The 72,089-nt window shown below is 36.0% G+C and overlaps 1 protein-coding gene and 1 long non-coding RNA gene across 2 annotated transcripts; one reads left to right on the plus strand and one right to left on the minus strand.

Annotated features, from left to right (window-relative positions):
- Window positions 1-8,116: 8,116 nt before the first annotated feature.
- LOC134844442 (pseudouridylate synthase TRUB2, mitochondrial-like) lies at window positions 8,117-22,265 on the plus strand. Its single transcript, XM_063861123.1, has 5 exons — window positions 8,117-8,325; window positions 8,632-8,809; window positions 11,460-11,676; window positions 17,252-17,467; window positions 21,741-22,265. The coding sequence occupies exons 1-5, from the start codon at window positions 8,121-8,123 to the stop codon at window positions 22,221-22,223; spliced, it is 1,299 nt and encodes a 432-aa protein (XP_063717193.1). The 5' UTR covers window positions 8,117-8,120; the 3' UTR covers window positions 22,224-22,265.
- Window positions 22,266-38,209: 15,944 nt separating this feature from the next.
- On the minus strand, window positions 38,210-39,718 carry LOC134845241 (uncharacterized). The gene is made up of 3 exons (XR_010162734.1): window positions 39,604-39,718; window positions 38,893-39,017; window positions 38,210-38,401 (listed from the first exon to the last, which is right to left on the minus strand). It is a non-coding gene; the product is annotated as an uncharacterized LOC134845241 (long non-coding RNA).
- Between the last annotated feature and the right edge of the window lie 32,371 nt (window positions 39,719-72,089).

The following is a 72,089-nucleotide window of genomic DNA, read 5'->3' on the forward strand; positions in this document are numbered from 1 at the left end:
ATTTATTTTTTCAGATTCGATTTGAATTTTTTCGGAGTAGTTTTTCATCATATAATTTGCGTTTAAATGGGTTTTGCTTCCACTTAATTTAAGTTCCGTTTAAACCAGAAAAATAGCTAAATAATCTCGTTCTATAGGTGTCAGTACGTTTTATTTGCTTGTTTGTTCTTTCAAACTAAAATTAGTTTCGGTGTAGTTAAATAGTAGCTTCGAGTTATATTTAGTAATAATCATCATATTAGTCTGAATTATTTGTGCATAGTCAATCGACTGAGCAAGTTCTTCAATACTTTCAAATTTTATTACTTTTTTTGGATTGTAAGATCTAATTAAAAGGGTAATTCTTTCCTTTTTTAGACGCAGATTTGCATTCAATCCATAAGCTGTCATGTTTTTATGCAGATCATTTAAATCTTGGCGTAATTTGGTAAGTTTTTTTGTGCACTAAAAGCATAACGCCGCTTCTTTTTGTTTTCTTGCTTCAATCAATCTGTCACATTTAGATGAAGCAAGTTTCTCACTATCTGATATTGTCCCATTTTGGGGTAAGTTTTTGGTTGCCATTTTTGAAAAAGAAATTGCACCGTAATAATTGGTGAAATTTTGAGCCAATTTTGTTCTCTTCTTTTTTCGTCAAATCTTACCCCAATTTGAGAAAAACGCTGTTAAATTTTGCAATGTTGTTCGCTTTGTCCGGTTGTTTCAAATCAGCACAGTATAAGCTTACGAACTCACTTTCCCTGTCCTAGTATTCTGTTGATTTACTGCAACTCTCTTAAGCAACTGCAACGCTTGAAGTCTCCTCAATTCAAAAAAGTTGATTCGATAATATAAATGCTGGGGGATGTGCAAGAAAACAGGTGAGCTCTAAAAACTTGTTTTTATTTTGAAAAATTCATTTTTTGTTTTAAAAATAAATTATGGGATAATTAAATTCTGACAAGCTTCGAAGTAGTGTAAATTTGGACATATTTTGGAAGTCAGATTTGTATGATAAATCGGTTTAAAACGAATTGAAAATAGCAGTTAATCAAGAATTTAAATACGAATTTTTGATGGATCAGTTTTTTTCAGTTTGTTTGAAAAGGCATAAGTTAATGTTTCCTCGATTATAATTTATCAAAGTTTCAAATATCTGGGTTCATGTTGAAAAGCAACAATCTTGTAAATTACACTTCATTATACTGAAGTGTAAAAAATCTCATTGAAATTAATCAGTAGTTTCTGAGTCTCTGAACGGTTTGAAATAGTTGAAAAGTTCCATAGTAGATATGTCGTTTTTTTCTGGATTCTGCAATCCTTAGATAGCTCACTTTGTTTGTGGGTTCCGTGATTTGGATTTGTATTAGTTTCTTCATTAGTTTTGCATGTTGTGCATATTCAACCTGACCAAGTTTGGTTGTAACCCAAAAGAATGCATTTTTGGGGACCCTGGGGTTTGCAGGAGTTAAATTTGTTCAGAGGGTGAAATGACTTTGGCTGCATATACAAAGATTCCCATACAAAACAGTCCGAAACATAAAAAAAAGTCTGATGAAACAGTCCCATACAAAACAGTGGAAAACCATTTGAATTTTTGACTTTGAAATTTTGGCGCCAATAATTGATAAACGCTTTGAAACATTGAATGATCGTAAAAGTTCTGTATTTTTTTTTTTAATCTCTACATTTATATGAGAATTTTTTAATTTACAATTCTGCATAAAATACTCGGGAAGATTTACTTGGCAGCTTTTTTCAAAGATTGTTTTTATTTTAATCACTTATTGTGGGTATTATGTCAAACAGTTTGTGGCGCGCATTTCCAATAATTCTTTCAAAAAAATTTTGTCAGTATTTTAATCAATTTTTACTCTGGTGTAAATTTTTTGTTAATTCCAAAAGATACTGCACGATATTGAACTAATAGAACTGTAACTATTTTAGCCAACACACATAGCATATGTTAGTATAGGCAACACCACCCGTTGCAAAGATGACCGCTTATAGATTGACTCAATATATGTCATGAACGTGAACGATAACTTATCAATGAATTTAAAGACAAGTATTTCCATCTCAGCTGGTTCTTCTTGGTTGGACTAGGTTTGATATGACTTATGACGAAAATTTACTAGAAGCTCGTATGACTTCACCGGAGAGAAAACGAAGTTATTTGTTTCGTGTCATTTTCTTAAATGCTCAATACACTCCTTCGCCGAGTCAATTCCATCTTTTCCAACAGGAAAGCAGGGAATTTGTCGTCATCAGTTTTGACGAGGAAAATTTCTGTCTGTTTTCCCAGGCTTAACTTTACTGTAGCGATGGTAAAAAGTAGAGGTGATACCACTGCCTTGTGGTATCTTGATTGACGGTGAAATATTGTGATTTTTTTCCTGAATTTCGAGCGGAATTTTTTCTTTTGAAGAGACTCCGTTATCCAGTAAATAATTTATGTACTAAATTTCGGTTGGAAAGCTTTGAGTTGTTCTTGAATTAGTTAATGCGGAACCATGTCAAAGCTTTCGAATGATCAATTGAAAAAATTCTCACCTAATCGTTTTTTTTGCTTCTTTAGCTTGCAGACATTCCTTTTTAGCTTGATGAGTGCCGCTTTTATTGACCGTATGGCCTTAAACTAAGCTGATCTCGTGGGAGACCGTTGCTGTAATTGTGAAGTATAATTTTTTTGTTGTTTTTCTCGAAAACGCTGGCAAAGATATCTCACAGTTAATGGACAAAATTTTTCATTGGTTACTGGTTGCCCGGGTTTTCAAAGTGGGTTTAGTATAGCTTTTTTCTATTTACTTGGGAATTTTATGTTTCAAGGGAACGTTTTATATCTTTAGCAGCGGTTCTGCTAAATTGTTTGCGTTTCAGTAGCCAGTGTGATAAGCAATCGGGCCCACTGGCAGTTTTCTCCAAATTTTTCAAGAAATTTTTAACTTCTTGTAAAGTCAAACGTGGTAGCTTTGAAGTTGCTGCTGGTGGTACAAGGTAAAAACTTCGTTTCGTTCGAGCAAATTTTTGCAAAGTGCTGTTTTGTGTTCATTACACTTGCAAGAAGCAAGGGTATTGCTATCGGGTACAAGACTTTTTTCCCGTTAATAACTTTGGGCACAACACTATTTTCATCTGGACTCATCTCTTGTGGTACCTTGTTTCATAATTAGTTCAAATTTTTTTGGCTTTCCTGGCCATTTTTAGCCTGGAGGTAACGAATACGCCTGCGACTCAAAGATCCTTGGTTTGAATCTGACCAGGACATGTTTTTTTTTCAAACGTGAAATTTTCTGTTTCAACTGAAATTTTCGGCTTTTTATTTGTCTGCTTATCTTTTGTTGGCAGAGTTGCCGTATATTTTGCTGAGCGAATCGTTTTTTTTTTTGCTGAGCGCATTTTTTAATGGTGCTTATAGCGTTTGATTTACTTACATGGTGCTTTTAGCGGTCGAATTTTACTTAAATTGGCTTTGTATTTCTTTTTTTTGATTTTTTTGTTTCGCTGAAAAGTTTTCTTCGGCCCAAAAATTTTTGGCGGGTTTTTATCGGCTTAGTGACCTAATTTTGGGTTGTTTCAAGAAAAATTTTTATTTTCCCCTCCGTTTTGATAGTTTGTTGCTTTTTTACCACTCGGTTTGCTGGAATTTCTTTTTTCTTATTTTAGGTTTTGGCTTAGTAGCCTCTTTTTGCGTCGTTTGATGCGCGAAACAAAATTTTGCATGCTTGTGCGTGTGGTATGAGGCGATGAGGGACGTGAAAATTTTAAAATAGTTTTGAATTTAAAAATAAATTGGCCTAAAGAGCTTCTGCTCAGATATTTTCAGCTTCTCACCGCTTGGTTAATTGTGTTCCGATACTGATTTTTGCATTATATTCCTTGGATTCTTCTTTTCAGAACTATCCTCATTCATTTTGTTAGATCTAGTTGTATCGCGCAAGTGATGCGAAGCTCAGCTTTGCCTCTGTGTTAGATATTTCAAGTCTGATATATGAATTTTCTTCTGAGGGCAGAATTCGTCTGTTTTAGCAGTATGCATCGAGTGGATTTTTTATATTGCATCCTCAAAATCTTTGCATCTTCAAAATCAAAATCTCTCAATTAAGTCAATAATTGTGTTGTCCTATTCCAAATTTAATCGTTTTTGTTTTTGGATTCTTTGGTCTCGAAAGAGCAATTACCCACGTTTTGGTTTAATGAAGGCTCCTCTTCAATTTATGCCGAAAAGATCTGTGTGAAATGAAGGTTTAAAAGTCTCCGACACATATTATATGTTTGGTGATTTGATACTCTATCGGGCGTGACTTGTTCCTGGTAGGTTCAGTTTTATTAATTTTAACCTCACTGCATCCAGATAAAAGTGGGAGATCGAAATAGTTGAAATCTCCCCAGATTACAAACTTCGTTTTCCTCTTTCTGTTAATTTCCTCGCCTATAGTGTAAATGATGTGATCTGCAATTTCATGGTCTTTTTCAGCATCAGGTGGTTATTAAAAAACCGCCAAGATCATATTTTCATATGAAAATGAATTCCAGGTGCTTTTCTAATGCGTGTTTTCTTCCTCAAGACAACTCGTCGCCTTTATTTCGTTTTTGATGTAAATCCAAACTCCTCCGCCTTTCTTTTTCTTCGAGGTCAGTGAACTTCTAGTTTTTCTCAGTAGTTGATGACCTGGTATAGTGATGACAGTCTCACAGAAGTTACTAGTCAACAGATGTCAAAACAGTGTATAGTGAGATCAGACTAAAGATATGTACAAGCGCTTGGTTTTTTTGATAGAAAATGGTTTTAGAAGAAGAAGCGGTTCGTGTTTTATAATTTGATTCAATGTGTTAAAATTAGTAGTAACTTCATGAGAACGTAATTAATCATCGGATATTGAAGCAGCAAGTATCTCCTTCCATTGATTATGTACGTCTCTTCGATCGATTTGAAGTTCCTCTAGGATAGATTCTTCGGGTCAACTCCCCTTGAGAACAGATCAAGGCGTTGTTTGAGCAACCCGTTTTCCGTTTCTAGTTTTTCCTGTTGTATAGTACTTTGTAATGAAGACTGGTGCATTAATACTATTTTGTAAAATTTTCGGCTTCCAAAGGGAAGAAAAATAATTTTCTTTGGCCTTACATTCGACAGCATAATGAGAAGGATCCGTTTATTCTTGTTTTTTTTTACTGACAGATTGGGTTTCACGATGTTTTTTATCCGTAACTTCACAATGAACGTTCAGAAATTGAACAATTTTGTGGGTTTCTTCTTTGTCATTAAGAATTCTTTGATAAGCCGTCGCTCCTTTCTCGGGGATACTTCGAGTTCGTTTTGTTTGTTGATCTTTTTCGATGGGTTTGATTCTTGTCACTTTAATTGAGTTTGCCTTGCATTCAGTCATGGTTTCAGAGTGTTTGTGGTTGTACATAGGGTATCATTGGGTTTACATAGGGTATCATCGGGTTTACATAGGGTATCAACGGGTTTTCATCAACCAGTTTGTCCAGTTTCTTCTCTAGGTGAAGTAACAGCTTCATTTGTAGCTAATATTTGATTTTTCTAACACTCATTTGAGATACTGATTGGCGCAATAGGCATTGTAGATCATATTTAATCAACATTCTGGTGAGCTCGTTTTTTTTGGCTTTTCCCGCGCATACCAACTCGTCAACTGCTGGGAAATATTCCATAATGACAAGTCTTCAAATGAAGTGGAAATTGTTGTTAGTTAACTCTAAAATCGTCGTGACTCGCAGGGTCACCCTTAAACTATTTGATAAGTTAACCACAAGAGTTAGTTAATTAAATATGGGCGTAATTAGAGATGAAGAATCAAAAATCGATCACTAAATCAGATATGGCGCAGAGACAATTCAGCCACAGACAATTCAGCCGATTTAAAATACAGACAATTCAGCCAAAAAACTCAGACAATTCAGCCAAAGACAATTCGGCCGATTTAGATTAAAGAGACAAGATAAAAGGGAACAATAAAACTTTTCTAATTTGATTAGAGTCAGAAGGCTTTCAACAGTTTACCAAAGAAATGTAAAACATCAAATAACAAATTTCGAAGATCAAAACAAACTTGCTATGCATAAAGTTTTACGAAATATGTACATTGAAGGTACACAGTTTTAAATACTTCTGTATATGGTCTCGATTGTAGTTTTTTGCGTTTTGAACGAGTTTATCATTTGCTATTGAATACTTGGGCTTCTGTTTTCTGATAATATCACCGGACATCAGTCTCTCTACATTAATTTCGGCGTTTTTTTGCTCATCTTTGAATCGTGTGATCAACTTGGGGAGGGCTGGATGCTTTGTCGATACGAATTTATTGAAGCTGCCATTCCATGCCTCCAACGCATTGTTCGTACGAGGTTCTCCGCTGAGCACCCGATTGAAAACGTTCCAATCGGCAATATCAAACTTTGGTTTGACGCGTCTATTTCCTCGACAAGCACCAATATAGGTGTCTTCGAAGTAGTCTGATAGACTCTGGAATTCCTCTGAGGGATCCTCTTTTCGGAGCGCCTCAAAAGCGAAAATAACGTCGTCAATGGGAACGAATGCCAAGCAAATAATTTTTTTGACATTCAAATAACCCACTGTTCTACAATTTCCAAATGTACATTGCCATTTAATGAGACCGTTCTTAAGTTGGTTTTTTTCACGGTATCAATAACCGTCGAGACAAAGATGTTTTTTTCCGCGTTCAGATTTTACGAATTCCATTTTACGTCAACTTTTGCTAAAAGTGAATGAATGAGAATGATTCGGATACTAATCAACCAGTTGTTCAAGCTACTTACTAATGAAAATTAATCAATGTTAATTGTGTCAATGGACCATTTAACTGCTAAAAGTAGGCGCTAAACGCGGTACTGGTTTCTGGTTGGTCAATATTTTAATCGCAATTAGTTTATCTTTTAAAAAAGTTTAAGTATCAAATTAGTTTCAACCAACTACCCAAATTACCTGATAGGCGGTTGCACCCTCCCCCGCCTAAGGCATGATAAGAATATCAGCGTAACTGTGTGGCCAGTACGTGGTAGGGGTGGTCAGCCCTTTAACTGATATCCTTTTGACCGCCTGTAAATTCCCAATTTCGGGTCTGCTTTCGTGTAAATTGGTTAACTTTTAAGTATTGCGCAGTTTTTGTAGAGTTCGATTTTTGCTTAACTATTATTCCAATATTGGAAACATAACGTTTTTAGGTTGTATAAAGTTTTATTATGCTTAGACATTTTTGGTTCTGTTAATTTTAATTGTTTTATGTGCATTTGAAAGGAATTACTTATAAGTCGTCTAATGAAAGCTTTGATGTGTTGGCGCATGTGAAAAGTTTTTGCGCGCACGTTTTAAAACTTTAAAACTGTCTGAATAGTCTTTGGCCGAATTGTCTCACTCATTTTGACTGAATTGTCTGAATTTGAAATTGGCTGAATTGTCTGTGGCCGAATTGTCTGAACGCGTCAGATATAAAGAATCAAAGGATCACATCCCCGGCGGCACCAGGATCGAGTCCCAGATGGCACAAAAGCTTTCCGAAAAACAGAATTTTAGGAAAACATGAAAACGGGAATATCTAGGGTACAAAAAGTAGGCTCAACCTACGAGAGTTAGGCAAAGAAGAAATGAAAATCAACTAGTTGTTTGTATCCATCATTGTTCCGGTTTCAATCAGGCTCTAGTTCAATTTTGAAAAGTCTAAGAAAATGATTGAACTGAACTCGGAAAAATTTTAATTGCTTGGCAATGTCAAATAATTTTTTAAAATGAAAACAAAACAGTCATAAGTCATTATTTATTATTACTACATCCCTTAAAAAACCCAATAATATCGCTGGGTTCATATGACCTAAGGGTAATAAATAAATTTTTGTCGAGTTTTCGTTATTTATTGTTTTTAGGTCTGGTTACTTTGTCTTGCGCACTTTTTTTTGAATAAGATATTCTTTTTGGAGGGTGCAAAATTAACTCTCGAAAAAAGTTAATAAAATAAGTTTTGGAATGATTTTCTACGGATTGCTCTATCAGCCGGTTTAGCAATTTTTCCACATAATTTTTCCACGGTTTAGCCTGGCATTGTTATGAGTAACCCCTGATTACAATATTTGACCTCGAATTGATGTCATTTGAAGATGTGAAAATGAGCACTGTGGGAAGAAAGAGTTCAGTTGAGTTCATGCGATTGTTGAATGGACTCGTAGCTGTCTATAAGCCTCAAAATGTCTCATGTGGGAAGGTGGTGAAACAGTTGCAACAGAGTGTATTAGCAGATGTGAACAGAAACTACCACCATGGCCCAGTCCCAAAACAGCACTATTTGGTCAACTGGGAAAAAGACGGGAGAGGCTAGTGATGCGACTAATAACCAGTCAATTTCTTAAATCTTCAAAAATAAACTGGCTTCAGTTGATGAAGTATTCGAAAAGTATATAATATCATAGAAAGAACTAGAGAGTATCATTTGCAAAATTATGTTAAAATTTGAAATTTAAAAAAAAATTAGATGGTAAGCGCAGAAAAATACAAAATTTTGGTGAAAGTTTTAGTGGTTTGCAACGCTCAAGTGGTCGTTTCTTGAAAAAAGAACAGTTTTTTGTTTCTTTTTGACATAAGCGTTAACTTGATACTAAAGAAGGTGTAATCCTTAACAGGTATTGAAGAGCAGGTGAACAACTGTATGCCTACCGATACAGGAGAGACAGACCAAAAGAAACTATCTGAGCTATCTCAATATTTGACCCAAATCTCAAAAGGCATCACGACAGAAGGTGCAGAACGGCGATTGGATTTCGTACAACTACAGCAAAACTTGGTTCAAAGCGCTTTTTCGTAAGTAGAAACCAGCGAGGCTTTGGCTTGGTCAAAGTAATAGCAAGTCAGAGTCATTTAATTGAACCAGGTTTTACAGAAACGATCAAATTACTATCTTTTCCAGATGGACCAAGTTAAGATCTTCCGTCTCGCCTCAGCATTGAGCGCGTTACTGGCTATTGCTCGATTCATATTGGCTGAATTTTATGAAAATTCCCAAATAGAACCAAGTTAACATCCCCCCAAACATGGGTGGGGTTCGAGGATCTTAACTTGGTCCGAGAAACAAGAGAAAAAATTTGAAAACTATGCTAAAACCACGAAAGTTGAATTTAGAAACTCTCAAACGCTTTTCCGTGTTTAATGTGTTTTTTTTCCGCGCTTAATATGGCTGATAATTTAAGATCATTCATCCACGAGGGATAGGACCAACATACGAGCTGTACAGCTCATCACGGCGAACCGCTGTTGTGCCCCTGCTTAAGAACTACATGCAATTTTTTTTGGTTATTTTTCTGGGCTGGGTAATGTTGCCGTACCCTCAAGCAACGAGCACGGATCATGGTGGGCCTCGAACATCCGACCTTTCCATTGAGAGGCGGAGACGTAACCACTTCACCACTGCTCCCCATGAATTGGTCGAACGAGTTTTTTTAAACCTTATTGGCGGCTATCCTTTTAGTGGCCGCTTTTATGCATGCATTTTAAGTTGAATCAAGGTTGTTTGTGATTTTTCGTTTGGGGGTAAAGGACATCCATATGAAACTAGTGAGTATTCCAATGATAAGAAAAGACCTATATTCTGTTTTTGCAAGAGGAAGTGAATTGTAATCGGGAACTATACCATCTACCTAAAAATCCCTTTCCCCTATTTTATCTACTAAAGTATTACCACCCCTATAAATAAAAGCAGTAATATAGCACTGGGGCGTTCTATTTATAATTCGAACTTGCTGCATTCTAATTGGTCGAAAATTCTACTAACTTTATCTAAGGGGAGGGGTAATGGTTTGGTAAAACCGACTTTTTTTCCCGTAGGCAACTTTCCTTAACACTAGCGAGCTTGCGCGCGTATGGTTTAGTAGAAACCGTCTTTTTCAACCTAGCTCGCAAGTATAAGTGTTCACTTATTTGGTGGCATTTTTGCTGTAATCACGATCTGTAGCATTAGAATTTTCATAGCATCAGTACTCTGCTTTGTTTGTGGCTAGCATTTGGTACTTATTAAGCGTCCGTGGCGGATTAGTTAGTGCGGGTGACTCTTAGTCTCTTGGTTGCAGATCGAATCCGAGCCGTAGCCGACCTTTTACTAATTCGAGGCTTATTTCTACTTTTTCTTATTGCATTTTTAAGAGCTGCTTTGGTTGTCTAATTTTTTGTTGACTCATTTGTTGTTTTTTTGTTTGTCTTAATTTTTTTTTTACTACTTTTGGTTGTCTTGTTTTGGCTCATTTGTCGTTTTGTTCCAAATGCAATACGTTTTTCAAGCAGTTCCATTCCAAAGCTTAGGTTTTTTTTAAATTTTTGATTCAAATTTTTACTTAAATTTGAAATTGTTCTGTAGTTCCAAGGTCCATGAACATATTTAAGACTCTTATATCAATTGCGATGATTTTTCTTTCGTTTTTGTTTTTCAGGAAAAGACTTTAAATTTGTTCAGGATCAAATTTACTTTATCGCGGTTTGAGTTTTGATTTATTTTAAAGTTCAGTTCATTTCTTTTCTTAAACAGAAGGCAAGTTCCACCATTGAACAGCGAAAGTTAACAGCTCGCGAAAACGTGGTCGACTTTTAGTTTCGAAAATGGAATTTAGTTTTCAGATTTGCCAGTGAAATAAAAATTTACCTTTTGATCCAGTTTTCTCAAATTTGGTTAATGTTATCGAAAAAGTGCCGATAGTTTGTTCTAGAAACTCAAAGAGCTTTAAGGCCATACATTTGTTCCTTTTTTCGGTTAAACGGGTTCAACTTATGATATATCGGCTTAGTCAAATTATTTTGCGTAGTTTTTCGGACAATTTTTAAAAAATGAATTTGCCTGCTTCAGGAGGGTATTGGTTGTAAACATTTTGTAGCTTGAAATTCTTTCATAATAACAATTTCGTTTTCGGCTAAACGAGGATCTACCCACGTTTTTTTGCCTAATTTTTCGCTCGGTCATTCGTTCCCAATGCTTGCTTAGACTGTTTATGAACCTCATCCGATAAAAAGATATGAAATTTTTGTAGATAGTTTTTTTGACTTTTTCCGAGTAATTTTGTCAACAAAATTTTTTTTTTACTAAATCATAATCTTGTAGTGCAATGTTTTAATCGCATCGCAAGTGTTGCGATGCTCAGCTTTGCCTCTGTGAAATTAATTGTCTTCGTAAAACCGCCTTGGAATTAAATGTCGTCTTAACTAACGACTATCGTCTCATTTGTCGCCACCATGAATTATTTGCACTTTCAGTGAAAAGCGGTCAAAACGAAGACAACATTTATTTCATGTTCGTCATAAAGTAGACAAATACATTTATTAAGCAATCAGAATCGAGATGAGGAAAGCAAGTTTACGCAAGAACAAAGAGTTTTTTTCGTACGTTTGTTTTCTTATCTCAATTCTGATTGGTTTAAAAAGTAATTGTCTGCTTTATGACTTGTGTGCTACATAACCACTTTCAGTTTAGGTCAGAAGACGTGCAAATGCAGTACGAAGTGATGAGTCATCCAAAAGTGGAGCGTGTCTCTGAAGATGGCAAATTAGCAATAGTCAGTGTGTCCGCTCTCCTCCCCCACCACCCTCTAGTCAGGGGTCCCTTCCACCCCTCTCTATCTGTCTCTAGAGTCAACTACCTGGACCAGTTCACTTCTGGAATTCTCCTGCTGGCTGTCAGTCCACGACAGGTAATGCATATCAAGTAGCAGATAGTAAAAGCTGATGGAATTAATTACAAAGAACAATCTACAAATTTTCAACCTATATCACATGCAAATTCAGTCTTTCAAGATCACTTTGATATTTGTTCATTTATGCAAAAAAAACGAGTTTGCATGAAACATTTTCTCAAAGAGGTTGTTTGCCGACTCGTGTTAATTGTTTTGGCTAGTTTGCCTGTTAAGTTTTTTGTTACCAATCCTATATTTGCACAAGTGCAGTGTAGTGTGATAATCGAAGACCAGTCTTTTCCAAGCAAAGTTGCAAATTTTAGTGCTACTTCTGGTGGCACTTTTCAGCAGAAGACTGAATAAGCTATTTAATAGCATATTCGTTACCATTTGATTATTAATAAGCTGACACAGTTGATTTCATTTTTCATTCATGTTAGATTAAACAAATTAGCCGGTTACTGTGCAAGTAGCACAGAATGTTCCGACCCAAGTCTTAAAATATTTACAGTAAAAACCTTTTTATTTAAACTAGCGTCAGCTTAATGTTTTATTAAGAACCTTCTTTTTTCTAACCTAAGTCGCAAATATTGGTGCCACTTTTTGCGGCACCTTACATTTTTTGACAGCATGGGCTTTGACATTCGAATAGTAATAAGTTAACTTAGTTGATGCTTTTTTATTCATCAAATAAACCGAAAAAAAAGTTGTTTGTTTCAAACAACATAAAAATAATAAAAATTCGATTTCCAACTCAATCTAGCAATTTTTTCAAACATTTTTTGAAATGCATAATTTATACATAATGTGATTTTATGATTTCTGATTTTTACATGCGAAGGTAGTGTGGTTGCCTTCAGGTTGTTATATTCCAAATTATTACTTGCAAAGTATTGACTATTTGCATTTGGTGCCACTTTCGCTGAATGGCATTGGCAATTTATTAGCATTTGTAGCTGCTTTATTTGTGACTAGTAATTATAAGTAGTTTAGCGTGCCTGGCTAAGTGATAAGTGCGTGAGATTGATTGTAGTAGGTCGCAGAGTGAATCCTAGACCTAGTCGAATTTTTGCTAATTCGAGGCTTCTTCCAATTTTTTCATATTGCACTTTATAGAGCTGCTTTTTGCTTCGCCTGTGTCAAACTGTCGTTTTTTCTGCGTGGTGTGATGAAAGAATCTGAACTTCAGTCATAGTAAAATAAGCAAATTGGGCAACAGTTGAAGAAAAATAACAAGAAAAACAAAACAATTATAAAAGATACAAAAATTTCTCGTTTTTTTTGCAGAAACTTTTGATTTTTTGAAGGTTTTAATTCACAAAATGGCGCTATTGAGCTTGAACGACTTTTTTGAGTAAAATTAAATTTTCATGGCTTAAAGTAAGCATAAATACGCTTTTCATATTCATGTAAATCTGCTGCTCGCTCGCTTTATTCGCTCGAATTTGGACTAAAATCAAAACTTTTACACCCGTTTTTTTTTTGAGACTGGGACAACTTTTTTTTAAAAATTCTTTGGAAAGTTGTTGAAATAACGATTGAAAGGGCTTCAAGATGATATATCACGACCTATTACGATGATTATTTGTGGTACCTGATTTTGTGTGGAAAACAAAAAGAGAAAAACTAAAACACACCCGAATACGAAGTTCCTCCCATATTCAGTAGTCACAACAAAAAAAATCAGAATTGTTGATACTTAGTCTTTTTGGCGAATTTTTGTATTGCATAGTTTACACGCAGCTTTGGCTAAAACTTTCCAATTTAAAGTGTGGTTGCGTTTAGCTTATGTCATTACCAATGGTTACATGCAAAGTTTGTTTTTGTGCTTTTTAAGACGCATTTTTGCTGCTTTTTTGCTCAAATGTTTAGTGCAGTCAACTGGAAAACTTGAAAGCGGAAGGTCTGAGGTTCGATTCCCGCAGAGGACATTTATTCTTCAAAGTTTTTCGTAGATTTTTTTTACTGTTTCAAAGCTACTGCTTTGCATTTTTTTTGCTTGTTTGCGAAGTGCAGCTTCGCCTCTCTGTTTGAATGAAAGCTCAGAATCAGCTATCTATGCCGTGTTTTGACATTCTATAACTTTTATGAATGCTGTGTTCACTACGCTTAACGATGGTTCAAAGCGGCCATTGACCTCAGATTTTAAGAACGTTAAGAGACTAGACTTCTGTAAGTTCCAATTGTTCTGAGGTCAAAAAAATTTAAGGTTTTTTTGTAAAAAGTCCATTTTTAAAGATAAAAAAACTACTCTTTTCTTCATCAATGCTCGACAGTTCTTGTCAATTTTTTGGCTGGAGTTTTGTGTGTAAAGATCCATCTTCAAAACAAACCAAGTAACCATAACAATGTTTTTTTCTATGATGTATACTTTCGTTCCAAGACGGTGAAAGTTTAGCTTCAGAGCTTCATTTTTCCCAAGATAGGTTTTTGCAACCTTAATTCAAGTTTCGTCGCTCTCTCATTTCAATAATTTCAATTTATCAAGAAGAACTTCAAGTGCTTCGTACGCACTTCGCTTCAGTTGTTTGTTTCGAAAAAAAGTTTGTTTTAATCGAAACCAGTTTAAGCTATCGAAGTGACTTGGATTATTTCAAGGTTTCATCGCTCGATTACCTTGCTTCAACTAACTTTGAGTTTTTTTGCAAACAAATGTAAGTTATCAAAGCCAATTGAAATGTTTCAAAATTTATTCGATTTAGTTTTTTGCGAACCGAATTGAGACCTGAAAACACGTCGAAGCCTTTCAAAGTCTCATCACTCGAGTAGCTTGCTGCATAAAACTTAATTTTTGAGAAACAATTCAAGCTATCGCAATTCGCTTGAATAACTTTTGTCTATCTGAATGAGAGAATCATTTGAAGCTCGGTTCATGAGCAATTCAAGTTCTGGGAATTCAAGTTGTGTTTTTTGCAAACCAATTTAAGTCATCAAAGCCAATTGAAATGTTTCAAAATTTCTTCGCTTTTGTTTTTTGCGAACCGAATTGAGACCTGAAAACACGTCGAAGCCTTTCAAAGTCTCATCACTTGAGTAGCTTGCTGCATAAAACTTAATTTTTTTGAGAAACAATTCAAGCTATCGCAATTCGCTTGAATAACTTTTGTCTATCTGAATGACAGAATCATTTGAAGCTCGGTTCATGAGCAATTCAAGTTCTGGGAATTCAAGTTATGTTTTTTGCAAACCAATTTAAGTCATCAAAGCCAATTGAAATGTTTCAAAATTTCTTCGCTTTTGTTTTTTTGCGAACCGAATTGAGACCTGAAAACACGTCGAAGCCTTTCAAAGTCTCATCACTTGAGTAGCTTGCTGCATAAAACTTAATTTTTTTGAGAAACAATTCAAGCTATCGCAATTCGCTTGAATAACTTTTGTCTTTCTGAATGACAGAATCATTTGAAGCTCGGTTCATGAGCAATTCAAGTTCTGGGAATTCAAGTTATGTTTTTTGCAAACCAATTTAAGTCATCAAAGCCAATTGAAATGTTTCAAAATTTCTTCGCTTTTGTTTTTTGCGAACCGAATTGAGACCTGAAACCACGTCGAAGCCTTTCAAGGTCTCATCACTCGAGTAGCTTGCTGCATAAAACTTAATTTTTGAGAAACAATTCAAGCTATCGCAATTCGCTTGAATAACTTTTGTCTAACTGAATGACAGAATCATTTGAAGCTCGGTTCATGAGCAATTCAAGTTCTGGGAATTCAAGTTATGTTTTTTGCAAACCAATTTAAGTCATCAAAGCCAATTGAAATGTTTCAAAATTTCTTCGCTTTTGTTTTTTGCGAACCGAATTGAGACCTGAAAACACGTCGAAGCCTTTCAAAGTCTCATCACTTGAGTAGCTTGCTGCATAAAACTTAATTTTTTTGAGAAACAATTCAAGCTATCGCAATTCGCTTGAATAACTTTTGTCTATCTGAATGACAGAATCATTTGAAGCTCGGTTCATGAGCAATTCAAGTTCTGGGAATTCAAGTTATGTTTTTTGCAAACCAATTTAAGTCATCAAAGCCAATTGAAATGTTTCAAAATTTCTTCGCTTTTGTTTTTTGCGAACCGAATTGAGACCTGAAAACACGTCGAAGCCTTTCAAAGTCTCATTACTTGAGTAGCTTGCTGCATAAAACTTAATTTTTTTGAGAAACAATTCAAGCTAACGCAATTCGCTTGAATAACTTTTGTCTATCTGAATGACAGAATCATTTGAAGCTCGGTTCATGAGCAATTCAAGTTCTGGGAATTCAAGTTATGTTTTTTGCAAACCAATTTAAGTCATCAAAGCCAAGTGAAATGTTTCAAAATTTCTTCGATTTAGTTTTTTGCGAACCGAATTGAGACCTGAAAACACGTCGAAGCCTTTCAAAGTCTCATCACTCGAGTAGCTTGCTGCATAAAACTTTATTTTTGAGAAACAATTCAAGCTATCGCAATTCGCTTGAATAACTTTTGTCTATCTGAATGAGAGAATCATTTGAAGCTCGGTTCATGAGCAATTCAAGTTCTGGGAATTCAAGTTATGTTTTTTGCAAACCAATTTAAGTCATCAAAGCCAATTGAAATGTTTCAAAATTTCTTCGCTTTTGTTTTTTGCGAACCGAATTGAGACCTGAAAACATGTCGAAGCCTTTCAAGGTCTCATCACTCGAGTAGCTTGCTGCATAAAACTTAATTTTTTGAGAAACAATTCAAGCTATCGCAATTCGCTTTAATAACTTTTGTCTAACTGAATGACAGAATCATTTAGATATCTATTCATGAGCAATTCAAGTTCTGGGCAATTCAAGATGTGTTTTTGGCAAACCAATTTAAGTCATCAAAGCCAATTGAAATGTTTCAAAATTTCTTCGCTTTTGTTTTTTGCGAACCGAATTGAGACCTGAAAACGCGTCGAAGCCTTTCAAAATCTCATCACTTGAGTAGCTTGCTGCATAAAACTTAATTTTTTGAGAAACAATTCAAGCTATCGCAATACGCTTGAATCCAGCCTGGGCCTGCTTTTTTAAAACTGGAAAAGTTTCCTCTTGAAAGGAATAGTTTTCGGACGATCGTTTTTCTGCTTATATGTTCGACTAAGTTGCCACAGTACGGACTTGGCTTGTGATTTAAATTGAAAATCCTCTCGGTTTATGAATGTGTTATAATGTGATAGTTTATTGCGCTTATGAAGATTTACAGATTTTTTGAAGTTTTTTAGACAGAAGTGAGCATTGAATGGAGCCTTTTCTTTATTTTTTGAAATTATGTTATTGTTCTGGTTGCAAAAAGTAGTAGCAATTACATTAAATTGCAGCGGAAACGAGGACATTGTTCCAACAAAAAGTCCTTTAACCATAAAAACTGTAAAATAGAAGCGTCTGTAACTGCCTTTATTTATAGCCACAGGCATAGATTTTTTTTATTCTTAAACTATGGCGGCTATGGCTCCACCAAAAAGAGATAGTAATTTTTTTGAAAGAATAATATTTAAAAATTAAATTTGGAATCTGGTTTTAAATAAAATTACAAAATATATATTTGAAATCATAGTTTTTTAATTAAGTTTGAACTAAATTAAATGTCAAAAATATATATTAAAATGTTCGATAACAGGAGGTATCCAAAGCAGTGAGGGACGAGGCTGTTAAACTGGACTGGAGACAGAAGTTCAGAGTGGTGGGGGAGTTTGGACTGGCAACTGATGATCACACTCTGGGTGGGGGCAACAGACACAGGTGTGAATACAGTCAGGTGGAGCGGAAGTGGCTGAAGAAGAAGATGTTCCAGTTTGTGTATGACTACCAAGTGGGGCTACGCAAACAACTCGCTGTAAGCATCTTCATTTCACAATTGAACTGCTATTTGTTCCATTTTTTAAGAGTAATGAACGTAGTGATTAAGAGTAATGAACATAGTGAAGATTCTTATATAGGTCTTGCTGATTGTTTTTTTGTTTTTTTTTTAGGAAAAAGTCTTAAAATACTGATGCACTTCGGTATAATGCTTTTTTTGAGTTCAACTGAAATTCATCTGCTGAAAGTGACGTAAATAGCACTCTCCAAATACGAACGTGGAAATGGCGCGAAAAATCGAACGTGAACGATTTCTTGTTTCGAAAGTGGAATCTGTTTTTTAGATTTCGAGCGGAATGAAAACTTTATCTATTGATACAGTTTTCTTTAGTTGGGTTCATGTTATCAAAAAATGACGTTCATAAATTGTTCTAGAAGTTCAAAGAGCTTAAAGGGTATCTATTTTTTTCTTTGAAATTCGATAGTTGAGATTTTTTCGACAAAGTCAGTGTTTTTTTGTTTGTTTGCGTTCATTACTCTTTTCAGATCTTCGATTGGCTATGTTTTTCCATTTAAACGTAAGAGATTTGCTATTGCTTAAGTGAATTCTATCGGGATTGCAAATTAAGAGCTGTATATGGAATATTAAGAAAGAGTAGCGTCAAACTAGTCTCTTAGTATTCCCAGTTGATAGAGTGAAAAAGTGTTCGTTACGATCATTGAGTGAGGAGCAATTTGAGATTCAGTCTTTTTCCGCTGCAAAATCAAAATTTGGAAGCAATTGTTTTTATCGCTACGCCAAATATAAAAAGAAAAGGCAATATTATATTGACGCAACTCGACTGTCGTTTGAGATATGTTTACACAACCGAACTAGCGAGCGTAGAGTCATATTGCGAACTCTAAGTTTTTTCGAATCTAGCACACAAATGAAGTACTCTTTTAGTGACACTTCTGCTTCAATGCATAGCAGCGGCAATTCAATAGCATCTGTAGCTGCCTTATTTCTGGCTAGTCTGACTAAATATTTCAGCGACCGTAGCGAGGACGTGAGGCGCCTAATCTCCAGGTGGTTGGATTTCGGTAGTTGGATTTCGGCAGAAGACAAGTTTTTTAGAGCTACTATTTTGTTGCTTGTGTTTGCGAAGTGCAGTTTGGCTTCTGTTTAAAAAATATATTTAGACTTATAAAGATGTTAATTTGTCTCTTCAACGCGTTTTATTTCAAGACTACTCTAGATAGAATAATGTTCCATGTGGTTACCTCTTCCCAACTGTCATTTGTTCCCAGTTGTTGGATTACGATCATATTGATTGGCTGTGGTTACAGTCAAATGATTTTTACACTAACGAAGCGTAGTGTATTATTACGGAGATTTTTTTTCTAACCTAAGTCGCAAATAAAATGCTCATTTGGTGGCACTTTGGTATATTTCAATTGAATCAATTTAAAGCTTATTTAAGTGTAACCAATTTGAAGGCATATAATGCAGATTTATTTTGAATAATGTTAGTTCCTGTTTGAAAAAACATGTATATATGGGATTTGTTGTTTTTAGTTTTTTTTGCGACGCTTTGGAATTTTTTTCACTTTTCGCAGAAGTTTCAGTTTTTTTAAATACTACTTTATCGATTTTCAAAAAAAAAATGGTAGCAATGGAAACACTGGCTACTCGTGCCTAGTTTTTTGGCTTGTCTATTTTCATTTTGCCTCACGTTCTACGGTCTTCGAAAGTTTCAATAGGGGCTTTTCGGTCTATTTGTTTTGATTTTTTTTTTCATTTACTCAAATTTTAAATGCACAAATATGAGATCAAGGTTTCAAACAAAAGAACAAATCATAGGGATCTCTCCTTCTCAAGCGGCTATTCCCTAATTTCGGTAGAAAAAGTTGAGGTCTCAAACAAGCCCATTTTTGACAATTTGGTTAATTTTTAAATTTTTTTTTGACTTTTCTCATCAACTACTCGGAGATTAAGGGTTCAACCGAACAAAAAAAGTCAGTTATGCAAATCTTACCAGCGCAAGTGGCTATTCACTGGGTTTTGAACAAAATTATGGCCTGAGAAAATGTCCAGAGAAAAGTTATTCTTTTTCAAAAACTAACCTGCTGATTCTGAAGGTTGATAGTTCATTAAAACTAACATGGTGAATCAATTTTCTCTGAATAATCTGTTTTGCCCTGTTTTTTATGGAAAAGCTGATGTGGACTTCTGATACATTGCTTTTTAATTTTTTACTGTTTTTTTAGAAATTTTGTCACTATCCTCGAAAACTATTAGCTGAATCTGATATTAAGTGTTCAATCTGAAAAATCAAGGTGCGGTAGTCTTCCTTCTAGAAATCAGAGTGTGGAAAGCATTGGCTCTTCCCTTGCTCAAGCAGAGAAAAATTTATTGAATTAGAAAAAATATCAATTTTTTGATCGATTTTAGGAATCTTATTCGCTTTTTTTTTCGAAAAGTACCCAGCCAAATCGGAGATAAAGACTTCAATTGAAAGAGCGAAGAGTCGTTTTTTTCCTTTAAATAAGTGGTTAATCCCCTATTGAAACAGACAAATACTAGGTTTAAGCGTTAAGCTCATTTTTTCAAATAAAATTACTGTGGCGCAGATTTGATGACGTAAGACTCCTAATTAACAGGTCGGATATTCAAATCCGGAAAATTTGAATAGTTTTACTTTTTGGTCAAATTTTTGCTGCTTAACATACGCAATTTGATAGAAACTGTAGCTGCTTTATTGGTTGCTAGTGTTAGTAAAATTACAAGCCGTCGTGGATCATATATGAGGACGTGATACTCCTGGTCTCGAGAAAAAATTTTTCAGTGTGTATTTTTAATCCTTATTTCACTTTGTTTTGCCTGTTTAGAGCTCTCTTTTGCATTTTCCTCGCTCGTGTTTGCGAAGCGTAGCTTCGCCTCTGTGTTAAAAATAGTCCCGCTGTTGAGAGAAATGTGCTTAAAATTTTTGCTTTTTTGACTGAATTGATTGGCCATCTTTTGATTTATCTTATGAAATGCTTTAATTTTGGCAAACCAAAATTTTCGGTTTTTAATATATTTTATTATCTCATTTATTTTCAGAATAATTGAATTCTTTCTTTATTCAAACTTTTTAAAATAATATATGTAAACTACTGAAACGTTCTTTGATGGCGTCAGTCGGCCATTCAATTTCAATTCTAGAGGTGGTATTGTTTATTGTTGCTAAAATCTCTTAATAGGCAAAGAATTAAATCTTGGCCTCGAATTCTTTTTTGCTAGCTTAAAGGATATGTAAAAAAAATTCAGCCTTTTTTAGATAACATGGATGGTCAGCTACTCCTAGAATGTTTTTGAACACAGTTTCTGTCGCAAAAAATGCGGTTCAAAACTTTAGGAGAAATGATTTACCAGCAGATTATTGTATGCTTTTAAAGTACATCAATGAATTTTATAGTGTTGTAAAAAAGTAGGAAACTATCATGTGTATGTGCAAAAGAATAGTATGCTCTTTGATTTATCAACTCGTTAAGAGTAAAGACGGTTTATCCACTAGGAAAATGGCCAACATACGAGCTGTTCAGCTCATCACGGACAACCGCTGTTGTATCACTACTTAAGAGACGCATGCATATTTTTTGTTTATTTTTCTGGGCTCTGTAATGTTACCTCGCCCTCAAGCAACGAGCATGAATCATGGTGGGCATCGAACAACCGACCTGTCGATTGAGAGGTGGAGGCGCGTAACCCCTTCAAAAGAGCTCATCGCTAAGTTTTAATTTGAATAACAAACTTTATGTTTGCTGCTGAATAGCAAACAAAAAACTTTAAATAATTTTTACGCTCGGAGAACCTTTGAGTATTTTGGAATTCGAATCATAATCAAACAGGTTTTGATGAAACCATGAAATCCGTGTGAGATTTTTTGAATTGGAATCCCACTTACGAAATTTTTCATTCTAGTCAAGTATCCAAGCTCGATGGAAAACATTTCTGAAGATTTTTTAAGGTGCTATAAAAGTGGTTTGACAAGATCTGAAGTTTTTCCCTAAATAGTTTTGAGTACACAAAATCCAACACTCTACGTTAGTATGCAAATGCGTCAACAAGTAATAAACAGAGAAAACGATGTTCGTTTCATTGGTTGGAAACAAAAGCGCAATATCTTTTTTGTAAATGTCTTATGATCTCTCATATTTCCAATTTCTGTGGTAAACTGATTTTTGTTTCAAAGAAGCCATAGCCAACTATTGGTGAAAAGTATTAAAAATTTGCTGTGAGCAGATTACGTTTGTATTGGAGTTATTGAAGAGCTTGTTTGTTTTAGCTTCCCGCTAGGGACAATGATGATTTGGAGGGTTATGAGAGAGACGCAGAGGACATTATCAACAGGTCACGCACTCTGCACAGAAACACACTAATCCTGCATGACATACAACTGAAGCGAATGTCTCTTCCATATGTTGAAATGGAGCTGAACACTCACAATTGCAGTGGTTTTTTCTGCAGGAAGGCATTGCACCTAATTGCACACAAACAGAGAACATATGCCACTGCACACAAAGTCTCTCTGCAAACTCTGGGTCCAATTTCAACTGAAGACACTTTGGTGGAACCACAGTTTAAAGTAGAAGCAGTTCTGAACAACATGCAACACGTAAACTCTATTCTTAAAACTCACTGTAACATTGATATGGAACTGTTGTTGAAGCTGCCGCGGCGTCATTCGACGGAAAATGAACTCTTGAAGCAAACTGAAGTAGATGATGAATTGCATAGTAGTTTTGACGTTCAGAATTTGAAATCGTAGTAACTTTTCTTAATTAGAACGATTGGGGCGCACAGACCGACAGTCTTAGATTAAACTTTTTTTTCAAAATAAATTGTTTGAGAAGGATGTTTCCCAAGTTTACTGAGTTCAATAGGAAGTGTTATATTTGAGAAGGAACCAATTTAATCGGTTTAACCACGAAATTACTAAAGCAACACGAGTGTGAAATGATCGATTAAAATGTACATTCGATCATCTCACACTCCTAACGCCTTGAGTATTTCGAAAAGCAATCAGCATCAGTATAATATTACGCGAACGATTAGCGTACTCTTATGCTAATTAATTTGACTTTCGAAGAATGACAGATTATTTATGTTTGGGGTAGTTTTTTTTATTCAGTCAAAGTTCACGCTTGCGATTAGCAATCGCTATCAAATCAGGAATTGGCCTGCTATACGACTTTTAATAGCAGGTCTTAAAACGACTTTAATAGCAGGTCTTTTGACATTCGATTAGTAATAAGTTAACTCAGTTGATTCATTTTTAATTAATCAAATGAACCGAAAAAAAGCTATTTGTTTCAAACAACAGTGCAAAAATTCGAATTCAGAAAATTTCTAATTCAATAAATCTCCCAGTTTTTTAAAATGCATAATTTAGACATTACATATTGTGGATTTGTGCTTTCCAATTAATTATCTGCAAATTTAGCGTGGATGCCTTCAGTTTGCTATATTCCAAATTATTGCAAGCAAAATTGCGTGAACTTTTTATAGGCACTTTTTCTGCATCGCATTGGCAATTCATTAGCATAATTAGCTGCTTTATTTGTGGCTAGTGTTCGCCGATTGCTGAGTGATCGTGGCCGAGAGGGCAGGGCGTTAGATTCCTAAGTTCGAAGATGCCGGTTCGAATCCCATGCGTATCACAGTTAAACTAATTCGAGACATTTCTATTTTTTCTTAATCTTCTTATAAAGCTGCATTTTTACCGTTTTCTGGCTAGTGTTAACAAATTCACTTGAATTTTTGGGATGCTGCTGACATGCTCAATTTCACAAAAAGTCAAATTGAATACTAATTATTAGTAATTACTTTTAAATGATGTATCCCGAATTCTAATTATTGTATGTATAATAATAGATGGAATAATAACCTTTTCCTGATGATTTTCCGCTTCATGGTATTTGAGACTTAAGCTCTATCGGTTCAAATTTGGAATGGTGTATATCACCTTGCTTATATTTTTAGTTTGCTTTCGGCTTCAATTCTGTCGGCTTATTTATTTTTGTTAAAAGTTTTTGATTTTATCCTTGAGATCAATCGGACGAGGGTTCCAAACATTTTGATGCTCAAAATCAACCCACGAGGATCTTTTTTAAAAACTGTAATCTAGTATAAACTTTAATGCAAGCTACATTATCCTTCTGTGCTTAAGCTCTTTCAACGTCATATTTTTGCACTTTTAACGAAAAAAAATAAATTTTCACGTTTAACCCACATTGTAGACTGCAACGATTTTTTTTCTTCAATTTTTAGCAGTTCGAATTCAATGATTAATTCATCAAAATTGAAGTTAGCAACCCGATAGTGGGATTTTATTAGGGCTTCGCAGGGAAGTGCGTTTGGCCTCCAAACATGAACATCCAGATATTTTCAGCTTACGATGTACGACGGTTTTTAAGATGCTAAAAAAATCTCAGAAATCTTAGATAAATAAAATTTAAAATTCCCAACCCTGTAGTTGGGTGCCGTCAAGGTACTCTCAGAGTGCAGCCCTTGCCTCTGAAAATGACTGCTCAATTGCATTAATTTCCGAGGTTTTACAATTTTTCAAGTTTATTTAAGCGTTTTCGAAAAATCAGAAGTAAAAAATGTTCAAATTCGGAATTCCTCTGCTCTATCAACAACATTTCGCGCACTGGTATGCTAATTGGTTTGACTTGACTTTCGAAAAATGACGGATTATTTATGTTTCTGTTACTTTTTTAATTCAGTCAAATTTCGACTAACGCTTGCAGTTACATATCGCTATCAAATCAAGATTTTTTCGGGCAACAACTGTTTTACTTTAGCGAGTTTTCGTGAGCGCAGTGTAAAACTACGGCTATTCTTTTTTCTAATCTAAGTTGCAGACACAGGTGCCACATTTTTGGCATTTCTTAAGACTTAAGTGAAGACTCTTAAGATTTAAGGTAAGACCTAAGTAATAAGTTAACTCAGGTGATTCTTAAGACTTACGGTGGCAACTCTTAAGACTTAAAGTAAGAGTTAAATAATAAGTTAACTCATGTGATTCACTTTATTTATAATGAAATGAACCAAAAAAAGCTATTTGTTTCAAACAACAGTGCAAAAACTCGATTTCAAAAATTCTATTTCATTAAATCTCGCAGTTTTTAAAATGCTGAATTTATAAATATTGTCGATTTAGGTTTTCCAATTAATAAAATGCAAATTTGACATGGATGCTGTCAGCTTGTTATTTTCCAAATTATTACATGCAAAGTTGTGTCTATTCGTATTTAGTGACTCTTTTGCTGCATCGCATTGGCACTTTATTAGCCTATGCAGCTGCTTTTTATTACTATTGTTTGACGATTGCTAAGCGTTCGTGGCCGAAAGCGCAGGGACTGCGACTCCAAGTTTTGAGGTCGCAGATTCGAATCATAAAAGTACTACTTTGATAAGTTTTACTATTTCGAGGGTTATTTCTGTTTTATTCGCATGAGTTGAAAATTTTGTCACCCATTGTGACTGCTCAATTGCTTTTAGTTTCTGAAATATGACTAATAGAGTTTGAGATGCTTTTTTTTAATCGCCCCGTTTGGGGGGATAGAATGATGGAAAAAATTAATCAATTTTATTTGAATTGTTTTCGAGTTTTAAAGAGGGAATAGAATATTGGTGCTCAGTGTGGTTTTTTCCAAGTCATTTAACATGTCAATTTTGACAAGATTTTTTTTTACCACCGGAAAAGTATCAACGCCGTGGCTCCAATACGAACATATATTTTGCTTTTGATCAATTTTCGTAAAATGATGGTTGTATGAAAATTGGCAATTGTGAATAAACAACACGCTATAGTTTTCTTTCTGTTAGCGTGTGAGTGGCGGTTTAACTCGGCTCAAAAATTGTTTCTAAATGACTTAAGACAAGCTATCTGAAACTATTATTACGTTACCAAACTCTAAGTTTCTAGTAAGGTCACTTTGTACTTTGCAAGGCTTGTGGCCTAATTTGAAATTTTTCAAAAAAAACTTAATCAGTGTTTGATTTTGAAATAAATAAGACTTCACCTTCGGATTGTAGGGTAATTCGAAAAATTTACCTGAGTCTTTGACCTGATACGAGCTGATTGGGTTTTATAAAGAGTGTTAAGTTGAAACAAGTTTCAGGAAAATGGGTGGTAGTTTAAGAACGCTCATGGTATTTAAGACCCATATACCACTGAAGTAAGTTATTTCTTCATAAATGTTTTGATTAATTTTCTTATCGTCAACGCCGTTTACAGTTTCACCGGTCCTCTAGTTCTTTGACATGTAACCACGCCAATTTCTCCACTCCAATTTCTATGACTGCACTAGGTTTTGGTTTAATAAAATACAATCCGGAAGTAACCAGACATAATCGAAAAAATATACGTTTATATAGATTGTCGCGGCGTAAAAAAACGGCAAGCAACATCATGGTATCTGTAATCAATGAAAATTTTGGGTAGAACGTTTTATTTTTTGGCTAGTTTCCTAAATAATATCCAGTAGGATCATTCTCATAGTAAATTTGACGTCATCAACAGGTGCTCGACAGACGGAGTTTTCATTTACCACTTTTCTATCAGTGTCTCCGAAAACCTAGTGTTCCTTTCTCACAGAACTCAATAAACAGTTGTTTTCATTTCCAGGTTCTTCTTGCTGTTTTCAGAAGTATAAAACGAACAAAACTAGAAAACTAAAACCATTTTTTTCTCAAATTGGGTTGATTTTAGACAAAAAACGAATAAGACAAAAAGCTTCGGTTTTTATCAAAACCATTATGATATAGCTCACTTTGAAAAAGTCGTGCCCATCATTTTAACTTTAAAAAAAATAAATTTTAGCTTCTCATTGTCAAGCAAATTTTACTCCAAAATTTTCGGTTTAATTTCTGACAAATCTATTTTACAGTGAGCTTCTTACATGTTCCAACAAAATTTATGTGTAATATTTCTTAAAATTAGCGCAAACGTTTAAAAAAGTTTGCAAGTGTTGGTTGGTTTTTCTTGAAGAAAAATTGACAATTTTCAGCTATAAAAATTAATATAGGTTCCGTTAAAGTTAATAAATTGGATATCTTTGATCACTATGCTCAAAATATGACCTTAGATAGAAATATGTGTCTGATAAACAATTTATAACTCTCGGAACAATTGAGCAATCAAGCAATCCTCTCAAGGATGTATTTTTTAAGCTTGATCCCTCAAACCAGTCTACCGCTACTGGATCATAAATTCAGCCTCTAGGCATTAGCAGATAACTTGGTACATTTTGTCTCAAGATATGCACCCCTCAAAAATTATCCTGTTAGAAAAAAATCACCATGGGTATCAATTTCCAATTAAAATGAAATACCTATAAAAAATAAATTACGCTAAGAATTGTTCAACAATCCGTCTGAACAGAAACTCAAAATTACAGAAATACGAGAAGAAAAGTTAAAAATACGATTTAAAAATTCATGAATTCTTAATACCACAAAAAAGTGTCATCTGCAAAAACCAGTTAGGATCTATTTGAGATATATAATGATGCAAAAGGTAAAAAAAACTGAATCTCACTTAGAATCTTATTAATCAAATGCAGAGCTCCTGAACGACTTCTTTTATTTCAAAAGTCGCCGAAGTCAATTTTTTGAATACTGAACTAGATTTTTCAAAAATTAAAGCAATTGCTGCATCCGTATGGCTGTGTCCATTCACATTGAAGAAAATTAGATGCTACAATATTGATCTCAAACAAATTGTATGAGGGACACAACAAAAAATCGAGTTTAGCTTTAAAAATTTGTGAGCCAAAACTGAGTCATTAGTTGATAGAGCTGTTGGACGAATGCATGAAAAAGGTATCTATCCTGAAGTTTTTAAAATAGTAAAAAAAAAAAGTGGCACATCACAATGATGACAATATCAATGAGACAATTAAGACCAATCCCTCAAGTTTTTGAACGACTATTTGTCAAAGACCTGTAAAGTCTTCATGAAGTATAAACTATTTTCAAAAGGTCAATTTGAGTTTCGTGAAAAATATTCACCACTTTTCAGCTTCCTTTGGGGAAAAATATTGAACCAGCGGGTAGCATTTTAGACTTACTAAAAATCTTCGACACTTTGAAACATAAAAAGCTTCTTTAAAAACTCGATATATACGGTTGCTGGGCACTGATAAGAAATGTATAGAAAAAAAAATCACTCACCGAATGCAAAACGTAAAATTAGGAAAGTTATCTTCCAATTTAGAACAAATTGTTAGTGGTGTGCCTCAAGGTTCAATACTAGGACGCCTTCTGTTTCTAATTTACTTCAAGGAAATAACCTAACATTGTGATGGTACAAAAGCGGTTTTGTTTGCCGATGATATAAATCCAGAACTCAAAAATCAAAAAAAAATACTAATTTGAACAAGATCTGGACAATTTTAACCAATGGTGGAAATCCACATTCTTACACAAAATCAAAATAAATCAAAAGAGACTAAATTCAGCAAGAACTCGAAAAAATCTTAAATTAATACTAAGTGGTTCTGATGCGGAATAGGCTCATTCTGCCAAATGTTTTGCTAATTATGTAAATGAATAATTGAAACTCAAACATCATATTCAGTTTGTTACATCAAATTTATTTTGGAAATCTGTACCGTATCAAGTAAGCTTTTAATCGAAAGCACCTCTTCAATATCAATATAATTTTTTGAGCCAGTAATTCTATATAGCGTGCTTGTCACATCATTTACCAGTTTAAATCCAATTCTGAAATTGCAACGGAAAATATGCCGCAATATTTTCAACTGACTATATCGCGAAAGTGTTACAGATGAATTAGTACAAAATTGTAATGCGACTTTTTTGAACTCCACATAAACGAACTCGTTAAGAAGCTTGTCAAACAATCTTAACATAATTGAAATTCAAAATAAGGAGGAACTTCGAAGCTTGTCTTTGAGCTTTTTACCGAAGAATACGGGGTGAAACATTTTATAAGACCTAGACTCTGTGCAGTTTTTAACTACTTTCTTCACTTTTCGGATTATGACAAATAAGGTTTAACAAATAGCAAATATGACTTTAATAAGTTTGTTCATGATGTGCTAGATTTTTACATCATGAATAGTGATGAACTGTTCAATATTTTCTTCGGGTGATTAGTAAAAAAAAACTTTAAGGACCTTCTCTGGCTGGTGAAGTGCGTCTTTCAGTGCTCAAAGTTGTGGATTCACAGTTGGGCCTTGATGGAGCGATCGAAAGTCATTCCGATCAATCTAGAAATCACTTGGACTCTCAAGTATAATGAGTTCGGAGAGACCACATTGTTTACCGGGGCCGTTCCCAATAAGCAGAACCAAAAAAAAAAATTTCAAAAAAATTAAATTAATTTCAAGATTATTGCCATCAAAGTTAATTGCTCTCACTATATTACTTTTAATTGCGTTTGCGTTTTTAGGGATGTTTAGTGCATAAAATTAGTGCTTTTGGCTTATTGATGTTTTTTTTTAGGTCGACCAAATCGATTTTTTGAGCTCTCCTAAAGCACTGTTTTGCCCCCTATTTTGGCAAAATTTTCTGCGCCGCAGTCAAATTTTGAAAAAACAGTCAAAAAAGCCGTTTTTGGGCACTTTTTGAAAAATTTTGACCAAAAAATCGCGTTTTTTTTGGCGCGCGCTCCCCCTCAAAATTAGTATATATTGGCGGCAAAGACGCCTTTAGAAAAATTTTAGGTTCGGTCGGCCAAAAATGGATTTCTGAAAAAGTATCAAAGGGGGGACCCTTTGGGTCGGCAGGGGGTCGTATCCCTGAGTAAAGAAAACGTCCGCCCCCCCCCCCCCGCCCCCCTCCCCCCTAAATCCGCCCCTGGTAAAAACTTTCAATTTTAACACATTTTTAGTTTCAGAGTTTCATTTTGTGCTCTCCTTTTTCCTTTTTTCTCAGCTATCAAAAAAAACTATCATGTCCTGCGCAGGATGGATTTTTCTATATAAAAAATCAATTCTATTTTGGCTGAGCTGACGAGTAGGAATTGGAAAACAAATAATGTTACACACACACACACACAAATACCGAAGATTAATATTATTGCTAGCATTGGAAAGTTCGATTTAATCGCAAAAAAAATAGGTTCAATTTATTTTTGTCAGGAACTTTTCAAACAGATTATTTGCTCGTAAATGGGAAATATTGGTTGTTTGGAAGTTTTGATTTTGTCTTCATAACCTCGAATATTTTGTCCGCAAATTTTGGTATTGTAAAGAAAAACTTATCTAAATTCGAGATAGTATCCAGCAACGTTTTTTATTGTTTTTTAAATTCAGTTTTGTTTTAAACAAACAGAAGCAGTTTTCTCCAGGAAAAATTTTATATAAAATGTTTTTTTTTTTCAAATTTTCCAAAGTTTTTTTAGTGCAAAATGCAGGATTGCGCGAGTGGTCTGTAGAATGTATAGAAGGAATCGAACCTTCAATGGTAGCTCTTGAGGCTGCTGTCTTTACCGTTTGACTATATACGAAGTAACCACTGTGCTAAGCCTGCTACCAGCGCACAATCACAACTTCAATTTTATACCAAGCAATTTATCTAAATTGTATTAGACTGAGTGCAGCTTGTATTAGTGATGGCATATAGCTTACCAGACATTTTAGCGAGCGTTTGATCGAATCTGCTGTTTATTCCAATTTTATACCATAAAATTTCAAATAAGGTATGAGAGCAAAACGTGGTATGATTTGATGTTCAGCGCTAGTTAGCGTCTAGCAAGCACTTTAAATACAAGAAACGAGCAGGAAAAGTTCAAAGTAGTTTTTGAAAAACTTTGAAATTTTCTACGCCTTTTGCCAAACGTTTAAGTTCGACCAAATAAGCTTTTAAATCTACAGTGGAGTAGAATAATTGACAAAACGAGAGTAGATCATCTTTTAAATTAACCGACGAAACGAATCAATAATAAAAAATTAAACGCGTTTTTCTTAAATTGGGTTGATTTTAGACAGCAAAAGATGGAGTCAGACTTGCTTAGAATTTCAGCAGAATTAGTGGTAGTTAAATTTACCCAAGAAACAGATCAAATTTTGCATTTTAGTCTATCAGAAAATATGTCAAAACTATTACCTCAACCGGTAACAAAAGTAAGGCAAATTGAGCCTCTTATATAGCCAGGGGCGGATCTAAGATTTTCTCAACGGGGGGGGGGGGGGGGGGGCAGGCGGATTTTAAAAAAAAATTGGAATTATTTGTCATTTTTTTTAGGTTGACCAAAGTGAATTTCCGAGCTCTCCCAAAGCACTAAAAAGACCATGTTTTGGGTCAAATTTTCTGCGCCGCAGGCAAAATTTTGAAAAACAAGCCAAAAAAGGCTTTTTTAGGCACTGTTTGGAAAATTTTCACTAAAAAATTGCGTTTTTTGTCGTGCCTCCCCGTTCAAAATTAGTCTATAATGGCGCCAAAGGCGCCTTTAGAAAAACTTTAAGGTTTGTCACCAAATATGCATATCTAAAAACAGTACAAAGGGGGACCCTTTGGATCGGCAGGGGGTCGAATCCCTGAGAAGTTGGGGCGTCCACCCCCGGCCCCCCTAAATCGGCCCCTGTATATAGCCCAACAAAGTTTAAGCAGGGTATTATCTTCAAAACATGGCGCAACACATTTAAAATTTGTTTTTAATTTTTATTTTTTTTCTGACTTTGAAACAGATTTTTTTGGCTCTAATGAAATTAAATTTATTCATACAAAATTCAGATGGTAAGTTTTGTTGGCCTAAATTGAGGCTCCCTTTGATATAGTTTTTTCAGCAAATGAACCGGTAGTTTTTGTTTAACTTTTGATTGGTTATTAAAAACTAAAAATGTTTTTGGGAAAAATGTTGGACCGAATTTTATGAAACATTAGTTCTGCTTAGATTTTTATCAAGATTTGTCTTCATCGTTTTTTTCTAGAGCCCATCGAATCTGAAAAAATGTTTTAATTTTCATGTTTTATTCCTTTTCTCTGTATATTTTAAACCAGTATTGTAATCTTGAAGCTACTATTGTCCGTACTGCATTTTATCATCAAAATCATGTCTGACCGCTGCGAAATTTTAATTTTTTCAGAACTGCTACAAATCTGAAGCATGTCTTGATTAGACCTGAACCAGGTCTCAACCTTGAACAGACCTGCAGGGGGTCAAAAAGTATTGTAAAAGATAGAAAAGTTGTACTCTACAGTTTTCGAACTTTCAAATTGTTTTCAATTATTTAAAAAAACTACAAAAAAGAACAATTAACCTTAAAACACTTCAAATCTTAGAAAACTTTTCAGTTCATTTTCGCATTTTCAAAGAATCAGACCCTTGTAATAATTGAAATTCATTTTTCGAACTTTCTTTCTGAATATCTGCAATATAACTCTTCCAGAATTTTTTAAAAGAAAATTCAAGAACAAACTTCGAAACATTGCAAATAATTGATCAATGGAGCTGATAGAGCTAACAGAAAAATTTAGTTTTTTGCTCACAATAGAGTCATGTTTTCTCGACAATATTCAAATTAGGTAAATCTATGTTGTTTTTGTCATATTATTTCTGGCAAAGAAAGCTCTGGTAAATCTGGACGTGTGAATTATTGCATTATCTTATTGCAAAACGTATAGATATCATCTTAAAAAATCACTATTTGATTTTAAACTGTTTGCAACAACTTCCATATACTTTTCGTTGCTCTTTTGGAAACAGTAGACAAATTTTCTCAGTCTCAAATTTTGTACTTGATTTTTACTCTTGAGTACAACCTGACACACATCAGAGAAAATAAATAGCGGCCATCTCATAAAAACTCAGAATACTGTTCTTGGATGAATATCTGAAGGTGCCGATTAAATGATTTTTTTAAGATTTCTTTTCAAGTTTTTGCGAAGATTCCGCTTGGCAATCCATCCGAATCAGAGAACGTACCGATCTTTGCGTAATTTTTTTCTAGCTCCGTTTTTGATTCTTGCATCAAAATTTCGATTGTTTGTAAAGTTATTAATGGTTTGCCCATACGTTGATTTGTGGATTAATATCTAAATCTGCCAATTGAATGGGTTTTTCGAGAATTCTTTTCAAGACTTTGCGAGGACTTTGCTAGACAATCCGAATCAGAGAATACATCGATCTTTGCGTAATTTTCCCCTTTTCTGTTTTTGGATTTTTGCCTCGAAGTTTCCATCGTTTGTAAAGTTATTAATGATTTGCCCATACGTTGATTTGTGAATATTCAAATTATTTGCAACTTTGAACTTGTTGTAATGTATGGTATTCTAGAACTACTACTCGAATTGCTACTAACCTGAAGCATGTCTTGATCAGACCTGAAGCAGATCTACAACTTAAACAGACCTGCAGGGGTTCAAAAAATATGTTAAATTATAGAAAAAGTAAAAATCTACAGATTTCAGGATATCGAATTAAACCACTTCGGATCTCAGAAAATGTTTCAGTTGAATTTCAATGAGACAGACCTTTCTAATAAGTAAAAATCACTTTTCGAACTTCGCGCATTCTTTTTGAAAGACTGCAATATTTTTTTTCCAGATTTTTCTAAGGAAAGTTCAAGATTAACTCCGGAATATTGCAAATGATTGATCAATGGAGCTGATAGAGTTTGAAAAACAATTTAATTTTTGATTACAATAGAGCCATGCTTTCTCGATGATATTCAAATCAGGTAATTTCATGTTGCTCTTGTCGCATTATTTCTGGCAAATAAAGCTCTGGTAAGTTTGGACGTGTGAAATATTGCATCATCTTATCGCATAATATATAGATCATCATAAAAAAAATTATTTGGTTGCAAATTGTTTGCAACAATTTCCATGTGTTTTTGTTCGGTATCTTCTGGAACACACAAATAGAAACAGTAGAAAATTTTTTTGTCGGTCTCAAAATTTTGACTATATTTCAAATCTTGACTACAGCTTGACAACCATCAGAGAAAATAAATGGCGGCCATGTCATAAAAACTCAGAATGCGGAACTGTTTTTGGATGAATATCTAAATCTGCCAATTGAATGGGTTTTTCGAGATTTCTTTTCAAGACTTTGCGAGGACTTTGCTTGACAATCCGAATCAGAGAACACATCGATATTTGCGTAATTTTTCCCTTTTCTGTTTTTAGATTCTTGCCTCGAAGTTTTCATCGTTTGTAAAGTTATTAATGATTTGATCAACCGTTGATTTGTAACTATTTGTAAGATTTGAAATTTGGGAATTTTGCAATGTCTGATATGCATGGCAACTATCATTCGCCTGGCTTCGTCTTATAATTGCTTTATAATTTTCTGTATTTTGATGCTGAAAAATTGAAGTTAAACGTAATCAGTTTCTCTTGTTGAAAATTTGTGGTGAATTTGTAAATTTTGAACGTTTAATGGACCAAATTTTTAGTTATCAAACTTTGCCTAACGACAAAACTCAAGAAAACGTGAAAAAAAAAACGTTCTTTGGCTCGTTGAAACCAAAACTATGCAATTTCATGACTATAAATTTTTTCTGACGTTATATGAAAGGAACCAAAATTTGCGCTCGTTTTTATTTCCTTCAGACTTATTTTGAATTTCATTTCAGTTTACATTTTAGAAAAATTATGTGGCTTGAAAATTGTCCAAAAACAAGAAATCTAAGAAACTCGATTTGGCCAAAAAAAAAGAATGTCACAATTGCTACGTCAAAATACTGGTTCGTACAGTAAAAACATTGTGCTTTTAGTCTCTCATCTAGTGATGCGTCAAATAGAAGACTGGCATTGCCTGAACTCAATTTGAATTAGTCGATCAGTCGGCTTAACTTTGCGCATGTGAAAATCATCGTTAGAAAACTGTTAAATAACGCGCTATAGTTCGCCCATAATACCTGTTTTTGAACCTTTATAGCTTTGTAAAAAATGATCACAGGTAAATCACCTGCTTAATTTTGAGCTCAGGGGATCTAAATTGCCCACAATAATTGAAAGTTCTGTCGAAAATAGCTTTTTACATCGGAGTCCCACTGGAGAAAAAACGAAGACTGTCACTTTCTTCAAAACTCGGAGAATAAACTTTCAAAAAAAGTACCGCGTTTTGACTCTAGCTGATTTGATTATTTTGCAGAAACTATACATCTTATGTAAATTTCAATTCAGCCATCCAATCAAATATTATTCGTTATACACAATTATGAAATGGCGGCTCGTATCAACGCACAGTCCCAAATTTTTTGAGTGCCCTCAACGTCTTGTAAAGAAATTTTAAAAGCTTCAATAGAAAAAAAATTTCTTTTATATAAAAATTAGTGTATTTTGTATTTTTTGAAAACTTTCCCGCACACCTTAGCCAAGCACAAAAAAATAGTTTCAAAAAATGTTCTTAGGTAGAATGTTTTTTTTTTAATTTTGAGCTGAAGACATCACTGGTTTTTAGATGGATGAGAAAATTTTTGTTCAAAAACAGTTATTTGAACAAATTTGCAAAATTAAAAAAAGTTGTCTCAAACTGGGTTGATATTAAAACAAAAACGGCGCTCAGACTGGCTCAAAATTTTTCGACAATTTTTATGGCGAGTATTAGTCGCGAAAATTGCCTCTATTATTAATTCAAGACAGCCGTTTGTGGTAAAAAGAATTTTTGCTTGAATTTTTTAACAGCACACTTTTGGTTAGAGTATCCTTTTTTGGGAAACAGCGGTCTTTTATTCAAAATTTTTTTCTTCAAAAAGGACCAAAGACAGTTTTCCATCTAATTTTTCTAATCAATTGTCCTGCGGTTCAAAAACTCAAAAACAAGAGTGCCAAGAAACTCAATTTGATCGGTATAAAAAACTGAGCAAGCCACTACTTGAGAAAAAGTTTTTGTACCTACTGGTGGTTTTCTGGTGATTACTGGTGGTGATGTCAAAAACGAATTGTTAATGTTTTTCTAGTACACCGTTAAATGGACCACTTACTTTGCCTCAACCCAATTAGAAATGGCCGATGAGTCGTTTTAATGTTCCGCACGTGATATTCGTTAATAAAAACTATTAAACAATGAGCAATATTTCTCACAAATTACCTGTTTTCAAATCCCTTAATTAGGTAACAAACGGCCACAGGTAAAACACCTGCTTCACTGTGCGTTCAATGTACCATTATCACCAAGGCTCATTGAAAAGTCTGCCGAAAAAAGCTAGTTAACAGTTTTAATTGAAAAAAAAACTTCACTAGAGAAAAAAACGAAGACTGGAAAGTCGGAACTCAAAATTTAAGAAACTATTCTGAAGTTTTACTTTTGATTCTAGCTGAATTTAACATTTCTCAGACGCGATACATCTTATAGGTATTCGCCTCAACCAGTCAATTGAAAACTAACCAACAAACACAAATACGAAACAAGAATGTTCGTATCAGTTCAAAGTCATGCTTGTTCCCACTACACTTCATTGTCTCTGAAACAATTTTTGAGCACTTCAATTAAAAAGAAATGATAAAATTTGTAAATGGAAAAAAACTCGAGTGCTAGGAAACACGATTTAGTTGGCATAAGAAAAATCGCTATTTAACAAGTCTAAGCTAAACTGGAAAAAAAACTTGAGTTGGTCACTTTCCTCAAAAGCATTGTGAATCCAACTGACTTAAACATTTGGCAGAAGCTTTTTAGCTCAAATGTTGTCAATTCAACTAGTCATCTAAAAGTTGAATAAACAAAACTGCTCGTATTAGGGCGTAGTTAATCAAAAGTTGACTAAGCAAAACTGGGCGCAGTCAGATTTTTCTGACTACCTCACCGTCTTTGCAACAGATTTGAAAGCTTCAATTTTAAAAATGATACAATTTTTATATGAAAAAAACACCGATTTTTAAAAAAAGAATTTTTTTGAAAACTGCAACCCACATCTTAGCCAAATACAAATTGATGTTCTTAGCGACTAGCGCGTTATCAATAACGCCATATAACTCATATTTTGTTTCAATTCAAATCATTTTGATTGATTAGCGTACGCGTTCCCCAAAACATTTGCTTTTTAATTATCCCAATTAACTAAATTGTATTTTCCCAAAAACCTATAAATTTTCAAAAAATGATAGCAGGTAAAATAAACATAATTGTTTTAATTTGAGCACAGAACTTCACTAAAGTTCCAATGTTATAGAAGCTGTTTATGACTCATCATTCAAACTAGATGTTTTGAAAGCACTTAAAAGTTTACAACACCGCTACCTAAAAAAACTCGATCGCAACCCAACTGGAATTTGTCAAGTATCAAGTGATAACATTCACGTCTAGTACCGCGATAAATTTCTAACTTATCCTGACTGAATCAATTGAGAATGATCAATCAGTCGGTTTAATTTCCGCATGTATTAATCATTAAAAGAAAAACGCTAAATAACAAGCAAATTTTCTTCCAAATTACTCATTTTTAAACCGTCATAACTTTGTTAATAAAAATCACAGGTAAGTGTCTGCTTATCGTGACGCTCAAGGTGCTACTAGCTCCCAGAATGTTGAAAAATTTGTCGAAAATAGCTAGATAACAAGTCAAAATTTAAAAAAAAAAACAATCTTTCTTCAACAAACGGAACGTAAAAAAATGTTCGGCATTTTGCGTTGTTACTCTAACTGAACTAAACAGTTCGCAAAAGCTATATATCTTAAGTATATAAATCTTAGAAAAAAAATTAACCGTTCGACACAATTACGAAACAAGATGGCTCGTATCATCACAAATCTTTAAATATTCTGATTCCCCTTCAACGTCTTTTAACAGTTTTTGAAAACTTATTTGAAAGCAAACAAGAATAAATTTTCATTTGAAGAAAAAATTCTGAAAACTTACTCGCACTCCTTAGCCATGCACAAAGTTATATTCTTAGCGTCTACTGACGTAATAAAAACGCCACATATCTTGCCTCATTTCAGTTTGGACCTATTTATGAGCGGATTAAATAGCCTACTACGGGTTAATTGCACAAAAAATTTTGCGCAGTAGTTCCCCCAAATTTGACAAATTAGAATTTTTAAGCAACCATAAGTTTTTTTAAAAAAATCACAGGTAAATTATCTTTTCAAATTTGAGCTCAAGACAACCTTTGCTTTCAGATGGTATAAAAGATTCAGCTCAAAATTGGCTAGTTAAAAAGTCGAGAGGGAAAACTTGTTGGAGAAATAAACCACCTGAGCACAAATAGGCCGTTATTTTTTGCAAAAATCGAAACAGTAGGAATTGTTCAAAAGTGTTGATTTCAGTGGAAAAAAGGCAAAACCAGAACTTTTAATTTGTAGTGGTATAACGTCATTCAGTTCACAGTTTCCAATACCCCTCCTTAGTTTGTTTCCGAAAATGAGTTTACGAAAACTTAGTTTAAATGAGTTTTTACTCTTAAATACAACCAGGTCCGTGGGGAAATGCGTTTTTTTAAAATGTTTGTCGACCACTAGGCAAAACTGATTTTGCGAGCTCTCCCAAAACATTTGGGAAAACCCAATTTTGAAAAAAAATTTGCGCCGCAGATTTTTTTGAACAAATATACCAAAAAGTGGCGTTTTCTTTGGAAGAGCTTCACCGGAAAAAAATGTTGGTTTTGGAGCTTTTTGACCAACCAAATTGGTACATTTTGGCGCCGAAAAAACGTTTAGAAAGTTTTTGAGGTCCTTCAGCCACTCTCCTTCTTTAAATCCACCACTTACTGCAAAGAAACGGGTTTCAGCGCAAACAAGTGAATAGGTTCTAATTCATTTCTCAAATGCCTTTAGCTGTATGAAAAATTTTTACACAAAATATCACATTTGTAAATTTACAAGAGACGTAAGGAAAAGGAGAAAAGCAGTTAGATTTTAGAGATGGTTTTCATTTTAAAACATTTTGACTTGTCGCACACGAAGAGGATCACGAACTAGTTCCATATCTGTGTTGGAAGGTGAGAGCGTCAATGAAGAAGTCGCAGCAGGTGACAGTGTCGTAAACTGGCAGTCTTGTGGCCTTTCGCAATGCATTTGCGTACCTGGCGGGTCGTAAGTGGCAATCAAATATAACTTCTGGCTCGGAAAATTTTGAAATTTTGACCCTCAATTGTAGTGTTTTGATTATTTCGGGTCGACGTGCTAGTTTTTTGTTTCGACTTTCTCTTCAAAAATTCGCTGTTATGACTTTTTTGGCAAAATTTTGTAATGTTTCGACTCTCTCGACCAAATTTTTGATTGTTTCTGGGCTATTTTTATAATGGTCCCCTTTCCTCCTCCATCGCCTATTAAATTATAACTCTAATCCCAATAGACAAGAATCAAAGTGTCCTGGGGATATTAATTTTTTTTGTTAAAACTCTGGAGGGCTGCAATTTTGTAATTAATTATCATTTTGGAATTTGAACCCCAATATCAAACACCACTTTTGGGAAAAAACCAACTTTTTGGGACAACACTTTTTTGGTATTGAACCAGAAGACGAAATATGTCTTGAAAAAAAAAGTTGCCGAATGTTGTGACTGATTGCCACCTGGGAAGTTCCGTGCACTCCAACAATACCGCTTTGATCTTCTTCTCTTGTTGGATGGTGTCCGCCACCAGACCAACCAGACTGTCTTGGAACTCGGTGGCATTGATGTGATCTCCGTACACAACCTATACATCGCTCTTTCACCGTTTCAATCCATCATCATCTTATATTGTTTCAATCCATCATCATCTTATATTGTTTCAATCCATCATCATCTTATATTGTATCCAGTTCTTAATTTAATTTAATAGTTCATACTTCATACTATAGTTAAAATGCAGTCTAACCACCGTCTCTTTGTACTATATTTAACTTGAGTTCACATTTCAAGTTGTCGTTATAAAAAAGAAGATATATCTCCTCCTTCATTGCAAATTTTGCTTTTTTACAATCTTTTAACAGACTATTATGACTAAATGCTTGTTTTTTTGCCATAGAAGATATAAGCAACAATTCATTCAGGTTTACTAATTTGTTTTCCATGCTTAAAATCATGATCTTTTTGACTACGGTGAATTAATTTTCCAAATCGAAATTTGAATTTCGATTGAGAAAAAGAAAAAATCCAAAAACAATCGAAGATATATTTTTCAAGTTTAAAACACATTTGAACTTAAGACATATCGAACACAAGCAACTAATCACACTAATGAAAAAAACTTATTTCTGGGGATAATGGTGCTTGAAGGAGTATAAAAGAGCGGACTCGACCTCTTCGAATCTGGGCAGGCCCTCACACCCCACGATCTTCAGTCGAGGCCCGCAACAATCAATTCCACACTGAGTCCTCAACAAATCCTGTTCTCATATCACAGCACATACGTATACACACATTTCTGATTGTTTAGTTTCAATTCATTTTCTTTATTCTTTTTTTTTCTTTTTTTTTCAATTGTTCAATTCTTCGAAAAAAAAAGAATTTTTAGAATAGCTCCAAATGAACGGATTACTTTATTCTATAGGGTAGAAAAACTTTTTTTAGTTTTTACTGACGTTTTTGGCGTTTTTCAAGTGCAAAAAAGCAATCTGGACAAACTACTCAAATTACTAACTACTAACTGCTGCAGGAGTGAATTTAGAAAAGATTGGGTGATAATGAAAATAATTTTCAATAACCTGGCGAAGAATCGAATCCCCTGAAAAATTAAACCTGCCTGACCAATCGAACTCTCTCCTTTAGTTTTTCGTTATCAAACCTATTTTTAGTCCGTCAACCTTGAAACTCCGTATATACTAATTTTGAGGAAAAGAGCGTCAAAAACTTCCAATAAATACCTGAATAGCATATTTTCAAAGATTCGCTCCGCTGAGCCGAAAACTTTGTGCTGAAAATTTTGGCACAACAAAGTCTTTCTGTGATGGTTTTAGGGAGTATAGGTTGATATTGGTAGTGAATTTGCGATAGTGGATCGTCTGGAACCACATGTGTTGGACAGTGTCCCTGTCGCCATTCAAGGATTTCGTGCTGTTGATTGTTCAGGAGCGATTCTTAGCGGCTGCCGCGTCTTAATGTTTTTGTAGTACCGCAACTGCTACTGCATTTGCAGTAACCATATAGTGGCCTTGGATTTGTTGTTCATCTTGTTATCTGTAAATTATATTATCCTATTATGTAAACCAAGGTCAATACTGCGTGACCTTTATTGTTTAGGAAAAGAGAGTTTGTCTCTCAGAACTGCGGCTCTGTGCACAGTCGAGCTCAGAAAACAAATCAAATAAAAAAACAATACGGTTTCAACCATTAAATTAACTCTGTGAAACCAAGTCCGTTTTCATTATAAACCTCAGAGGTTCTGTAAGTTATCACATGGCGCAGCCAGCAGGATCCGGTTTTACAGGTCAAGACAATAGGACCGATCTGCGAATCCCAGTATTCTGGGCATCCGCAAATTCAGATCCACCCTGGAATTTTGAAACATGGCTTGATCAGTTCCTATTAGCTGTTACGGTTAAAGAAAACGTGGATCCAGAAGTAATGTTAGAAGAACCCAAAACTGTCCTAGAAGAACCTCTACCAACTCCTGAACCACCAGCGCAGAACGAGGATGCGCCTGCAGTAGCAGAGAGAGAAGCCCGGAACAGATTGGCTCGGGATAGAGTGGTTCTAGAAAATGAAGAGCGGGTATTGAGAGGACCTAGAGTGGGACACAATGTATTTTATAATGAAGTTGGAAAACGGTTGACATCGAGATTATTTCTTGCTTTACGCGCAGAAGGGAAGAAAAAATTTATTCAAAAAAATCCTCGCACAGAGATATCTAAATTGGGGTTTCGGGACATAGTGCGTTTAGCCAAAATCTCATTTGAAAAGACGAAATGTATTACCTATGAGAGATACAAACTGTTTACACGATCTCATGAACCGAATGAAACGCTGGAATCTTATAATGCGGCACTGACTGCTTAAGCAGCAAAGGCGGAATTGGGAGCACTGGAAGAAGAGTTGGTGAGAGATCTATTTATTTTTCGGATGAAAATGTTCTCCTTCGAGACACATTAACTTTTGAAACATTTTCTCCCGAAGAAGTCCTAAAGCGTGCGATAAAATTCGAATAGAGTAAACAAACTACCCAAGCATTTCAAAATCTTCATCAAACACAAACAACTCAGGATTGTTTTCAAATTCACAAATGAAAATCAAACAAGAACCGATTATGGCAATTGGAAACAAGGGGTATAGCTCTAAACGACAAGGTTAAAATCAAAATAGAAGAAAACAGTATGAAAACAAGAATACTCAAAGAGCTAAAGGAGATCAAAAACAATGCACGAGATGCGGTAGAGCGTTTGGAGAAGGCCATTTAAAAAATTGTCCGGCAATGGGTAAAACGTGTAAGAACTGTAACAAACCCAATCATTTCGCAAAAACGTGTAGATCACAGCAAGTTAACGAAATCACAAATGAAGATTCTAGTTCGGAAGAAGAAAGCAATTTAATACAAACTTTTGATTCATGCGACGAATTTGAGATAATGACTGTAGAGGAAGATTTCACTTCCATCGTAAACATCGAAAAATACATCAACAAACGAGTTTTAGCGAATGTGTCCGATGAGAAAAATATTCAGAAGAAGTCGTTGACGGAAAAATCTGACAATATTGAAAAAATCGAAATTCGCAGGAATCCAAAATCTCATCAAATTAAAGCATTGAAGGCTCTAGTTAAAATTGATAGTCATATCTTGAATATGACTATAGACACGGGTAGTCCGGTATCACTTCTGAATTGAACGACAACAAAACAAAGTTTGGAAATACCCTCAAATTCAAAATTTGTTCCAGCAGAGAAGTTAAACTTGTCCGCGCAGTTTGTGGATTATAATAAACGACCTATTTTGATATTAGGAGCGTTGAAAGCTAATCTGCGTTCGGCGGGTTGGAAAGTGTTGGGAGCGATGCTACTAGTCACAGAAAGACGTAAGCGATGTATACTAGGTCTAGATCTTCAAAGTAAACTGGGAATTCAGACCACTCAAAAATCAGCTCCAACACGAAGATCCAGGTTTGACGTGCTACTGTGCGAGCAGTCAGAAGGCTGGAAGCAAATTGTTTATATGAAATTCGAAGATCTATTTGATAGACAAGGGGAATCAAAAAATCATACTTTGAAAACAAAATTTAAATATCCTCTATGTCCGATTCAAGAAAAAGGTAGGAGAATTCCTATACACATTCAGGATAAAGTACAAGCAGAGCTAGACAAACTACTTGCAGAAGGACACATCGAAAAACTGGATAAGTGTACAAGCGATTGCTTTATTGCTCCAATTGTTATCACAGTTAAAAAAGACAACTCTATTAAGTTAGCCTTGGACGCAAAACCTATTAATAGACAATTGTACAAAAATAAATATCAGATGCCAAACGTAGATGAACTGATCGATGGTGTTAGCCAGATTATCACGGCAACATCAGAAGGCTCTCTGTATTTCACCGTGTTGGATTTAAAGTATGCTTACAGTCAAATAAGACTAACTGCGGAAACAGCAAAACAATGCAATTTTAATATTGTAGGAGGCCAAGCAACGGGAACATATAGATTTCTGACAGGTTTTTACGGGCTGGCAGACATGCCCGCCGAATTCCAGAAAGCAATGGACAGAACACTGAACCACTCAAAAAATACCTTTTGCTTTCTGGACGATATTCTAATTGTTTCAAAGGGGGAAGCTAAGGATCATGAGAAATTGGTTCGCAATGTGTTGCAAAAGTTGGACGATGAAAATCTCGCTTTAAAAATTACAAAATGTGAGTTTTTTCAGTCCTCAGTGAATTGGTTAGGCCATAATTTATCGGTACACGGTATAATACCGAAAATTACGAAAACTGAGGGTATTGCAAATCTCCAAACCCCCAAGTCACTAAAACAACTCAGATCGTTCATGGATAGTATCAATCATTTATCTAAATTCATCCCAAATGCGGCTAGTTTAACTGAAAAACTTCGACCACTACTGAAAGAAGAAAATGAAAAAAAAAGAAAATGAAAAATGTTCGACTGCCAGTGAAAAAATTTGAGTGGTACGACCAACACTCGGTAGCTTTTGAGGATATCAAAAAGGCAGTAGCTAACATCGCTTTATTAAATTATTACGATCCATCTAAGCAAACCAGAATAAAGTGCGATGCAAGTCATAGCGGTCTCGGGGCTACGCTTGACCAATGGTCTAATCAAAACGAATGGGTACCGATAGCATTTGCATCCCGGTATCTGAATTCCCAAGAAAAAAAATTTTCTACCAATGAACTCGAACTGCTAGCAGTAGTTTGGGCGGTAGATCGTTTCAAACATTATTTACTGGGGAAAGAATTTGTCATAGCAACTGACCACAAGGCTTTAACGTCTGCTTTGGGGGAACATAGATCAAATAAAACATACCAATCTCGACTAACCAGGTGGGTTGATCGATTACTACCGTATCAATTTAAAATTACTCATATTCCGGGATGGGATATGGGTATCGTTGATTATCCGTCGAGAGAGCCCAATGGGGAACCATGGCCGGAATCGGAATTAGACGAGAGATTTGTAGTGACGTCTATTGAAAGTTTTCACAAAAGCACTCGACTGTTTGAGCAGTCGGTTCAGTGAAACAAATCAAAACAGTGCTATTATCATTCTAGAACATTTTGGAACACAGAGAGAAACTAACCACTGTAAAGACAGCTCATCACGCGGTTGCTATGGCAACCAATTTGTTCAAAACCAAACAAAGCTCACCCAGAACGAAAACGGTCAAAGCTTATGTTTTCAAAAAGAACAGAGTCAGAAAAACACATTGAACAAGATAGCTCGCGAGAAACAGTCTGTCAAATACTCAAAATTTAACAAAAATTCAATCAGAAAAGACAACATTCAAACTTCACAACAATCAGCGGATCTTACCCAGGCGGCGTCTTCTAAAAAGATGGAGAAAAATAAAACAGGAAAGTCAAAGAAGATAACAAACAGACAAAATAGAGATCAGAGGGAGGACGAACTGACAGAACAGGTGACGGAAACCACCTTCTCCCGAACACCCATGGTGTGCCTCAGGTTGAGTGGAGGACAGTAAAGAAATCATTCAAACCTAAAGGATATAAAGAAATCACTTCTGGGAATGCAGCAGAAAATGCTGAGAGACTTCTAATGTCATTTTTGGACCTCATGGGGGCAGAAAAATCAAATAACCCGAAAAGCTTACTGGAACTCGAAGCACGGACAGTTCTTAATGACAGAAGCAGACGTGAACAGGAGTTGGAAGCAAATACCCAAAGAGAGAATCCTCTAATCATAGAAGTGGACCTTACAGCTGAAAGCCCCTCAGAAAGTCCAGAAGTCTCCATAATCAAAAAAGAGAAAAACAGGTCACAACTCCAGAAGAAACAACTCGCATCAAAAGGAAACGAGTACAGAAAACAGCCTCGACAATCTTACCAAGTTGTTCGATAGAAGTCTATTAGCAGAATTAATTTCAGAGGACGCTTGGATGGACAGACTTCGACGGGTGATTGAGAGAAATGATCGTCAAAGTTTCGAGCTGATGGGCCCGTATACTAATCCCCTCTGGCATCAACTTTCGGTAGTGGATGATTGTATACTGGTGGACAACAGGCTAGCTGTTCCGGGGCAATTGCGCCAAGCAGTGCTAAAGAGGATCCATCGCGGTCACCCAGGTCAGGAAGCGATGCTAGATGTTTCGAAATACCTGTGGTGGCCGCACATGCACAAGGATATCGTCAATCTGGCGGAGGAATGCAGAAGCTGCACTCGCTATGGTAAGAATACAAAATACATCATCCCAAAAAATGCTACCAAGCCTCTTCCACTGCTAATGCAGCCGGGTAAGGAAGTTCAGTTAGACTATGCTGGTCCACTCGAAGACTATAAAGGAAAAAAAATATTTTTGCTGGTAGCAATAGATAGGTATTCTAAATTTCCGTCAGTAAAAATCAATAAATCAACAGGGGGAAAATCGTCGACGAAATTTCTTCGCTCATACATTGATATCCATGGGATACCCAAATCAATTCGAACCGATCAACTTTCCGGTTTTAAAGGTAAAACTATGCGAAAGTATTGTTCAGACAAAAACATCGAACAAAAATTCTGTCCAGTTGGAGACCATCGCGGATGCGGATTAGTGGGACGTACCATACAAACCATCAAAAGAAGATTGGGAGTCTAGCATCGAGCAAAGCCAGTCATGCCGAAGAGCAAAACCAATTTCTGCGTACTCGATGAAAATGTAACATCAATAAAACTGTGTCTTAGTACAATACTTCGTGATCTCCGTTGGAGTAAGCAGAAAACAATACAAATGTCGCCATTTGAGGCTCATTTTGGGAGATTGCCAAAAACAGAGTTTAAAATTCTCAGTGATAGGTTTTTACGAAATTCTGATCGTTTAGATAAGGAACACCTAGAACGTTCGGCGCTGACCGCCTCCCAACTTAAAAAGCGCATTGACTAGTCTCGCGATAGCCTGAAGATTGTCCGAAAAGGACAAAACAGCCGAGACGTGAGTCCCCTATTCAAGCAACAAGTCGACTCGGCTCAGGATCGGGCGAGAGCGCGGGCACTAAAAGAATTTCTAGAAGCCAATGCCAGATGGAATCAATCCAGACGCGATACATCTGCAAATGACTTAAGACGTACGGTGGACGAGACGAGTACCATTAACCCCGAATTACGCAAAGAAATGCTGTACTCGTGGGAACGTGGTTTATTGAAGATAAACCAGAAGTCATCACTAACCAACGTCATTGGTCACCGATTTTGGTCAGAAAAGATGAGGGGAGGAAAAACGGTAAGGCTCTTACGAAACCATTGAAAGGAAGAGTCGTGGCAGAAACGCCCTCCACTGTCAAGACAGCAGCAGGGTCCATATACCGAAAGAGTGACATCGCCAAAGTCAAGATTGCTGTACAAGACAAAGACAAAAGTAATCATAGACGTTCTCCAACAGGAGAAGAACCCAAGAAAAAGCAACAAAAACAATCAAAACGGCAGTCCGACGAACAGGACGAAGCGGAGAATAGTGGATCTGACGAGGACTTACTGCTAGAGCAGCGAAGCATAGATCCATCAGAGGCACAACGGAAATTTCAAGACAGCCCTACAGTGGTCACGTCAAAGGATATTATGCAAGGCGGTGGCCAAAATTTGGTTGTCCGAAGAGCAAAGCCAAACTTGGCTGGTCCATTCACTAGAACCTCCAAGACGAAAGGGGCACAGGCCCAAAGGATCCCCAACCAATCAATCTACAAAATAGAAGTGCTGCCACGGCAGCAGAAGCTCAAGAACCTCAAGCGGAAACTCAAGCGTGTTCGTCAGACCCAGGAGGCGTACCAAAACCGACTTCTACTCCTCACAGCAGTACGAGAAGTAAGAAAAAAAATCTCACGCAATACATCTCCAGAAACAATTTTAGACACATTCAACAGTAAAGATCTATCAGCAGCGGATTGGAACCGATTGGCTGATCAAGTGCTCGAAAGAGGAGTACAACGTACGGCGGCAGATATATTGCGATCTAAAGAAAATGAGGAAGACGAGGAAGAATCTAATAACCCTCCGGGGTTTTCGGACGAATCAGAAGTCGAGGAAACATCGGTTCGTAAAAGCGGAAGGTCCAAAAAGGGACCGACTAGATACGGGAATCCGATTAAACATTCGGTAAAGTCGATTTCTTATCATAACGATCTTTTAGACCTAAATCAGGCCGCACTCGAACCATACCGAATTAAATTAGCAAACTTCAAACCCGATGCGTCGAATTCGGTGGAAACGAAATTTGGTCTTCTAGAAAAACATCTTTTCAGAAGAAAATTCGGCAGCCAGGCACTCGACATCAACCGATCCTGGAACGCTGAGTGGCGAATTCCACTACATTTTGAGGAAGAGCATGAAGAGAAAGACGGAAAATGATTCCAAACCAGAGTCAACAAGGAATAAAACTCTTTAAACTGAGTATTAAAACTCCTATTCATTATTATTAAAATTTGATAAAGTATTATAAAATTTTCTTGGCCGAGCGGGGTATGTGGTACCGCAACTGCTACTACATTTGCAGTAACCATATAGTGGCCTTGGACTTGTTGTTCATATTGTTATCTGTAAATTATATTATCCTATTATGTAAGCCAAGGTCAATACTGCGTGACCTTTATTGTTTTAGAAAAGAGAGTTTGTCGCTCAGAACTGTGGCTCTGTGCACAGTCGAACTCAGAAAACAAATCAAATAAAAAAACAATACGGTTTCAACCATTAAAATAACTCTGTGAAACCAAGTCCGTTTTCATTATAAACCTCAGAGGTTCTGTAAGTTATCACAGTTTTAGAGCGTGCAAGCTCCTCTATTGCTGGATTGCGATTAAATGCAATAAAAGAGAAGTTCGAACTTTTTGGTCGACCTGTACCTGTATCGAAATATTCTATCGGATGGCGACTTTTCAAGCGAGTACCAAGCCTGGAGGAAATTTCGGCATGCCGCTTCTGGCGGTTCAGCAAAAAACTAGCAATTTTAACTAACAAACGTCAAAGATGTCGTGGAATATTTTGCCGTCAAGACTGCCGAGTGAATTTTTATAAAGTTATAATTAACTTTTTCGTTGAATTTTGAGTTCAACTTGAACAGTATGTTAATAAACTTAAATGTTATTAAACAGTATGTTATTAAAGAATTGAGCTTCTACCTTGGCCTAGGAGGAGCCCGGACCTCAATATTATAGAAAACGTGTGGAGCATGTTGAGTTCAAGGGTTTACGATGGTCTGCAACCGAAAAACAAACAAGAATTGGAAGAAAGAGTTTTGAAGCCGTAGACCACATGAGCTCGCATCATTCTGAATATGTTAAAACTCTATTCTCATCGTTGCATAGTCGTTTCTTATCATGTGTTACGAGAAATGGAAATAAAATTTCTGACTGACTTTTTTTTGAATCTTTCTGAAGTGGTACGAAAAAATTTGGCACAGTTTTTCGTTGAATTGATAAATTACATATTTTTTAAGATGGTACGAAAAAATGTGAAAAAAAAATTTTTTTTGTAATAAAATTTTTGTTTAATTTTTCAAACGATTGTTTTCTGAAAGCTCGAAATCAGTTTTCGTGTTCATGCACAGCATAAATACGACACGAACAAAAGTTAAAATCTATTTTTTCGTTATTTAAGGATAAAAATGTGTATCATGGTCGCTATAATCGGGCATGGTAGTAGCGTTTCAAACAAGATTCTAATTTGATACTCACGCTGACGAAACTTGCTCAGTTTGGTGTTGCTTTGCTGACCAGAAAATTTAAAACTGAACCCGAATTCGATCGAGCGTCCGAATAAAACTTCGAGCACCGTCGATGCACCTTTCAATCACAGCCAGATCATGAAAAATTTTAGGTCGAGCACGGTCGGAACCAAATTAGGCTGAGACAGTTGGTACACTTTTGAGTTTTGCCGAGAACATTCATGTCTTTTACTCGGTCGGAGAATTTTAACCAAATCTAAGTAGCTTTTCGAGTGACTCATTTGCTTGTATAGAGAGTTTCAAAAAAATTCAAATCGCTGTAATTTATTAAAAAGTGCAATCTTTTTTGCATGCAATTTGGATGTTTTAAACAAAGCTGAGACACAAATTCTGTCTGAAAAAATTGCTTTTGCATGCAATTTTTATTGCGAAATACGTCAATTGCTCTTTTTATACAATTTTTTTCTCGGTTTAAATTTTTTTTTTGCCACCAAATATGTGTATGGGCGTGTGTATGGTTGTTCGTTCCTTCATGGCAATTAGACTGTTGCCGACAGCTGTGAGGATGAGGAGGTGGTCCTGTTTGGACATGGAGCTGAGGATCATGTTGAGTTGCATAAGAGGACTCAACACTATCGGCACTGCGCCAATCTTGTCCACCTCCGTCTGGGCCAACTGCTGGTAGTGGATCATGAACCCACAGTCCCCCGTGATCACACTCGCCTGTAAAAACACTTTACGCTTATACCACTTTACTACATAAACACTCCCAAAATGGATGATATCTCTCTCGTCCACTGAAAAATGCCCAAGATTGAATGACCCGAGCTTGGCCGGCGTCTAAAAAAAAAGGTGCTCAACCCAGGAACGATACATATTTCGACTGTCTCGAACAAATTGGGGTATGTTTCGGGTTTTTGGTCGAAAAGTTTGTGCCAACTATACTCGGCCAAAACCATATATATATTGACCTAAAACTTGTGCTCGACTGTGTTCGTTTTAAGCAAGAAGTTTATCGACAATCTCGGCCGAACGTAGCGTGTAACAACGTATGTAGTGTATAACACTCTACCGCTTCGCAGTATCGACACTGCGTACGCTGACGAGCACAAAATACTTTTTTTGTTTTGATATTTTTCCTTCAATTTGTTCCTCCGGCACGTCTTTTCCACCACGCCCCTCCCCTTCCCCACCACGCCCCTCCCCTTCCCCACCACGCCCCTCCCCTTCCCCACCACGCCCCTCCCCTTCCCCACCACGCCCCTCCCCTTCCCCACCACGCCCCTCCCCTTCCCCACCACGCCCCTCCCCTTCCCCACCACGCCCCTCCCCTTCCCCACCACGCCCCTCCCCTTCCCCACCACGCCCCTCCCCTTCCCCACCACGCCCCTCCCCTTCCCCACCACGCCCCTCCCCTTCCCCACCACGCCCCTCCCCTTCCCCACCACGCCCCTCCCCTTCCCCACCACGCCCCTCCCCTTCCCCACCACGCCCCTCCCCTTCCCCACCACGCCCCTCCCCTTCCCCACCACGCCCCTCCCCTTCCCCACCACGCCCCTCCCCTTCCCCACCACGCCCCTCCCCTTCCCCACCACGCCCCTCCCCTTCCCCACCACGCCCCTCCCCTTCCCCACCACGCCCCTCCCCTTCCCCACCACGCCCCTCCCCTTCCCCACCACGCCCCTCCCCTTCCCCACCACGCCCCTCCCCTTCCCCACCACGCCCCTCCCCTTCCCCACCACGCCCCTCCCCTTCCCCACCACGCCCCTCCCCTTCCCCACCACGCCCCTCCCCTTCCCCACCACGCCCCTCCCCTTCCCCACCACGCCCCTCCCCTTCCCCACCACGCCCCTCCCCTTCCCCACCACGCCCCTCCCCTTCCCCACCACGCCTCTACCAAGCCTCCAAAACGTTATTTACAGAAAAAAGGATTGATATAAATCGTATAATTTTAAACCTTGTTTAGTAGCTTAAATTAACAATTCAAACGGATACAAAATAGTTTTCAATTAACCTTATTCGTGTTCTTATAGAGTTGTTTTCGAATTGAAATCTATTTGAATCGATTTGAAACGATTTAAGATTTTTTCTATTTCTCATTTTAAGCTTTGAAATTTTCAAAACTTTTTGTTACGTATCATTGAAAGTGAAAACACCATAATAACTAAAAAACCGTAAGAAAACAGCATAAAACAGCTAAAAAAGCATGAAAAGTGAGATAAGAGCTCTTCTTACCTCCCTAAAGGCAAATTTTTGCAAGTAAATTTTTTGTTCACTTTTTCGGTTGTTATGAAAATTGACATGCGGACTAATTATGCGATGGAGTCATATGTATTCTTCATTATTAATCTTGTAACACTACTCGCTACATCAAAAAATTATGCTCATGAGATGTGGAGAAAAGAAACAAAGAGCCGAGAAACGTTGTTTTTGTACCGATTATTAATGTACCTGTAAGATGAGTTGAAAACTTTACTAGCATTTGAAGAACAGAACAGTAAAATCAGTTTGGATGGATTACTTTTGCGCTTATGCGTGTTGTTAAGAACCCAACATATCACGCGTTTTGATACTCTAATTTATACTCAAACTTTCAAACTCCTATAACCGCCACAAAATCACAGGTGATTATTTTGTTGAATTTTGAGCTTAGCGCACGCTTATCTCAGATGCTATGAAAAATCAAAAGATGGCTGATAAAAAATCATCCCAAGCAAAAAAATTTCGTCATTTTCTCCAAAAAACGGAGCAAAATTGTTTAACAATTATGTCGAATTAGTCTGTGAAAAAATACAAAAAATGAAAACTTACCCGCATCCAATTTCAAGCGTTAATAATCGATTATATTACGATTTTAGTACCAGTCTCAATAAAATTAAAAAAAAAAAATCTCTCTTTTTAAAATCAAATTATAATTAATTATAATCCATTATAATTGATTATAATCGATTATCTATTCGTCTATTTTTCATTACAATTATAATTGATTATAATCCATTATTTTTATTCAATTTTCAATTTCGTTAGTTTTGCACAAAAACCCATTATAATTGACTATAATTGATTATATTCCCTTTTGTTTGTCCATTTTTGTCTTCGAAGTTGCAACTAAATTGCTTATATTTTATGCTTTTCGTGGACGTTGGTTTCTACGAAAAATGAGAAAAACATTTTTAAAGTTCTCAGCAAATTGATTTAGTTTCGTGAGTGATTCGGAAAATTTATTTTTCATCTACCGCGAGAACCTTTCCACTCATATGAAAGGATCTCTATGAAACTTTTGTTTCGTGGTAAAACTTTGTGTTCAGATTAACCAAAGTGTTCAAGAGATCTCTCTTTTAGAGATTTTATTATTGACACAAAAATAATAACCCATAAGATATAAATCAAATGTAGGAAAATTTTGGCAAAAAAAGAGATTATAATCGATTATAATTGATTTTAAGGGTTTTTAGTAAGAACTCTAATCAATTATAATCAATTACAATCGATTATAAGAGATTATAATCTCTTGGAAAATATCACGATAATAATCAATTATAAATCCCTTAAAGACCTAATTTTGGTAATTATAATCGATTATAATTGTCAAAAAATCATCATAATAATCCGTTATAATCGACTTCTTACGCCAAAACTTGGATGCGGGTAGTATCAATTCTTCAACATAGTCTACCCAGAAAAAAACCAGCGTTTAAATTGGTTTAAGCTTGCTAAGCGCTGCATGTTAAATGGTCAATATTGATTCGATGAAAAATTCTTCCTTAGAACCAAGTTGACATTTTTTTTTGCCAAGCGAGCGTTTTCCCTTTATAACATTACTTCGATTCAAAAAACTAGAGCTCACAAACGGTAGTGTTTTCTTCATCATGAAGTTTCTCTGCTTTTTTATCTCACTTTTAAACATTCGATCTTCCCGCCTTGAATCGTAACACAAAAGGAACTTAAAAAGGAGATATTTTGTGTAACGTTCGTTAACTCTCGTTTTTGTTTCAACTTAGTCTTTTCAATTTTTTTTGTAATTTTGATGGCCATTATGGTTGAAAAAAAAAATAGTTTTTCATGGTTGCGCTAGTCTGGAAGCAAATTTCAGAAGAAATTTTTATGTTGAGCTCCTTTCGACCCCCCCCCCCCCCTTTCGACCCCCACCCAATTTTTTTTCTAAAATTGTCATAATGCAGTGAAACTTGGCATGGTTAAACAACTATCAGGCGTAAGCACATTTGCAATTTGTACCTTATATAGTAACTCAACGCGTTCAGCCATAAGTACAAGTAAAACGACTACAAAAAAAAAGAAACTTTGAGAAGTGGGGGTTGGAGAAAATGAATTGCAAATTGAAATACGCTATAAAAATGATGCTTCCTTGCTACCATAAATTCTACGCGTTTCTCGAAAAAACAACCCTGCAAACTTCCCATTTTCAGCCATTTTTTAAACTGCAGTATAAATTGTTTACAAATTGACCATAATGTAATATGCATGCAAAAATGTTTGCTATAAGTTATCCAATTTTTCGATCTACAATGTGGCCTTGATCCACTGTCCTCAACTTACCAATTTTTTTTACTCGAATAGTTGTTTTACGTGTTCCTATGGCTAAATGCGTGATGTCACAATGTAGATTATGAAGAAACAATTTTTTCACAGATATTAGTTTGTTTCTTTGCAAAATTTCATTGCAGAATGACATGTTAAACTAGTTTTGCAAACTTGCAATTCAAATGATGCGGCGAGAGCCCAAAGTTTTGTCTGAGGCAAGAATTTTAAGTAAATCAGATATCAGAGAAGACCACAGATGTGTATGAAGAAAGAAGTTAAATAATTGTCCGTCTTTCCGTCCCCTTACCCCTTCGCCACCTGTTATCTTTTAAAAGTAAAACATGTTCGCCTTACGTGATTTATAGAAAAAGAGATAACCGATAAATTTGGAATGAGGTTAAACACTTTTGTAACAAAACAAATTGAACAAATTAGCAACTTGTTATCACATAATTTGACACAATGTGGGTTTGTTTGCAATTTCAGGCCTGATTCTACAAATAAAATAATGTTTTTTCAATTGTTCATCATATTTTAAGATACAAGACTTTCATTGCAATAATAAATTGTAATTTCCTTGTAAATTAAAATTTATTGAAAAATAAAAGCTTTTTCGATTGTTCACATCATTTTAAAAGACAAAACTTTCATTTGCAACCGATCCTGTTTTTAGGTTCAACAAGCCTGATCAGCATAAAATTTTGTTTTTACTCATTACAAAGACCCTAACTCTAATAAAGATCAAACCGTCTAATTGTGGGTTGACAATTGCGTGTGCTTACCACTGTACTTAGCGACCTAATGAGCATATGTTCTTGCTTTCTACAAGCAGCAACTTTTTTTTTTACTTTGTGTACTTTTAAATGAAAACAATCTAACAACAATATCCTCCGCCTTCAAAGGAGTGAGAACTGGAACGAGCGTAATAGCGGTCAGTTTTAGTTACCGAAAACGGTATCAATTTATGCGCAATGGGCGGCATGTCTTCACGGTAGTTTAGCAATTTTACGCCAGCTAGTGCGTTGTAGCTTCTCGGATTACCCAATTCGACTAGAGTTCCCCTTTTCAAAGTATATTTGGGAAGAGTGCGCCATTTGAATAACTCATTGAGTGTCGTGATTCTATCAATTAACCATGCTTGCCGAATGCGTTTGCGAAAGGTTAACCCCGTGCATCGCAGTTCGAGTGAGAAACGTTTTCGATCGAGCTTAAAGCAGGCAAAGCTTTGACGAAGCACATGGTAGTGTTCAGAAACTCATCAGTCAATTTTCATGACCCTAAAATTGACTGAAACAAGCGCTTACAACAGCAAGCCATTCGGTGCCCTGCTCCCATTGATGTAACGGAGTAACTTTTGTTTGAATGCTTTTGTGAACGCATGACAATGGACCTTCTGCTTTTCAGTTTTTGATGCAAATCAGAAGCTTATTTTCAGCTCCTACAGAAACGGTACCATTGCCTCACCAAATTACCGAAAGTATTTCTTGCCTGGCGCTGAAGCGCTCTAGAGTCGTCACACCTAAAAAGATTCTATGAAGAGAACAAATATGTGCAATTGACTGAGAATGATTTTCTTCTGCGGTATCAAGCTCTGATACATCGATTATGGCCTTATTCGAGAATTTGATTTCATGATGTCTCGGAGAGAGTCTCAACATGTATGCTACATTGCGCTTTATCTTGGAGAACGAGGTAGATTCCTCCCCAGGAAAGGCAAACACAGTTGGCACTGTAGAGCACGAAGAAATTGAAGAGACCTCTGGACCCTTTTTTTTATCAAAGACTGGACCTTTGAGGTGGAATTTCTCAGTGACTTATCTATTTGGCTTTTAAAGACCAAGCAGAAGTCTTCAGCTGAGGAAGGTCGTTGATCCAGCTACTTTGTTTCAAAGAAACAGCAGTAACACCTCTAGCTCCTCTCTCAACGGGGTTGAAATCACTAGGTACATGAAACCATGGGTCAACTGATATCAACTCCAGAACCTGGGCTAACCGATTGGCAACAAACATGGGCTGTTCGCTTGTCCAGTTCAAACACTGAAGGTCTAAATGGCTGTGAGCCCATATGAACTTCTTACAAATCCTCAGGGTCTCAGTTTTCTGATATCATTTATCATACGAATATCTAGAAGCGCATTGGAAGTTCCGTTTTAGGAATCGAAAGAACCTTTATTGGTGCTATAAACACTCTCGCAAACGCCTTAAAGCCATTTATGGGTTTTGCAGCAGACCGGCGCTGACAAAATGGAAATAATTCAGCATTTTGCGTAATATTCTTGCTCCGCACGCTTGTTTTAAAGCCGTGAGCACTAACAGGGACTACGCTATCCTTCTTTGAATTGCCACTAATATCCAATGCGTATTGCTTTTTTAGACTCAAATCTTTCTCTAGATGCTCCTCAAGAGACTCATTTTCAGCACTAACAGGGACTACGCAATCCTTTTTTGAATTGCCACTGATATCCAATGCGTATTGTTTTTTAGATTCAAATCTTTCTCTAGATGCTCCTCAAGAGACTCATAATCAACCAACGAAGCGTGAAAGTTATCTGAAAGAAATCTGGTCAGTAAAACAGAGTACTCCGACAGTTTAAATGCTGTCTTCATGAAAGGATGTAGGGCCAAGAATTTTCCGCTCATGACCATCACCCGCAGTGAATACAAGGCTTCTTGAATACAAGGCTTCTTCCTTTAGGACTTTTTTTGTACATTACTACATTTTCACTTGATTGGCGAATCGTATCAATTGGAAGGAGTCAGGTCATTTTTTTTTGTAAAACGACCAATCGGCGGGGCGGTATATTTCGAACTCGGTGGGCCTGTTTTGTTGTTAGTGTTATCTTACTCGTTCGGTGGCCTTGCAAAGCATTTTATATGTGCTTTCTGAACTAGGTTTACTGCACGGAGCGTGTGTCGGTTTAAACGGAGCGTGTGTCGGTTTATTATCTTTTCAGCAGCTGCAGCAAAGACGTTCGTGGGTGTTTTGTGCGAAAGCTTGTGTCAAACAAGACGCTATTTATATCCTAGCGATTTCAAAACGGCTACAAGACTAGATAAAGATGACGCAAAACTAATAATGTTTCCGCAGTTGCGGCACCGAAATGTTCCATCTTTTTATCAAAACAAAAGAGAATCGTTATCTTCGGATAAGTTGTACACATTTTTCGCGCAAAAAATTGCACGGAAAGATCAGTAGTTTTCGCATAAAATTACAAAACAATGTGTTGCTACATTTTCAAAACTAACTTACTAATTGAAATGAAATTATTTTAATTAGTCACATCATTTTGCAAGAAAATTTTTTTTCGCTGCAACTGATTGGCAACCGAACTTTTTTGTACTTCTCAACTTTTCTAATCAGCAATTGTTTTTTTTTTTAGAAAAATCACAACTCCGAATGGCTCGAACTTTCAAGCAATCTCGAGGGCTAATCACTGTACTAAGCGACCTAGAGATGAACACTTGTACTTTCTTTCCAACAGCGACGTGTGTTTACAATAGGTACTTGTGATTTACCAGAATGCTCTATGTTTTCTAAATTCTCAATCAAAGAAAAAACGATAATCGGTATGTTCGAATTAGATTTAACACATTTTTAGCTCATCAAATTGCACGGAAATAGCAAAAGTTTTCACATATTTTGATAAAATGTGGGCGTGTTACGTTTTCAAGCCTGATTTTTTCATTGAAATAAAATTTCATTTAGTCACATCATTTAGCAGAAATAATTTTTACTGCAAACTGAATAGCAACCGATCAATTTCGTAATGCTCAACTAATCTAACCATCAATTTTTTTATTTATAGGAAAACCCGCAACTCCGAGGGAGCTCGAACGATCAAGCAATCGTGTGGGTTAATATCACTGAGCTAACCGACCTGGCAATGAATACTTGTACTTGCTTTCTACCAGCGACCTTTATTTAGTTTTTTTTCAAAGTTCTATTGTAATGCAGTTTTAAATTAATACAACTGTTACTCATGTGAGGCTGCAAGGTTAGCGGTGCAGTAAAAAAAGTCAAAATATCAGGTGATAGCAAAGAAGCTCTTTTTCCTCTCCTCTCTTACAACCCCCTGGCTTGTTGCTTGTTCTTGGAAATCGGCGTACCGTTTTATTCGAATTCGGTTGACCTGTATTTTTGTTAATGTTCCCTCTTTTTTTTAGAAGTTTTGCGGTAAAAACTTCAGTAGCGCCGTGCAACAAGACATCATGTGTGACTTCGCCACCAAGCGTACTGCACTTGCGAGTCGTAAGGCATTTTGAAACATGTGGTCATGTTGAATGCAAGAAAACACAACTTGTGTTGAGCACAGATTTCGGTTTATCTCATTCTTAGCAGCTGCAGCACAGACTTTTGTGGGTGGTTTTTGCGTAAGTTTGTGCCAAACAAAACACTTTTCAAATTTTAGCGATTTCAAAATGGCAACAAGACTAAACAAGCATGACGAAAAATATATGATGCTTCCCGAGTTGCGGTACTAAAACGTCTTCATCATATTTGGTTCTTTTCCAATTACCCCCTTTCAGATTCAATTTTGAAAAGTCGATTTAACAATGTCATAATGCAATGAAATTTGGCGTGTGAACAGATTTGTTCTTCATAATTTACAGCGTAACATCACGCATTTAGCCGTAATAACACGTAAAACAAACAAAAAACTCGGTATTTTGAAAGTGAGAAACTGGAAAAGAGCCTTATATTTATAGTGCTTCTGTTCTGGGCACACTAGAAGCTAGTGACGGACTCGACGGAGTTTTTTATTTGTTCAGATAATTCAAGCTTTTCCTTATGTTTTCAACACCTTCCTCACTCCAAAGAACAAATCATTATTTTATAAAGTCGGATCTATTTTTAAAAGAAATTTCAAAACTTAAAGAAAAAGAGAGAATCGGTAAAACCGGAATAAAGTTGAACACATTCTTAACGCAATAAATTTCACGGAAATAGCAACTTGTTTTCTCATACGTTGACAAAAGTGGTTTTTTCTCGTTTTTGAGACTGATTTTACGAGGCAAAATTGATCTTTTTAGTTGTTCACATCATTTTTATTTGACGTAACTTTCGTTGCAAACCGATTGGCAACTGCTCTTTTATTATGCTTGTTTATGCGCTGTTTTATACTCGTTAGAAAAACTTCAACCCGATTGGGCTCGAACCGTCCAGGTTAGGGATTGGTAGTGGCGTGTGCTAACCACTGAATGACATTTCAATGAGTACTTTTACTTGCTTTCTACTAGCGACGTATACCTACTACACATACGAGGTTGGCTGAGAAAAAAAGAGCCGAAAAATCAGTTAATCAATTGGGAGGATAGTGAGAGCCTCTTTTTCCTCACCTAACACCCCCATACCCGAGAAGAGCCAATAGTGGATCTAGGGCTTCAGAAAGAGACTGACCTTTTTCTCGTCTATGAGCCAGTGGATGCACTCCAGAAACCTCTTCTTTACCTTTTCGGGCAACTCCCCCTGCTGGCACATTTTGAAGGTCAGTCCACTCACAGCCTTGTAATGCACAGGGTATTTGAACGTGCCTGGACAGTCTATGTCACCCAAAATGGGCGCGTAATCATAGTCCAGTCGAATCACACCAAGGCTGGGCTTACTTGAGACATCAATCGCAGGAGGAGGCCCCGACGCCTTCGGTTTGAACCAATCAGAATTGTGTAGACGATGCTCTTAAATTGCTTCTTTAGCTGCAGTTTTGTCCCTGTCTCTTGGCTCTTAATTCGAGTTTCAATTTTGAAAAACTACTTTAACATTATGAGAATGAAAAGAAATGTAGGCTCATTTTGCTTACCCCCCCCCCCCCACCTGCAATTTTTTATAATTAAAATAACTGCTCACATTGTCCGATTGTCATGCAAATTGACATACAGACTGATTAGGTCATGCCAAACCTACTTGGTCATTATAATCAACCTTGTAAAACCACTCGCACTATTAAATTGATGCTCGTGTGAGGTGGGGAGAAAAGGAAAAAGAGTCGAATTTTGGCATAGTGAAAAAACTGTACAACAATTGTGAACATGGGGGGGGGGGGGGGGGGGGGGGAGGGGGTTTGGATTGAAAAAAAAAGTCATTTTTTTTTGAAAATTGAATGCGAAGTTTTCTGAATGTCTAATTTTTCCGATGCTTAACTTTTTTGAAAACTTATCTCTGATTGGCTAATCCTGATTGGTTCTCTTCCTCTTTTTCACTACTCTTCGGGTTCTGCTTGTTCGCCTCTGAACTCATTTAGTCTGGTTGATCAAAAAGATTTTGAATATACTTTGTTTTACTAAGTTTTCACTGATTTACTTGCTCTCTATATAAATGTTATGTTTTCGGTGCCCCGCCTTAACAAGTATTATGTTTGTTTTCAACGTTATTTCTGGCCCTTGTCCTTCTGATTTTTTCTTTTAAATATGCACTCATTTGTAATCAGTTTAGATGCACTCATTTGTAAGTCCAATAAAAATTATATTTTTGTTTTACTTAACTTTCACTGAACTACTCGCACTCTATATAAATTTTAAATGTTATCTTTGCCCCGCCTTAAGAAGAATTATGATTATTTTTAACGTATTTTCTGGCCCTTGTCTTTCTAATTTTTTCTTTTGAAAACGAGATTACATGCAGTCATTTGTGTGAATCCAACCAAAAAAAAATAATTTTGATGCATTTCATGAGTAAAAAAAGAAGTATTTAGAACTGCATTTCCTAAAATCAGAGGCTATCAGATAATTTTAGAGAGTAGAAAAACAAACGAATGTTGATGGAGACTTTTGTTTTTTTTTCTCAAATTTTGAGGGCCATGTGCTAAAAAATGAATAAATGGGTTATTTCTACGTCACTTTGAACATGTATTTTTTCAGATAAAATTAAGTTTTTCTAAATCAAGCTGTACCTGATTAAACCGTAACAGAGGGTGGTATTTTTCTTTCCAAAAACATCCCCCACCCCCCCCCCCCCCCCACCCCTCACATAAGCATCGCTTTTATGGTGTCCATTTTCCAGCCCCCTTGATTTTTTCCTCAAAATTAATTTATACAAAAGACCATTTGAAATGAATTTTGTTGGGCATTTTTCCACTTTCCCCCACATTTCAAATTTTCCGTTTTTTTTCAATTGTCTTGCGTGTTATTAAGGCTGAACTCGTCGTGTTATGAAGGAAGACATGAAGAACGAATGCGTTCACAATAGTTCTTGTGTTGACCATGCAAAAATTCAATACATACTGACAACGTATTATTAGTTTCTGAAACCTAAAATTCAAATGTGGAGGGAGGCGGGAGTGGAAAAGAGCTTTTGTTGTACTAAACCGCAATTAAGCAAACAACGTGAATAAATTTTTGAACAAGTTTTCCCAATATTTCGTACATGCAGTTTGCCGTATGAAAAACTTTGAAATAAATCTACGCTGTGAAGGGGGTAGGAAGCTGGAAAAGAGTCGATAATTTTTACAAGGTTATTTTTGCAGTTTAATATTTCGATAATCATGGCTATCTCCAATTTACTAGTTAACAAACTTGCCAGCACTTGATACAGAGTGAAAAAACTTGACAGTCAAAATTAAGTTGGCAAAACTGATCAACATGGCAATAATTCCAGCAAAGCGATCAACATGAAAATCGGAGGAAGTGAACAAATTTTTTTTCGTAAAAAAAATTTAAAAATGGGGTGTCATCCAGCTGAATTATTAGCTGCCCAAAACTAAAATTGTTATACATACTCACATTTTTGTTCAATAGGCCCGAAACGTCAAGCAGCTTGGACAACTTTGATTAATATAGTTTGAATTCAATTGACCTTCTTATTGTTACCAATATTGAAAGTGGGGAGGAAATTTGTATTCGGATGTGCTTCAGTTTTTTCTTTTTTTTCTACTTTTTTGTTTCCCTCGAAAATTCAGACGCCGGAATGAGGTGAGAAAGAAATTTACTGAAAGATATTTGATCATGTTAAGATACGGAGTGTTTCAGATTGATTCATCTGTAATGTTTCATTTGTACACTGTCTAACCAAACCCAATAATTACTCGAGGTTCCCAATCCAGTTTTCAATGGAGCTCGCGTGTCTGGGGTAATGAGAAACCTAGGCATTAGGGTGTTCTTATTTCTGTATGTAGAGTGGGAGTTGTTAGTAGCCTTTAAGCTGTAAAGATTATAAAGTTCCCTGTCCTAAGTGAACCACGAGTTGACTCGGAAAAGTTGAGGTACAGAACCGCAAAAAGTAGTGTCCCTGGCCCTTGAGCCGATGGCTTTAAAGTATATCACTCTATAACTCAAATGGTACTTAAGTGAACGACCGCTACATTTCAAAAACATGTTTGTAATATAAATTGATCTAGGCTTGAAATTTTTTTTTTTTTTTTTAAATATCTTGAAGTGGCATTTGCAGTCTAATGAAAACTTGATCAATAAAATTTTACTTTCAAACACGAAGATGAATTATAAATAAGATGATATCAGCATCGGTCCCGAAAGACCCCACTGGTAAGCCTCCATAACCAGTAATGGTAAGAAGCATTGAGTTCACACTGAAAGTTTAGTTCCCAAAATATTCTGTTTTTCTTTTCGAAAAGTTACATTTCTAACTGAAAACATTGAATCAGAAACTTCCACCATAGTATAATTCTTTTAATGAATGTTAGAAAATGAAAGTACTTTTAAATTAATTGAGTAGTTTTAGAGGTCAACTGTGACTGGCTAACTTTCTAACATGGTTGTTTGAAACCAAAATCTCTGTGAAATATTGTAAGAATCATCAGAACATTCATGTTTTATCATCATTTAGATTAGTTTATTATAAAATTTCTGACGATGCACATAGTTGCGAAAACGTTTGCAATTCAATTTTTTTTTTGGAAATTTTTTATTGGTTTTATTTGTAGACAAGCAAAAAAACTTAAAATTCTAACTTTTTTCAAATCAAATGGCCAGTCAAAAATAGTTTTTATTTTAAAAAAAGGTATTTTAAAATGATTTTTCATCGATACAGAATTCTGACTTTTCTCTCAGTTGCAGAAAAAATTCATATTGTAGCAGCTATCTTGTTGTTATCCAGCCTTTACATCCTCAAGAGAAACCAGAAAAAAAAACAAAGCGAGGGGGTCGTTACAGCCTTTCCTGGCCTATCTCTTAACAACAACTCACTGAACCAGGACAAAAGCTTCAATGAAAACTGAAACTGAGTCCGCTCAAAGAGACCAAAAGGTTTTGTGGCACGACGTGGTGAACAACACCTCAAACAGCTACTCTCCAAAAGCAAGAAGAACAATCAATAGAACTCAAGGAGTATTTTAAGCTGCATTAGAGTGCACAACGGTAGTTGAAGTCTCTGCGATTGCCAGTAATGCAAAAGGAAAGACTGACGGGAATGATTGTCAACATCAGGGTTAGCCAACGGAGACCATAGTAAACAAGGAAGAAGGCGAAAGCAAGACGCGAGTAGAAGCTGAAGGCAGAGGAGGAGTCTGCGCTTCAAAGAGAAGGATGAGGTGAGTGATAATTGTTTTGCTTTGTGCCTCGTGAGTTTATTACTTTTGGCCTGCAAAACAATGACTACTTTAGTTCTGGCCAGTGTTTAGCTCAGAAAAAATTAACAGGAAGAATGAGTTTGGAAAAATGTGTGAGACTAATTAACTTCCATAAAATTGCAAATACCTGTAGATACGCTGAAATTTGTGATAAACTGTCTGAAAAACAACCTAATACTTGATTTTTTGAAGCTTAGGGTCACCGAGAACGGGTTTTTTCCTAAAAAGCGATGCAATTTTTTAGTTGAAAATGCTATCCTTTTAGACTTCAAGGGCTTTAAAGGACAGAAAAATGTTTTATTAGATGGTGGTGCCCAACAATTGTTGTAAAAGAACTCAAATCCAGAGAAAAATAAAAAAAATAACGCAAATATAATGGAGTGCAGGCTGTGCTTTTTAAAAAAGGATTAGTTTTTGCATATTGACGAAAAAAACTCACAGAACAAAACTGGAACAATTATTGAAATCAGCTCAATTTTTTTGAAAGATGCAACCACTGATGTTGAGATGCTGAACCTTGAGTTAGATTCGAACAAAAAATTACTTGCCATGAACAACAAAAACGAAAAAAAGTGATCATATATAATCTAGGATGAGATGAGCTTGTGGGCAACCCACCAGATTGAACGGTCGAGCTAAGGTACACGAGACTGAGATCATCATACGAACAGTTTGTAATTTTTCCGATTAGCTACTATGAAAACTTAAATAGCAAGTTTGCAAAATTTTTTGACAATCTCGACGAAGCTAACACTAAAGAGACAAAGAATCCAATGAAACCACTGCTCTAGATCCGGATGAAGCAATAGTATCTTGACGTAAAAAAAATTAAACACCAACTTTTCCCTTTAGGAAGCTATTGAAAAGGATTTACAGAAGCTGTACAGCCAGGAGTCTCCTCCGGAAAATCAAAAACTAACACTGAAAAAGTATTAGAATATGGCGTTTTTCATGTGTAATGATTCACGGTTTTTTCTTATTGATGGTCTAGCAGTGAACTTTTCAATGTGGTAATTTTTGCAAACTCATGTCTGAAAGAGTATGAACTCATTTTGAAACAAGAAATACTGGTGGGGGCGCTGCTACAGCCAATGTATGACCAAAATGATATGTGCAATTTTTGCAGCAGAAAAGTTTAATATAGATCACGGGTGTTGAGTGAGAGAGATGACAAAACTGGTATCATCTTAAATTTTGAAGACCACGCAATGATTTATACATATCAAAAGCCGAAAAAAACTGGTCCACTAGTGTAGTTTTAGTCTTTCATCAGGGAATGTTTTGCGACAGTAGTGCTCAACACAGAACCTATCATAACATGTTCCTTTTTCATTTCAATTTGTTTTTGGTCGAAGAATACAAAAACGACCTGTAAATCAGCAGAGCTACGCTCACTGAAGTTATCGACTTCAAGCTAAAATGAATGTAACAGCCGTCCGCTTATGTAACATATGAGCTTAAGAGAAATAGGCCCTATAACCATTAGCTCAAGGGTAAGGGTCACTAAATCTTTTGTTTTTGCACCTCAATCTGTCGGAGCCAATTGCTTAAAAGCTACTACTAAACTTTTAGCTTAAAGGCTTCTACCAAAAAACTCATCGCACTAGAAAAAGCAAGTCCCCATAGCTTGGTATCTAAATAAATATAACACGCGAACGCCGTTAAGAACAGGTTCGGAAAATCAAGTAGGTTCGGACCATTAGTTTTTATTGGACGGTGGACCTTTGATCCATTTCAGATGGTTCAACCTACAACCTGCTTTAGCTCAAAATAACTCTATGAAGTTCACTCTACAAATTAAATTCAGTACTCATATAGTAACTAAGGCTCAGGAATTGTTCATAAAGTAATTAAGACAACTCAAGAAAATTAATAATGATGATAAGTTTTAACTCAAAAAAATATATTATCTGGACCGTTTGGTTGGTTCATTCGTCGACATTCCCAATCAAAGTGTTCTTTTGATCAGCGATGGTACTCTCGTAAGAATTATTGGAGTTCTCTATCGGAACCAAGACAATTTTACTCGAGTGGGTTGTTATCGGACAAATTGCGAATATCAATTTGGTTCCAGACCAATTTTTTGTCAACTTTACTGCACTTGGTAATCCGTTCTTCTGATATTCTGATTTTTTAATTTTAGTTGCTGCGTTAAACTTGAGCATAACATGGCTAATTCGAATTTTTCAAAAACACCATTTCACATAAAAGTCAAAATAAAATTTTAAGATATGAACGACTGATACTTTTTAGTTAGAAAAAAACCTGAATTTGCGCCTAATATTTTCCACTAGTGTAGCTGTAGTTTTCAGTCAAGAAATCCTTTGCGACAGTGCTGCTTAACGCAGAATCTTTCATAACATGTTTTTCTTTCGTTTTGATTTATTTTTGGTGAAAGTATATAAAATGGACCTGTAAACCAGCGGAGTTTCACTCAGCGAAGTTATCAGTTTTAAGGTAAAAGGAATTGATAGTTGATTCCGAGTCTGGCATTTAACTCCGATACTATTAAGGAGAATTGAAAATTGTAAATTCAAAAATTTTATTTGTTTTTGTTCGTCGCCAGGATTATTATAAATTACGGGCATGAAAAAAAAAGATGTCAATCACAACTTGAACATCATTTTTACAAAAGTTAACAAATCAAATTCAAATTCAAACAACAGTTATTACGTTGTCCACTACCTCGTCATTAAACAACAATTGTGCCAGTCGGTCATATTTGGGAAATTGAACTTGATTTGGAATTTTAATCTTGATTTCGGGGACAAAAGTTATTTTTGAAAAATTCGAATCGACCATGTCATGCTCAATTCTTGAAAATTAGAAGTTAATTATATCAGAAGAAAAGTATCAGAAATGCAGGAAAATTGATGAAAATTAGTCTAGAATAAAATTTCTGTTCGCAATTTTAGTGCAATCAACAACTCGAGTAGAATTGCTTTGTTTCTGATAGAGGAGAACGCGACAACTTACGAGAGTATCATCGTTGGGCGAGAGAGTATATTGATTGGGCAGGCGGACGAATGAAGCTGCCCAATGGTTCAGAAGATTAAATTTATTGATAAAAAACAACTTAAAACAAAGAGAGTTGCTATACTTATTTTAATTATCTGATTCTAGAGTCGCGTCACTATATGAGTACTTAATAAAAATTATCGAGTGCATTATGCATGATTATGTTGAGATACAACAAATTTTAGTTTGATCCATCTAAAATGGATCAAAGGTCCGCTGTCTATTAAAAACTAATGCTATACTAGAGCTTTCAACCCTGTTTTTAGTGGCGTTCGCGTGTTTTAGGTATTTAGAGACCTAGCCATGGGGGCGTTCTTATTTCTAGAGTGGGGGGTTTTCTGGTAGTGGCTCTTAAGCGGTAACATGATTTGTATCCTCATGTCTTACGCGAATCGAAATGGCTCCGACTGAATGAGGTATAAAAACTCAAGAGATAGTGTCCCTGACTCTTAAGCCAATGGTTATAGGGTCTATTTTTCTTAACGTCATTTGTGACTTGAGTAGACTATTGTTAATAATTGATTTATTTTTCTTATTATTTTTCAGTTTTGTTTTGTTTTATTTTACGATTCACACAATTTTTTTTTTCTAGAACGTATCATACTTTCGTGGTCAAATATAGGACTGTCTGGCCATCATAGGTGGTGTGACAACCACAAAACGTGAGCCTATAACCCACTCTAGACCTCAGTTCGGGTTCACAAATTTTTCGGGGAAGGCATGCAGGTTTTTGATTTCCCTTTTTGAAAGTAATTTGAGCTCCAGTTAATTGCCGCACTTTGGATGCCAGTAGCTGCGATGAATTTCCTCGATATTGTAACGTTAGAATGGGAAGTGCGTATTTCGGCAATGACTATTGTTTCGGTTTTGGTGCAGAAATGTCCACGATTTTTTTTCCTTTTATTTTTTTCCGTATTCTTTGAGCATTTTTTTCCGGATAATGATTATCCAATCATTGTGTTTGATTAGCACCAAATGCCTGATTGAATTACTTCCACACTTAGGTTATCCCAAACACCTGATGAACTGCTCCCTCAATTGTATTTTTTTTGTACCGCAGAGGAGCATAATTTCTGAACTTCAGTTTTGTACTATTGTCAATGGGTATCTGATACCAATCAGATGTGACTTTTTTCTGTGAAACCCAATTCAAGAAATTTTTGCCAAAAAGTAAATTTCAAACGTTTTTGCAACTACGTGCATCGTCAGTATTTTTACAATAAACTAATTTAAATGACGATAAAACATCAATTTACAAATGTTAATTACAATAATTCACATACAATTTGGTTCTAAACCATCATAGTAAAAAAATTAGCCAATCACAGTTGATCTCTAAATTACTATTAAAATTAAAAAAATTTTAACCTCTAAAATTTATTAAACATTTAAAAATTATCTTGTCTGGAAGTTTCTGAGTCATAATTTCGGTTTAGACATGTACGTTTTAAACTAAAAATCAAAAATATTTTCGGACTAAATTTTCAGTGTTAACTCTCTGCTCCTAAACTCATCGCGCGTGTTCAAGCCCGGTTTCTGATTCCTGATATGTATTGCCTCTAGTGTTAATATTTTTGTTTGGTTGTTTGACCTATCTATAATTTCCCAACTAAGATCTGCGCTATTTCCCTCAAGTTGGCATTGCTGAAAGTGGAGGCCTACCGGTGAGTCTGCTTTATTATGTTCCTCAATTCTAGTGGTCAAATGTCGAACAGTTTTTCCGACATAGGTGGAAGTGTATCTACTACATGACAGTTTATAAACCACTCTTGACTTGAGGTCATCAGAAAATGTTGACTTCAGTGATTGTTAGCAAAATAATGGCTCTGATTACTGCTCTATATTGCACCATCAGCATTAAGGGCTTCACATCCTTTGGTGATTGAATTGACAAACACCTCTCACTATCCAGGGGCTTGCCCTTACCCTCGATGATCTTGCACAAGGCGTCTGAAGCCAACTTTGCGGAGCAATTTTCAGGGTACTGATTTTTCAGCCTTTGCGCCTTATTAGTTTCCATAGCCTTCTCAAATTGCTCCCAGCTAGATGTACTCCCAAAAACCCTGTGTAAAGTGCCCTGGATAACACTACGCTTATAATGAGTTGGGGCGCAACTTTTATAGTTCAGTATAGTCACTGTATTTGTTGGTTTTTGATACCAACTGCAAGTTACACGCGTACCCTGCGATACATTTATGTTCAAATCCAGGAATGGAAAATTTACCTCCGAAGTAGTTTTCTCTAGAGTGAACTGCAGATTTTGATGAAGAGAATTGGCGGCATTGAGAAGACAACTCGGCTCCCCTCTGACTGTTCTAACAATTTCATGCACATACCTGAGGAACAATTTCACTTGGGGAGTATTCTTCTCCTTGTTCTTAGCTCGGCAGCAACTTTCACAGTCCCAGACTATCTCGGTTATTGATGCGTATACGTCATCGGATATTTTTCCGCGTTTATTTGATACCAATTTCGGCAACTCTCGCATTCAACCTCCTTTGATCTAAATGTGACTTTCCTGCTGCAACATGGGCAGAAGCCGTTTTTGTCTTTAATTTGCTGTATCTCCGTTCCCACCGGCATTTCTTGTCTTAGATCAAACTCGTACTCTTTCAGCCATAAGTTTCCCAAAATTGCAGCGAGGGACGCGCCCATTGCTAAACCATCAACTTGTACATACCATGAATCCTTACTAAGGAAATATACTTTGCTGACTTCCATATTCAAAAGCCTTTTCATGGTTGCTCATTGAATTTCAGGAGGAGACTCCTGGCTGTACAGCTTCTGTAAAGCAATTTCAATTGCCTACTTCAGGGGAACGTTTGTGTGCAAATTTTTCACATAAGGAGATATTATGGTTTCATCCGGATCTAGAGCAATGTTTTCAATTGTTTCTCTGGCCTCTTTAGTATTGGTTTCTATATTGGCTCCACCGATGTAGCCAAAAAAGTTTGCAAGCATTTTGTTAAGATTCTCCTACAAACTGCCTGGAAGTGATAGTACGGGTCATAGGGGTGTCTCAGCCTTGCGTACCTTAGCTAAACCGTACAAACGAGCTCATTATGCAAAAACCAAACCCCTTATCAAAAGGCACAGCCAGCAACCCATTATCGTTGAGATACTTCCTCGTTTTTTCAACGGCTTTGTCTCTTGGGGTTTGCCTTACGTTTTTTGCATATGCCTTTGCCGCGGCTTCTATTTCACATAAAGTTTCACCAGATGTTTTTTGTTTTTCCAACTGTCAGAGGAAAATGTCGATATCCGGCAAAAAATGTGTTTCGTTAAATTTGTCTCTAATGGGATGCTTCGGGCCCATTGATAGCACTTCATATACCCATCCAGGCAGTTCCATGTTATCAAGTACCTTGACTGATTGCTCATTTCTCACCCCAAGAGGTTTATCTTGTCTCTCGGACAGTTTTTCTAACTGAAAATTTAGTCCCAAATTATTTTTGATTTTTCATTCAAAACCAAATTTACTTGCTTATCAAAGAAGGCAGAGTTCCTCTGATTATCCGGTTTCTCAATATTAAAGTGCAATTTAGGTGTAGTTTATTCGCTGCCTGTAACACAATCTGCCAGTAACACAAGCTCTGGGTCACCACTCACAGTTCTCACAATATCATCAACTTATTTTAAGAAAAGTTTAACTCCCACTTCAGATTGATCATTTTAACGTTGCTCTCTGCATGCCTTGCAACACAAGACTGTATCAAAAATGATTGCACATTCGGATTACACTGTTGATACCAATTCAAGCAAGCTTTGACATTGAGGGCAAACATCATTTTGGTCTTTTATTGGATTACTTATTTGTAGTACCACCCTTTTTAACACTGGTTCGTACTTTTTTAGCCACAAATTGGCTAAAAAGACAGCAAGGGAAGCTTGCATAGCTAGACCGTCTTTTTGTATATACCACAGATTATTGCATTTAAAGTGTAATTTGCCTACTCCCATTCAGATAACTTTCTAATTCAGATAACTTTCTCTCAGTCGGTGTGCAAAGTCCGTTTAAATTATTGTAGATAATTGTTTTGCTTTGTGCCTCGTGAGTTTATTATTTTTGGCCTGCAAAACAATGACTACTTTAGTTCTGGCCAGTGTTTAGCTCAGAAAAAATTAACAGGAAGAATGAGTTTGGAAAAATGTGTGAGACTAATTAACTTCCATAAAATTGCAAATACCTGTAGATACGCTGAAATTTGTGATAAACTGTCTGAAAAACAACCTAATACTTGATTTTTTGAAGCTTAGGGTCACCGAAAACGGGTTTTTTTCCTAAAAAGCGATGCAATTTTTTAGTTGAAAATGCTATCCTTTTAGACTTCAAGGGCTTTAAAGGACAGAAAAATGTTTTATTAGATGGTGGTGCCCAACAATTGTTGTAAAAGAACTCAAATCCAGAGAAAAAACAAAAAAATAACGCAAATATAATGGAGTGCAGGCTGTGTTTTTTAAAAAAGGATTAGTTTTTGCATATTGACGAAAAAAACTCACAGAACAAAACTGGAACAATTATTGAAATCAGCTCAATTTTTTTGAAAGATGCAACCACTGATGTTGAGATGCTGAACCTTGAGTTAGATTCGAACAAAAAATTACTTGCCATGAACAACAAAAACGAAAAAAAGTGATCATATATAATCTAGGATGAGATGAGCTTGTGGGCAACCCACCAGATTGAACGGTCGAGCTAAGGTACACGAGACTGAGATCATCATACGAACAGTTTGTAATTTTTCCGATTAGCTACTATGAAAACTTAAATAGCAAGTTTGCAAAATTTTTTGACAATATCGACGAAGCTAACACTAAAGAGACAAAGAATCCAATGAAACCACTGCTCTAGATCCGGATGAAGCAATAGTATCTTGACGTAAAAAAAATTAAACACCAACTTTTCCCTTTAGGAAGCTATTGAAAAGGATTTACAGAAGCTGTACAGCCAGGAGTCTCCTCCGGAAAATCAAAAACTAACACTGAAAAAGTGTTAGAATATGGCGTTTTTCATGTGTAATGATTCACGGTTTTTTCTTATTGATGGTCTAGCAGTGAACTTTTCAATGTGGTAATTTTTGCAAACTCATGTCTGAAAGAGTATGAACTCATTTTGAAACAAGAAATACTGGTGGGGGCGCTGCTACAGCCAATGTATGACCAAAATGATATGTGCAATTTTTGCAGCAGAAAAGTTTAATATAGATCACGGGTGTTGAGTGAGAGAGATGACAAAACTGGTATCATCTTAAATTTTGAAGACCACGCAATGATTTATACATATCAAAAGCCAAAAAAAACTGGTCCACTAGTGTAGTTTTAGTTTTTCATCAGGGAATTTTTTGCGACAGTAGTGCTCAACACAGAACCTATCATAACATGTTCCTTTTTCATTTCAATTTGTTTTTGGTCGAAGAATACAAAAACGACCTGTAAATCAGCAGAGCTACGCTCACTGAAGTTATCGACTTCAAGCTAAAATGAATGTAACAGCCGTCCGCTTATGTAACATATGAGCTTAAGAGAAATAGGCCCTATAACCATTAGCTCAAGGGTAAGGGTCACTAAATCTTTTGTTTTTGCACCTCAATCTGTCGGAGCCAATTGCTTAAAAGCTACTACTAAACTTTTAGCTTAAAGGCTTCTACCAAAAAACTCATCGCACTAGAAAAAGCAAGTCCCCATAGCTTGGTATCTAAATAAATATAACACGCGAACGCCGTTAAGAACAGGTTCGGAAAATCAAGTAGGTTCGGACCATTAGTTTTTATTGGACGGTGGACCTTTGATCCATTTCAGATGGTTCAACCTACAACCTGCTTTAGCTCAAAATAACTCTATGAAGTTCACTCTACAAATTAAATTCAGTACTCATATAGTAACTAAGGCTCAGGAATTGTTCATAAAGTAATTAAGACAACTCAAGAAAATTAATAATGATGATAAGTTTTAACTCAAAAAAATATATTATCTGGACCGTTTGGTTGGTTCATTCGTCGACATTCCCAATCAAAGTGTTCTTTTGATCAGCGATGGTACTCTCGTAAGAATTATTGGAGTTCTCTATCGGAACCAAGACAATTTTACTCGAGTGGGTTGTTATCGGACAAATTGCGAATATCAATTTGGTTCCAGACCAATTTTTTGTCAACTTTACTGCACTTGGTAATCCGTTCTTCTGATATTCTGATTTTTTAATTTTAGTTGATGCGTTAAACTTGAGCATGACATGGCTAATTCGAATTTTTCAAAAACACCATTTCACATAAAAGTCAAAATAAAATTTTAAGATATGAACGACTGATACTTTTTAGTTAGAAAAAAACCTGAATTTGCGCCTAATATTTTCCACTAGTGTAGCTGTAGTTTTCAGTCAAGAAATCCTTTGCAACAGTGC

Source organism: Symsagittifera roscoffensis, chromosome 4, assembly GCF_963678635.1.
Source record: "Symsagittifera roscoffensis chromosome 4, txSymRosc1.1, whole genome shotgun sequence".
In the NCBI taxonomy this organism is placed as follows: Eukaryota; Metazoa; Xenacoelomorpha; order Acoela; family Convolutidae; genus Symsagittifera; species Symsagittifera roscoffensis.

Coding starts and splice junctions, on each gene's coding strand:
- LOC134844442 (XM_063861123.1), top strand. CDS start 8,121: ATGAGCACTGTGGGAAGAAAGAGTTCAGTTGAGTTCATGCGATTGTTG. Junction 8,326..8,631: donor CTGGGAAAAAGACGGGAGAG/GCTAGTGATGCG, acceptor AATCCTTAACAG/GTATTGAAGAGCAGGTGAAC. Junction 8,810..11,459: donor TTGGTTCAAAGCGCTTTTTC/GTAAGTAGAAAC, acceptor CTTTCAGTTTAG/GTCAGAAGACGTGCAAATGC.